The sequence below is a fragment of the Eucyclogobius newberryi genome, unplaced genomic scaffold, assembly GCF_026437365.1.
Source record: "Eucyclogobius newberryi isolate DKJ021-1_F unplaced genomic scaffold, fEucNew1.0.hap1 SCAF_3, whole genome shotgun sequence".
In the NCBI taxonomy this organism is placed as follows: domain Eukaryota; kingdom Metazoa; phylum Chordata; class Actinopteri; order Gobiiformes; family Gobiidae; genus Eucyclogobius; species Eucyclogobius newberryi.
This window is the reverse complement of record NW_027315945.1, coordinates 5,906,506-5,978,594: the sequence shown is the minus strand read 5'-3', so window position 1 is coordinate 5,978,594 and position 72,089 is coordinate 5,906,506. Positions and strand designations below refer to the sequence as shown.

The following is a 72,089-nucleotide window of genomic DNA, read 5'->3' as shown; positions in this document are numbered from 1 at the left end:
TTACCCATTCGGTGAATTTTTAAGACCTTTTTTCAAAAATATATCGGGATACGTATCGTAATGAGGGAATTGTATCAGAATATACAAGTATCGGGATACGTATCGTATCGTGACCCCTGTATTGGGATGCGTATCGTATCGCAAGGGTCTTGGCAATACCCAGCCCTACTGTCCTGGACTTGAAAAGTTGCAAAAAAGGTCCTTTGTTTGAGTTTAAGCTGTGGCCGCCACATGCATTGATTGTGATTGTTAATGTGCTACATGCGTCGCCGCTTGTTAAAGGGGCGGGTTCAGTGTGGTTTCTTGTCTGGGGTCTGGGTTGCACTTTGGTTTGGGTGTAAATATGAATGAAATAGCTTAAGCGTTGTGTTGTGGTGTGATGTATTTGGCATTTATTTCAGTGGGTTAATGTGCAATATATATATTTATACATCTAAGTAAATACTAAGTCAAAGTAATATTGCTTAATTGCTGCATTCATTGATTGGAGTTTATATTTTGTATTAGTATTTTGTATTTGTATTCTACAGTTGTTAAATATGGTCTGGTGTTTAATGCTGCTAATATGATGTATTATCTTGATGTGATGTGTAAAATATTTTCATATTCTTTTTGATTGCTTGATAATGGTTCTAGTTGACTTTTATGCAAGTTTTTGTAACACTGTTATTTTACACTCTTACTTAATTATTTACACTGGTGTATTGTCTGTTTGAAGGTTTTTACCTGACTTTTGATGCCAATTGGTCTGCAACATTAAAGAGTGGAAATGTGTCTAAAGGCAAAACATTGTATCAGATGGAACGGCTGCTTTGACCCTTGACCCAGACTGACTCTGTCAACAATACTCAACATGCTCTTGTTCAGAAGTTGTTACTCAAGTAAAACACATGAATGTGTGTTAACTGTTACGCTATAGTTTAGCAGCTAGCTAGTAGCTAGTGATTTGTAAGTTGTAACTTCTGTTAATAAACAGTGAATAAACCAGACAAGTTGAGTTTATTTCACTCTGCAGTTAAGCCTTGTGTTTGATAGTCGTCCTTGTTCAAGTGTCTTCAACTTAATTGAGCCAAGTTGCTTGTGTTATGTTGTTACATTATGCAAATATGGCATGGGTTTAGGTATGGACTCATTAGGCCCGGACCTGAACCTGAACCTCTGGATTCGAATCCGGACCTGAACCTGAACGTGGGTTTAGGTATGAATCCCTAGTAAGACACCTTTATCTCTTTCTTTGTAACTAGTTACAGCCAGTACTGGCCTGCTAACCGCTACCCCACATATTTGCATTGGTCAGTCATGTGTTATAAGTTATATTCATTACACACACAACTTATTCCGCTTTTGTGCTTCAGCTGCAAACACTGTCTACTAAGCTCTTTCGGTCAACTGACTAATCTTCCTCTAACCTCTTTCTCCTTTTTTTATTTTCTTTTTTTTCATGGTATAGCTAACAAGCAAATATCTATAGATTGGTCTCCAGGTGCTACACAGCAGTCACTCACTGCTTCTGACAGGTTACAGTAGCAGCATTGAGGAATGGGTCAAATGCAGAGGACAATGTTTCTCATCTGTGCCTATGATCCTTCCAACCACCAATCACAAAGCCATTTCCTGCCAATAGACAACAATGGTTGGAGCGGGGATTGAACTGCCAGTCTTTCGAGTTTGTGGGTGAACTTCTGCTGCCAATTTGTGGATTATTAAATCTATGCATAAACTATATTGTAATCATATATGTTCTCCATTGATCAGATTGGACTGACTTGATGACTGTTATCATTGGCCTCATGGGCCTCTCCCTCAATCCTGTGCATGGGCCGCCACCCAGGGTTAGAGGATGGAGACCTGAAGGCTTCCACTGGGCTGGAAAACCAACAGCAAGCAAGCACTAGGCCAACACCATAAGAGTGTCCGGCCTCTGAGTCTGCTGCTGGTCTGCGCTGGAAGAGTTTGTTTCCTGGCTTACATGGTACACTGGTCAAGGTTGGAGGTCATCTCATTCAAAGGGCAGAGGAATGTGAAGATACACGCACTTTCTACCATGTTGTATTTAGGCCTGTCACAATAATTACCATATGGACTAATCATTTGGTAAGTAAAAAAATGCTCAATGACATTTTCAGGACCCGAACCTCTGTCACAAAACATTGGATTAGGGCTGCAACAAATGCTTGGTGTAATCAATTAAAATCAATTGTAAAAATACTCAATTTGGTCATTGATTAGTTGTCTAATAGAAAAACAGCAGCACATTTAGCCCTTAAATTGGCCCCCAAAGTGTGGCGGTAGTGAGCAATTTGATGGTGTGATCTACCAGTAGAATAGTACTGCACTCACTTTCACTCAGTTTCAACAAAAAAGGGTTAGGGTTAGACAGGAGAAGACAGCCAAATGTTTGGAAGAAGCAATAAGTAAAACATGAGGAGGGATACGCAAACAACTGTGGGAACACTTTGCACTAAATACAAAAAAGACTTGACTGATTTATCCAGAGGAAAATTATACTGGGGAAATGTCTCCACCCATCTTTTGGGATGCTTCCAAAGCAGTCTTGAGAGGACAATTATAGCCATAGCCTCCGAAAAAAAGAAACAAAGGAAGAAAAGGATGGTTTAAGGAAAACCATCCAAAAAGGGGTGTCCTAAAATGCTACAAGAAATTAAAAAGATAATAGTTAAGAAAATGCTCTTTACCAAACAAAGATATTATGAGAGTGGATGAAAATGTTCTATATTACTATCTTGGAAACTTAAAAAACAACAAGCTGAAAGAACATTTTTTTTTTATTGTTCTATAAAAAACTTTTCAAAATTTCCAGACGATAAAGAAGACAATATAAATTCCTTTCTGGGCACCCTCAATTTGCCTGTTATGTCAGAAGAACAAAATAAAAATTAGGTGCTGAAATAACAGTTTTGTAAATACAAGGTACTATCAAAAGATTAAAAAGAACAATAAATCTCCGGGGAGCAATGGGTTCACCTCAGACTGATATAAAGCTTCAGGGGCCATCCGTTTTGACATGGGGAGAAAATAAACCATCCCTAAAACGGTGCGGGGAGTACTTCGGGTGCGGGGAATACTTCGGGTGCGGGGGAGCGCTGCCGTGGCCAGCGCGGGGAGCGGGTGCCGCCGTGGCCAGCGCGAGGGGCGGGCGCGGCAAGCGGGGCACGGCGAGCGGGGCGGGGCGCGGCGAGCGGGGCGTGGCGCGGAGAGCGGGGCGCGGAGAGCGGGGCGCGGAGAGCGGGGCGCGGAGAGCGGGGCGCGGAGAGCGGGGCGCGGCGCCTCAAAACTCCTGCCATGAACACGATCAGCAGATACCGTTTGCGTGTGCTTTTGGTGGCGGGGAAAAAGGCCAAAACAAAGAAATGGTTGACACAAAAATCTAAAATCAAGGACTGGACTGACATTGTGACTGATATAAAACGTATAGAAAATATGACATTCAGACTTAATTTTGAAATGGACACATTTGACTGACTTTGGACTAAATGGACTATTTTCATTTAAATGTTTTTGATTTTGTTTGTATTTTTGTCTAATCGATGAATAGTTATGTTTTCATTTAATTTATTCTCCCTGGTTGTTTTGTGTTCTGTTCTTTTTGTGTTGAGTGGTTGTTTTATCTTTTGTCCATAAAACTGGAAAACAAAATAACAAAATAATTATGGACGGGTTGAAATTTTCATTGTAGGTGCTAGAGCTGGGTTGAAAAAAATCGATTTTCCGATTTTTAATCGATTCGCATATTAATGACCGATTATCGATTCGTACGACCAAAGATCAATTTTGTTTTAATTATTTATTTATTTTAAATTGTTAAAAAAAAATCATTATTTTTTTTTAATTTTTGAAAAAACAAATTGAAAAATGCTCAAAGTTTACATTTTATACTTCCAGTTTCAGTACTGGCAGTGTGTGAGCAGTTTTTAAATGAAAATGCTTTTGGTAGCAACCGCTTTTGGGTGAATTCTTAATTATTTTCAAGCATAATAATAATGCACTGGTTAGTGTCCCAGTAGAATCCACTGTTGCAGATGTCGTCACCTCAATGATGTCCTCCATTTATTGTGCTGAATTATCTTTCTTGAAGGTAGATTGACCCTTAACCTTTTCATCAGTCTTCCATCAGTAACTACCAATACTTGTAAGATTTGCTGTTTAATATTGATATAATACTAGTTTTAATATGTTGCTTCTCTATACATGAAGTGAAGGAAACGGTTCAAATACATTTTTCATTTTTAATAACATTAACCCCCGGATCCAATCGAAATCGGATCGAATCGGAAATCAGATCGAAATTGGATCAAATCGGATGGGATCTGAGAATATCGGAAAAAATCTATTTTGAAACACAAAAATCGGAATCGAATCGATTCTTGAAATTTGAATTGAAACCCTTGTAACTTTGTAGGGTCTTCAAATACTTACTTTCCTCACTGTAAAAAAATGTAATGTTTGTAGGCAACTTATAAAAGGTGTGCCAGGTTCTATTCATTTCAAATTGGGTTTATTAAGGCAACATCTGCTGTTATTCTGCCTCTTAACAGTTAATTTTAAGGCTGAAAGTATGTTTGCACAATATTCTTTTTTAATAGACTTGATTGACAACTACAAAGTGAATTCAAGAGCTTAAAGGTGTGGTTAGCCTAATTAATGCATGACACAGTAATTAATATGTGTAAATTCTTACCATTATCGCCCCCTGTAACGAATCATTTACATATCAATGTGGGTCCAGTTAACATGCCATACAGCCATAATAACATAAACATACAGACAATTGCATTTTCACTACTTTCAGAGCACAGAACAAAGTTTTTTCATAATGGTAAAGCTAAAAGACATCAGCATGCTACACTATGACCTTACAATAGACCTGTAATGGACAGATTTCAGGGCTCAGAATAAAGCGGTATTGCATCGCAAAATGCTACGCAATTTCTCTTATTCATCAGAAAAAAAGTGTTGTTTTATCGCAGCTTTTGCAATACAAAAATTCGTGTTCAGTTGTATAACCAAAGCGCCTAAAAAGCACTGATCATTCGTCAATTGATCGTCAACAATGGCATGACACAATGTAGGATGCTGGGTTGACTTGACAAGGTCCCTCTGCTGAGTGGGAGGAGCCACCGGGAGAGCGGGAGGAGCCACCGGGAGAGCGGAGGCGACGAGGGGCTTTGACGAGCGCCGCGTCTCGCTAATCTCACGAACATAATTGTGTTACACATAGAAATTGTTGTTACTGCGACTTATAGTCCGGAAAATACGGTAGATCATTTGAAACAGTTTGCAGCAGTCCAAACTTATTTCACACTTTCCGAATGCATTCCTGGCATCATAATTATTCACAGTGATAATCGCAGAAAAATATTCAAATATATATTATAATCTGGACCTGTTTTGAAAAAACAAGACAATTCGACTTTCATCCAAAAAAGTGATTCTCTCTGTGCTGTGCAGTGGTCAGTGGTTGAGTTCGATTCCTGACACCGACTATTTATTACATGTCCTCCCTTCTCTCTTATCCCCCATTTCTCTTTCCTGTCAATAAAGCCTGCGGACACAAAATCTCAATCTGCGGACCTGGTCTGAGAACTGAGATATTTATCCTACTCTGGGCAGCGTAAGCCCTGCCCTCAGGGAGGGGCTGCCTGATAATAGCATGTCTTGTTAAAAAAAATGTTTACACTGTCTAAGTTTCACCTTAAACTACTTTTCTGTAATCAGCCATGACAATCCTATTTTGCTGACTGCAGTTCCCTCTTCACTGACGAGTACCTGATTAGCACAACTGGTCTGTAATATTTCTTAACCAGGGCTTCCAACTTCAGCCCAATACATAATGGGATATCTCAGTTCAAAACCAACACAATTGAGTCACTGAGTCCATTTTACAATGTTTGCTGTTGTAAAGTTACTATAATGGGTTTAAAAATAATATTGGAACCAGTATCCATTGATATCATTATCCATATTGTTATCGGAACTGAAAAAGCTGGATAAATGTAAACTTTTGGGTTAGAAGGTGAATATCTCCATCAACTAAGCCACAATCTTCTACCAATATGTAGAGTAATTGATCTAACCTCTTGTTATGAATGTTAGAATGAAGGAACTGAAAAGCCAAGCTCCTTGAAGTCCAGCACTCAAATTCCATTTGCACTGCTATCAGGGCTGGGACAACATGCTTTTATCACGATACGATCACGTTATATAAGGCTCAATACAATATGTATTGCGATTTGATTAGGGCTGTTGCTGTAATATTGCAGTGCGGCTTTACGATCAATAAAACCACAAAAGGGCTCAAGTGGCCAAGGTAACCGACTTTAAATTAATCTCGTCAACGAGTCAATAAATGCACAGCGCAAGTGTGAACAAACAGCACCATGTTTCACTACACTGACCCAAACGAAGCACAGTGTATCAGCTCACCGATAAAGAACTGAAGGTCCAGTATTGTCCTTATTTCCACACAAAAACACACAAAGTCTGCGCACTGCGCGTGCATCCACGGCATGGTCTGTTGTCGGCATTGAAGTCAAAACGGACATGATCAACGCTTGGATTAATGTACACACGCATACTGTCACTTATGCCTGCAGTTATTTTTGTTGCTATTATTCAAGTATAACCTCAATGTACATGTATTATTATACCGCAAACTGCGTGCTGAAGCAAGCAAAGTTATGCAAGGGAACTGGTTTAACCGTGACAGTCCATTTGATATTAATAAATATTGCAATAGTTATTAATACTACAATCCAAAATGAGTCTGGCATTGTAAAAGTTAAAATGCACATTAATGGCTAGGGTTATAATTAGGGATGAACTATTAATTGCATTTGTGATTTACATAGCGATATCACAAAATGTGATTACTAATCGCAGAAGCACGTGATTCTAGCCCTTTCAGAAGCCACACGTGCATTTGGAGTTAAACGGAGCGGCTCCACCTGCGGCCCTTGCAGCTCTGAGTGCAGTCACTGTTTGTAGCTTTATTGTTTTACGTTCTGCGAGTCCCAACTCCTTCCGAGTGGTTGTGCTTCACTTTTCTTTGTGTTCAGGTGTGCCATGCATGTGAAATCAAGCTGATCTGGTGACAATATCAGCCTTTATAACATTGTTTCATAGGAGCCATACTGAGCGATGTAAGCCCGAGATCTCGCACTGACTCTCTTTTCTAAATAAGTCGAACTTGCTCAGCTAATGTTTGCTTTGGCGAGTTACACATCTGACAAATAAAGGCCTATATCTGCATTTATATCCTTTTCTATTACGCTTATTCCATATTCTCAGAAGTGTGAGCTATGGCGATCAATTTTTTCAAACAATATTGCAATGTTATGGCAATTATTTTCACTGGATTAAAATAGAGCACAAAATCCTTTTTATTCTTTTCTTTTCCTTCATAGTGGCAGCATTATAAAGACTGATATTTTAACTACATTACCACACCTGAACCACTTGGAGAAAAATGAAGCACAAGCATGTGGAAGCATGGAAACAATGAAGCTGCAGACTGCAGACAGCTGCACTCACAGGGCTGTACAAATCTCCTGCCTCTGCGATTATCTAACCGTGGTACGTAATATTGTGATATAATAGCAAATATAATGAATTGTTCCGCTTTAGTCACTACCACATATACATGTAACATAAAAGCATTTGAAAGTTGATCATATACTTAGTTGTACATGTCACTACAACTGTGAAAGCAGTAAAGCACTGCAGCTCAAGGTGTCATTACGATACAACAAAATCACATGACACTATAATGCAAAATGATACATTGTTCAAGCCTAACTGATATAATATGATATAAACATTACTACTGAATCAGTTACCACTGAAACAGTCCAAATGTGTCCCTTTACAACTTCAATAATTTCCAAATCCATGAACAGCCAACTTTGTCAAGAGAATGAGTTTCAAACTACTTTGCAACTCCCACTGTTTAATTACCGGCAGATTGATTTGCTCTGTATGGCAGTAATGATAGAAATAGGACAATTACACTGCATTATTATGTGGAGATTTTGATCTTGCACTTACAGCCATTGTGCCATTACTACTAATAGTTTGCATATAGTGACAATAGAAAACAGCATGGACGTGCTGGGCTTAAGCCTGAAGCCCTCCCTGGGGCAATGTGTTATAATGAGTTTTGATGTGTGTGTGAAGCGATCATTAACATGTAGTATACAGTTACATTAGAGTGTCCAGTATTACCTCTAGACACTGGAGAGACAGGAGGACAGATGGACTCCTTATATTCAGGGGACAGTCTCTGCTGCTTGTGGGGCTTATTCTCTGGGCTTAGCGTGGGACTGGAGGGGGGACTGGAGCCCCTGCTGTTGGTGGTGACCCCGGGGACAGACTGTAGCCACGGGGGGCTGGCCTGACCTCCACAGAGGAGCTGGTAGGGCACTAAGGCGCGCATGGGGTGCAGCCGGCAGCTGCTGTTGTTGAAGGAGCCCGGGGAGCCCGCATTGCTGCGCCTCACCCGGGGCTGCTGCTGCTGTGGCTGCTGCTGCTGCTGCGGCTGAGAGTTGCTTGGTGCAGACATCCTCTGGAACGGGTCGCAATCCCTTATGCAGCAACAAAAAGTTTATGAGAGAGCCACAGCCGATGCGGTATGGGAAGCACTTTGACAAAACATTAGCGTGTTAGCCAAAGAAAAAGGTTAGCTTCCTTTATTTCATCTCATGCAATCGAAGAACCAAAACCAAAAAGTATCCAACGCATCTTCTTTCTTGTCAAACTTACCTGCCTAGACGAAAAACATGATGTCTTCAGTCCTACACACTTTGTTACAGCCCTTAAATGTACAAGTAATACTTTTAAAACAACTCTTCTGTGTTCTTGCCAGGCGGACTCGCTCCTCTGCGCATTCATGCTAAATGACAGTTGTTTCGACTGCACTTCGGCTGCTGTCGGGAGGCGGGACTAGGGTGGGACACGCGCGCGCCTCTCAGCTTCTCATTGGACAGCGGAGTTATGCAGTAACTCTGTTCATTGGTGCAGAGGTTTTTTAAGGCTCACGCCCAACCAATCGTGTCTTAAAATCCATTTCTTGACGGCTTATACGCACATGGGCTTACAAATACACATCACTACATTTATCAGAGTTAGAATAAGATCGACATCTGTAATGGTATAGGCTTGAGAGCAGAACATTATGTAAATATTGTAGGCTCACTTCACTGAAATATTAAAAGAGTTTCTAAATCTCTTTATTATGATTATGGAACAAACACGTTCCACTTTCCAAAATATTTCCATTATCAGCGTATTTGTGCATTCCTGAACCAAACATTAGCTATTTATATTGCTGTATAACCCAGTATTAACAATGGCAAATATGATGTTGTGGAAAAAGACTGATAAAAAGACCTTTGTAGAGCCATAAAATCAGCCACTCCGGCCAATTTTGACCAGAATATGGCCTCACACTGTGTCAAATTATAATCACAAATGCATGTTGAATCCTCCCTCGTCTCATGAGGGTCCTGGTCCAGTGTCAACTCCTCCTCCCTCCTACGTGGTATGACTTGGGGGTGGGAATTCTTTTTTTAAAATGATCCCAATAACAATATTCAGATTTCAATAAAAAATGGATCCCGATAACAATATTCAGATTCAAATAAATCGCAAAAATGCATCAAAACACTTTACCCTTGTTTGGGAGATTACCTTAGACGATAGAGATTTCTGTTTATTTTTAGGTTATTTTAAATAGTTTTTATCATTATATTTTGCATATCTCCAAACCAAAAATTGCAATATTATACATTTTTCAATAAATCTCACACCTATAGATACGACCATTTCCCATGGTTAAGTAAGTATTTGTTTGTATTTTATCTATATACTTTTTATTTCAATATTTGAATAACAGAAAAACACAAAAAAAGAAAAAGAGAAAAAAAAACGTCACATTTGGTCTGTCAAAACTCTGACAAATGTGTCTATTTTCACACAGCAGGTGAAAAGGGAAAGAAAATGTACATTTAAAGATGTCAATTTGAATCTTCTCCTATTCACATAAAAGTGAGAAAGAAATGTTATGTTTTTATCTTCAAATCAAATCAATTTATTTTTGTAAGGCCCAAAATCACAACAGTTGCCTCTGAGGGCCACAGGGAGAAATGAATCAACAATGTCTGTGGTGGCGATGAAGTCAGACAATGTCTGTGGTGGCGAGGGACGATGTCCCAGGGTCCTCTGTCCTTAAACTTTCCTTCTCGGCCAGGAAAAACTACAAAAAAAAAAGAACCTCTTTGGGAAAAAAGCGTAGAAACCTGGAGGAGTTCCAGTGAAGGAGAGATCCGACTCTCACAGACGGACAGACGGACACAAGGAGACTGGAGCTGGACCCACTCTTCAGGCAGAAGAGGGACCGTCTGAGTCGAGCTGGACCCACTCTTCAGGCAGAAGAGGGACCGTCTGAGTCGAGCTGGACCCACTCTTCAGGCAGATGAGGGACCGTCCACCAGGAGAGGGACATCTGGGTCCACAGGTCCTCAGGAGTGAGAGAAAGAAAAGAAGGCGGTGAACAGTTTGCAAGTGGAATCAAAAAATAAATATTGTTTGATAGCATAAGTAGTCAGAAGAAGAGGATAGTGCTCAAGCTGTCATACTTCCCCCAGCATAGTTACTCCTAGGGCAGCGTAGCTGAAGCTGTGGGTTTATCTTTCTGTTCCTAACTAGTCTGACCATAAGCGATTTCGAAGAGGAACGTTTTAAGCCTGGACTTAAATGAAGAGACTGTGTCAGCATATTTAACATGGGTCGGGAGCTGATTCCATAACACAGGAGCTTGGTAGCTAAACGCTCTACCTCCTACTGTACTTTTAGAGACTCTTGGCACCACCAGAAGGCCAGCATTCTGAGAGCGAAGAGCTCTGTTTGGATGATATGGTTCTATAGCATCTTTGAGGTAGGATGGGGCCATGTCATTTATGGCTTTGTAGGTCAAGAGTAGAATTTTAAATTTGATTTTAAACTCGACGGGGAGCCAGTGAAGAGACTTCAGCACTGGCGTAATGTGCTCTCTTCTTTTTGTTATAAGGCAGGGCTATTCAACACAAATTCCGGAATCTAGATGTTTACTGGTTTAATATTATCATGTTAGTGTTCATGACTTCGTGCCTCTCCCGCCAACCCTCTTCTTATTATTATTCTAATTTATCTCCTAGATGGAGTTATCAAGGCCCAGGAGCCTACAGCCCTCATCGCCAGAAACCCCAAAATGGCATCCATTTCTTTACATTCGTGTTCATGTTTCTCGTATGCCAATAAACACTTTGCATCGTACCAGGGGTTGTGGTACTTGCTAGTGAAGCAATGTTAGTAAATCATGTTGTTTGTTATTTCTCATAAATATCTTATCAGTTGTTATTTTACTGTATCAAGTAATCAAAACAGTATTAGGGATATTTTGTGCGACCCAAAATGTTGTTACAGTAGCGTTGTGCACCTCTGGCCCAGAGGCCTTGGTCTGCCGAAAAATCTGGCTCTTGGGAAAATAAAGTTGAATAGCCCTGATGTAAGGTTTTCATGTCAAAATAAGCCATTTTATTTGTAAAAAAGTTGTACCTACTTGAGACTTTTTTAAATTAAATTTCCAAAATTGAAAACACAGCAACAAACAGCAACAGCAAGAACGACAAAACAAGACCGGAGAGAACAAAATAAATAAAAGAAAAGAAAGAAAGAAAAAGTACACAAAGTCCAAAATGAATGTCCCAAAATCGGTCGAATTTGTCCATTTTCAAATTAAGACAATCAGTCCAGTCCTTGATTGTTGGTGCAGTTTGTCTCATCCATTTCTTTGTGATGCCTTCGCCAAGTATACACCAAAGGTATCCATTTATTGTGTCCGTTGCAGGGGTTTTGAGGCCCAGATACAGAGTTGGGATGGCAAATGATGTCAACATCAGTCTGGAATGCATTTTGTCATGTCCAAAAACTTCAATGAATTGTATTTTGTGAAAGAGCAATACAAAGCTGCACATGGCTATTAAGTGAAACGAAATTTATACATGATTTCCAGATTTTAAAAACAAGAAGGAAAAAAAATATGAAACGTGCAGCATGAAAAGGTATTCAGCCCTGTTTTTCCTGAGTGGAACCAATGTGTTGCTGAATCAAAAAATCAAAAAAATGTAATCTATAAGTGTTCAAAGCAGGTAGAAACACAGCCCAAAAGACTCTGTAATTGTAGCAAAAGGCAGTTCCACAGAGCATGGACTAAATACTGTTTGCCACAGCAGTTTTGATTTATTTATTTTATTTATTATCTAGAAATCATGTTTACTTTTTTTAACGTCATAATTGTATGCCCCTTTGTTTTGCTCTTTCACAAAAAATGCCAATACAATTTATTTAAATTTGTGGTTGCGATATGACTAAATATGGAAAAGTTCCAGGGGTATGGATATTTTTGCAAGCCAATGTATATAATACAGAGCCAGGCCATTCTAAAAGAGCTACAACACTTCCACACAGAAAGAAATTAAATATAAGGTATCAAAATAACCTTTTGAACTCTGAATTTGAAAGCAACCAAAATATTCTTCATCAATTATATGAATTAATTTATTTATTTATTCATTATGTGAATCAATTAAACACATGGATCTTTTTAATTTGAAAGTGCACTACTTAATGTTAGAGAGTGATTTTTATAGAGTCCAAGGGCACCTGCTTGTCTCCAATGAGTTGTTATTGCTTTGCCTGGAATGTTCCACAGAGTCACAGAGTGGTGATTCCACAAGGCAAAGTTACAGCTCAGATCTTTAGAGCGGCAACTCCACTCACAGTAAGAAAGCATGTTTTTCAAGGAATTTTCTAGCAATAGGCAGAGGTGGGTGGACTAGCCAAAATTGTATTCAAGTAAGAGTAAGGTTATTTCAAACTAAAACTTTGTTAATAATAATAATAATGAAAATAAGACAAGTAAAAGTACAAATTAGTGATGAGAAAAAAACCTCTCAGGGAAGATTAAAAAAGTATTTGGAGAAATTACTAGTACTTTATGGATGGAAAAAACAAATAATGCACAGAATCTGGTATTTTCAAAAGACAGAGCAGACAAAAATGAGAAACTAAATAATATCTGAAGGAGAGTCTAATATCTGAAGTTTTTGTCACTTAGATTTACTCACAGTGGGAAGAGGAGCCAACATGTTTACTCAAGTAACTCAAATACAACATGTTTACTCAAGTTACTCAAATACAGTAAATGTAACAGAGTACTACCCACCTCTGGCAATAAAACACCTAATTAACGTTAATGTCATACTGTGTAAAATAACTGGTAAAGCAATAGCATGTCTAAGTTAAGCTAACCACAAAAGTTACACAGTGCAACATTTACTTGATGATCTTTTAACCTTGTAACAGTGTTTAGATTAGTTTACCCAAAGTTATATTTTGAATGATGTTTGAGTAATCCTGTATTGTCCTGTGTCGGCGTGCTCGTTTATGAAAGAAAGGGCAAGAATCAGAAAAGTTAGAATGAATCAAATGTTTAATCCCTGCCAGTACAATTCTAATGCAGATCAACAGAGCGCTTACCAAATATAATGTGACGGCGACTTACACGGGCCGGTCCGGAAGCGCCGCTTTCCCTGCTCTGCTCGTACATTTAGAACATTTCGATATAGGGCGTAATATGAAGGGTGGTCTGTATGAGGCCCCTTCACAGTTTTAGCACAACTTAGAATGACTAAGTTTAATACAATCTAGCAAAGTTAATATAGTCGGTATTCCCTTATTATATCAAAGTACAGCTTTAATACAATCTAGTAAAGTTAATATATTTGGTATTCTCTTCACCTGCAACTGAGGCTCTAGTGACTACCTCCTGCCTACATCCCTGAACTTAGTTGTGATTATTTAAAAAAAATTAAGATTCAGAGTAACACAAAAAATATAGAGTACAGTTCTAAAATATCCAGCAACCACAAAAATGAAAATACAGTGACGTGTTACTGTGAAGAGGTGGGGCTCATCAGTTCTGTCGTTTTCAACAGGCAGGAAGTCAATAGATCTGTTTCTATAACTAATCCAATTTAGCCTCCTCACCCACACCCGGTCCCGTGAACACATCACTCCCGTTCTCCGCTCTCTCCACTGGCTCCCCATCAAGCAGCGCATAAACTTCAAAATACTCCTCCTCACCTTCAAAGCTCTTCACCACCTTGCCCCCCCCTACCTGTCTGACCTCCTCATCCCCCACTGCCCCTCCCGAGCCCTCTGCTCCTCCTCCACTCTCACCCTGACTGCACCAACATCCCGACTCAAAACTTTTGGCGACAGAGCATTCTCCCGAACAGCACCCCGACTCTGGAACTCCCTCCCCCAACCTGTCCGCCACTCTCCCTCACTCACAACATTCAAATCCCGCCTAAAAACATACCTCTTCACCCAAGCCTATGACCTACCCTACCCCTAGCCTCCTCTACCCCATTGCCTACTCTTCTACCCCCTGTTACATCCCCATCTTTTTCTCTCTACTTCTTCTGTCTTGTTCATTTTATCTGTATATTAATGTGTTCTGTACGTGTTGTCCCCCCCTGTCTGTAAATACCCCCCCTTTTTTATTATGTTCAGCGTCTTTGGGTCACTGAAAAGCGCTATATAAATAAAAGTTATTATTATTATTATTATTATTAGATCAATATTTTGGTTTAAAATGAATGAAAAGTAAAATGATGATCTCTTTATGTTTTTCTCATCTTGTGGTGCAAAAAAAAAGCCTAAGTAATTTTGGGGGCCGAGGAGAAAGAGAGAAGAAAGGAGAAGGCATGTCTGTGTATGTCGAGGAGGGAGCCCGGGAGGGGTGTGCACTCTCCCCATCACTCTTTTTGAATAGGGTTGTTCCGGCAGCTGAGGCTCTTTATGAAGGGAACAATCTGAAGGGTATTGGACAGTGTGCAGAGCAGCTGCTGTATTCTGGTGGTGGCGGGTGGTAGAGGGGTAGAGAGGAGAGGGGGGCAGACAGGAGCAGACAGGAGCAGACAGGAGCAGACTGCCTCCTCCTTTGACAAATTCACCAAATCAAGTCCACTTGAAGCAAGTCTTCACATACACACACACACGCACGCGCACGCACACACGAACGCACGCGCACGCAGACACGAACGCACGCGCACGCACATACACACGAACGCGCGCACACGCACGCACACACGCGAACGCACGCGCGCGCGCGCGCACACAGACACAGACACATCACAAGGAAGACAACCAAAAGTTCTAAAACTGTCCAGGAAAGGTCTAATTTTGTCTTATGTATGTAATCAAACCCATCAATTAGATTGTACCTCATATAGATGTATTTCTATTCTGAATATAGACTATCTACACCTATATTATGTCCAAAAGAATGGAACAAATATTCCCAAACCTAATCCACAATGACAGGATTCATTACCAAACCACACACACATAGGAGAACTTAAGACGATCCTTACACATTACAGGCGTAATAATTAGTTTGGACGCTGAGAAAGTTTTTGATTCTGTTAGTTGCCCATATTTATTTAAAAGTGCTAATCAAATTTCAAATCGCCGATTTAATTATAAAAAATCTTTGGGCTCTTTACGATGGTCCAGCATCAAGATTTAAAATCAACGGTCATTTGACATTGTTTTTGATTGTCTAATAAATTGGCCCACTTCATGGTATTACAATAGATGGGATGTAACATAGCTATGCAGAGGATGTTTTATTGTACTTGACCAAACCAGAAATTTCCATACCCATTTTTTCCCCCAAAAATTTCCAATGTCTGGATACAAAATGTATGTACAAAAAACTGAAGTTATTTCATTCTTGCATCCCCCTCTGACCTTTAGAAAGACCTACTCATTTAAATGGCCATAGAGACCTATCAACAGTTCTGAAGAAAAAAATATACCAATCTTTTTATTACTATAAAAAAAGATCTTGAAAAATGGCACCTTATCCACTACTTAAGTCTTAAGTCAAACGATCGAAACTATAACAATGTTTTTTTTTGCCCAGGTTTCTCAATCTGTTCCAGACTCCTCCGATTTCCATTCCCTTCCAGCTGTTTGATGAGTGGAATATTATCAATTATACAATTATCAAAAGAAAAAGGAGGCTGGGGGTTTACCTTCTTTGAAAAATGTCTTAATTTGAGCTCAGATCAGAGCCTTGCTGTGCTGGTGTGACCCAGAATATGAAGCTCAATGGAAAATATTGAGATTAATGTTGTGCCAGGGGTTGCTGTGCATTTTTCAACAGCACAGACTCAAGATTTAAAATCTGGACAACAAAAGGTATAAAGGTCTTTTACCAGATTGTAAATGAAAATCATCTGAAAAGCTTTGATGAGTTGAAAGAATCCTTTGCCTTGGACAAACAGGACTTTTTCAACTCCTTATTTACAAATAAAAAACTATTATAACAATAAATTAAAAATTATTATTAATACATAATTATGACCATCATAGCCATTTGACTGACACATTCACTAAAGCTTTTAAATCTGAACTTTCACAGGATTAATATCTAAATGATACAAATCTATTAACAAGGTCTTGAGTTTCTTTGTAAGCCCATGTCAAAGTGCCCATTACTCACAGGGAAATGCAGACTGTTGGAGAGGATGTGGCAGCAGCAGTGTGTTTTGGGACTGTACTGTTGTTCACAAGTATTGGATTGAGATTAACAAAGCTTTACAGACAATTTATAACATGACCATCCCAATGGACTTCAGGACTCTGTATTAGGGCCTCAGAACTCCTGCCATGGACACAACCAGCAGCTATCTGTGGTACATCCTTCGAGCAGCAGCAAAAAAGGCCACAAGAAAATGGATGACACAAAATGCACAGACGATCAAGGACTAGACCAACATTATACTGGACATTTGTAGCATGAAAAAAATTACATTTGAACTATTTGAAAATGGATAAATTTGATAGACTTGGACTAAATGAGACGATTTCTTTGGGTTTTGTGTGCCTTGATTGCCTCTAGTATAGCTATGGCTGAGACTTTCAAAATAGACTTTAGGCTGAAATTCCTCAAAGAATCACAATATATTCAACATTTATCATTTGCAGAAATCTTATTCAGAGGATATAAAGTTTATCATTACATTTCATCATAAAAATTGACATTTAGTCACTCGCATTCAATCAATCAATCGAAGTGCAACAATACTAAGTTGTAATGCTGTATTCAATTGTTACAGATCCAGAGAATGTTTTCTGAAAACACACAAAACAGAGAAAAAAAAACATACATTGACCAAAATAAAAGCCTGATTTACACTTCATTAGTGTGTTCTAAGCTAAGTGCCTTGTTTTAATCCTGAGTGATTTTCATTAGCAAAGCTGTATTTCTCCCTTTATGTCATTGAGTTAGTCTGATCAGTAACACACTCTCACACACACTCCCTTCTTCATGTTCTGGAGCATCCACACACTCCTGCCCTGCTGAGGTCCATGACAGCCACAGTCCCCCTGCTGAGGTCCATGACAGCCACAGTCCCCCTGCTGAGGTCCATGTCAGCCACAGTCCCCCTGCTGAGGTCCATGACAGCCACAGTCCCCCTGCTGAGGTCCATGACAGCCAGTCCCCCTGCTGAGGTCCATGTCTGCCACAGTCCCCCTGCTGAGGTCCATGACAGCCACAGTCCCCCTGCTGAGGTCCATGACAGCCACAGTCCCCCTGCTGAGGTCCATGTCTGCCACAGTCCCCCTGCTGAGGTCCATGACAGCCACAGTCCCCCTGCTGAGGTCCATGTCTGCCACAGTCCCCCTGCTGAGGTCCATGACAGCCAGTCCCCCTGCTGAGGTCCATGTCTGCCACAGTCCCCCTGCTGAGGTCCATGACAGCCACAGTCCCCCTGCTGAGGTCCATGACAGCCACAGTCCCCCTGCTGAGGTCCATGTCTGCCACAGTCCCCCTGCTGAGGTCCATGACAGCCACAGTCCCCCTGCTGAGGTCCATGACAGCCAGTCCCCCTGCTGAGGTCCATGTCTGCCACAGTCCCCCTGCTGAGGTCCATGACAGCCACAGTCCCCCTGCTGAGGTCCATGACAGCCACAGTCCCCCTGCTGAGGTCCATGTCTGCCACAGTCCCCCTGCTGAGGTCCATGACAGCCACAGTCCCCCTGCTGAGGTCCATGACAGCCAGTCCCCCTGCTGAGGTCCATGACAGCCAGTCCCCCTGCTGAGGTCCATGTCTGCCACAGTCCCCCTGCTGAGGTCCATGACAGCCACAGTCCCCCTGCTGAGGTCCATGACAGCCACAGTCCCCCTGCTGAGGTCCATGTCTGCCACAGTCCCCCTGCTGAGGTCAATGACAGCCACAGTCCCCCTGCTGTAAGCTCAGAGGTCTCCATGTGGGGTGAAGCAGCAGTAAATGGTCAGGCAGCGTGAGTAGGTTGGGTCTAGCTACTGTCTGAAGGCACCAGGTTTCCTGTGGTGTCCAGCTGCATGCATTTACACGTGCAGGCAGAGACAGGGCATTCACTGTGGTCTCTGCAATCAAACAACAGAGAAATATTAGAGCATAACCAGATTCAAAATTACAGGGGGGATTTTTCTGCTTATGTATGTGATGTCTGGGGAACCGGGCGGTATTGGGCGGCAGTAGCGATCGCAGCTGCCTCATGTGAATACTGCCGTTGTGTCCTTGGGCAAGACACTTAACCCATGTGTCTGCGAACATCTGGGGTGTGAATGTGTGAGTGAATGGGTGACTGGTTCCTTGATGTAAAGCGCTTTGAGTACCTTGACGGTAGAAAAGCGCTATATAAATGTGACCATTTACCATTTATTGATAAGGATAGAAAGATGATTCTATGTCAGTCAGAATGAAATGTGTTAAAACAATGTCTTTAAACTTATTGAGGTTTAATTATCAAATAAGAAATGTCACCATTAATCAGAAGCATTTTTTTTTTTAATTGTAAACAATATACTTCTCAATAAAATGTTGCATATTTATTTGTTATCTGGACTTTCCAGACTCTAAAATAATATGTTTAAATAGCAAAGAAAGTAGCAAAATCAAATCAAATAATAAAACTAGAATAAAAAACTAATAAACACCGATTTCCATCAATAATTCACTTAGTCTTCTGTCACAATATTTCAACCTTTATTTGGTTTATGATATATTAGAAAGTCCTAATGGAGAATGTAAAGAATCGTTTGAATAGTCGACTAATAAAAAATAAGCAATAACAAACAGCAACAAGTCCATGGAGACTTCAAAGCAAAGTTATGTGTCAGGTTTGTGGAGTTATAATGGGAAAAAAAAGCTTTTCCATTAGCCACTGTTTTGTTCTGTGGCAAGGCTGTAAAATAATAATCTTACTAGATTAAGCTTTAAACCTTTTACAACAGTGTTTTCTCATTAGTTTACACAAAATTGTGTATTGATTGAGTCCTGCATGTTTGTGTAATCCTGCAATGTTCTGAAAATATGTAGGGAGCATGTTCCTCACCTAAACCAGCTGAGGATGTGTCCGGCGTGGCCACCGTGCCGACAGTTGTGACACCAGGTGAACCAGTTGTTGAACTGAGCCAGTTTGTTCTCCCTTGTCAAATCCATCTTCTCCTCTGACTTCCCAGGGCCTGCAAACCAAAGACATGCTTGGTCAAGTTTGGACCTCTGTGGAAATGGAAATAACACCAAAAATGAGAGAAACACTGTGGGTATTGTACGGGTTACCCTGGTACCATGTAGTGGTGTTTTCTTTTTTTTTTTTTAAAGGGGCTCTTTCTCGAGCTCCCGACTTTGTAAGTTGCACTGCCGACTTTGCAATTTATGCGCTGCCGAATTTGTATCGGTGTACTTATCCCAAATAAGTACACTTGCAAGAGCATCTGGAGTGTCTAAGCTTACGTGAGGTCAGCATTAATTTAATTTAGGCTACAGGTTAAAATAAATGAAATTGTCACCACCGTAGCCTGCAAATGGATCTCCAAAGTGCACAGAGCAGCTCAGCAGCTGTCCACACTAATGTGACTGAGGAGCTTGACTACTACTACTCCTTCTACATGAATACATTATCACTAAGATCAGCTAAAACTATAAAAATAGCGAGCTCATATCGAGTTTGAGCAGCAACATGTCTGTGATATCAACATTTCATATCAGAAATCCTATCACAAGTCCATGGACCTGTTCCTGCTGCTGATGCATGAATATGGACTCTGCTGCAGAGTTGTGCAATGGTGTCCACAAATAACGATTACTAGGCTATATAAAGCTATTTATTTGATTGTTATTGTTTGTAGTTTATGGTATGTTTTCATCCTGAGTGTTGAAATTCAGCCCGGGGCCCAAAATAAGTTTGACACCCCTGCAATAGAATAAACACTTTATAAATACTCCATTAATAGTTCCTTTAACCATTTTATATCTGTCTTTTTTGTCTATACATTCAAAACTGTTCAAAAGCTATTTGGTTTGAAATTAATATTGCAACTTTCTTCCTGTTTTTGCCTTAGTATGAGTAGTACTTAAAATAAAAAGTAAAAAGGGTGTTAGGATGTCTATTTAAAATGTTTTAGTTTATGCTCCTAATTCTGATCGTTTGATTGGGTTCAATATGCTGTTAACGTTAAAGGATGCTACTTTTACCCTTTCCATGCCATTGGGTCCATTGTATTGAGTTTACCCTTATTCATTTACCAATGCTACAAAACTCTCTGGTCGAACACAACACAATTACAAAAGGGTTCAAGCCAAAAACATGCACTGAACCCAAAACCTGACCGTGTGGATGATTCCCCGAAAGTCCTGGTACTAATCCTCTCAAAAAATTGGACTCACTACTTCCCCAGACCACTACGCTCCTCTGCAGTTTTTTTTAGTAAATATTTATCCAATTTCCCACATTTAGCACTCAGTTCAGTGCATGCAATATAAACACAATACACAATATAAAACAGCTATGACTCCTGGAAGCATGATCAGCTGTGTGTTGAATCAACAAATCAAATGTATAAAGCATGTACTACAACTTCAATAATGATCACCGTGACGACCAATCATTGTTCTGGCAATACAAACTCAATAAACAGAAAGAAAGACAATTATGTAATTACTATTTCAGTTTAGCATACTCATAACCACAGTAAAGCTTCATCAGGATCTCTTCAAAACAACATAAATGTCCTACAATGTGACAATTCAGAAAGTATTGTACACATTGCTCAAACATTTGTTGAAGCACTGTTGGCACCAATTACAGCCTCAAGTATTTGTGACTATAATGCTACACCCATTTTATTAAATGATTGTGACGACGTCCGAAAAACATGCCAGCTGTGTATTGTTCCTGCATTTAGGATGGAATGTCACTAACTGATGGGATTCTGTTTTACAACCTAACTTTACTTCCTGTCATTTTCTATTTTTGGCAGGACAGGTTAGCTTAAAATGGGAATGAGAGAGGGGGCAGGACACGCAGTAAATTGTCGGAGCCGGGATTCGAACTGACGACAATGCGGGTCAGGTGCACATGGAGCAAGTGCGCTGCCACCGTAACCTCTCGACTACTTTTCAATTTAGTTATGATACATATTTACCACAGGAACTATCCCACCAAACGAATTAGAAAAATGCCTGTCATATGCACTTTAGCCGCAGTCAAATATGAGTTCTTCTACCCGTCCTAGTTGTAGATTACCTGGGGAGTTGGAGACCGGCGTGCCCATATTCATGAGGCACAGGGCACACCGGGGCAGGGGTTTCCTACAGCCGGGGCAACTGGTCACTTTGGACTTGGTGGGAGAGCCGCTGACCCCGTACTGACTGAAGCCCCGGCCCTGGTGAGGAATAGCCGCACAGCTGTAGGATATGGACTTCCCACAGAAGTTACAGCTCACAAACACCTACAAGCACAAAACATGCATTTAGGGAGCAGCATGTGAAGAGCATCGCACATGTAATGCTCATCTGCAGTGTGAGATTACTCCTAAAGGCCTTTAAGAGATTAAGTGTAGAAAATAAAAATAGAAAAGAAAACGTGAAAGGATCCATTGAACTAGTTCTCCGCTCTCATAACCCTTTGGCACGTCACTAATAAACAAATACGGTAAAAATGTAAAAATGTGTATCAATACAATAAAATGTGTTTTTTTAATCAGCTAAACCCATCAGTAAAAACTGAATATATTTACATTTTCACTTAAAGGGACCATAAAAAAGGACAAGTTACTTCTACCGGTTTTACCCTTTCTGAATCTACATTCATGCTGATGTGTTGACTGAAACGTCTCACTTCTTCACTCTCCACAATGACTCCTCCTTTAAGCCAATTGACTTCTAATGGGGGCTCAGGTCAGATTTTCCAGGAAATCTGCAACTATAGTGTAATGCACCTCCAGAGTTTACTGTGCGTGTTGCCTCTCAAGCTATCTAAATAATTAAAATGTAAAAAAAGGTTTCAAGTTTGTGCATTGCCTCATTGTCCAAACCAATGGAGAAAGCACTTAGTTGTTTATTAGGGAAACCTGACATAGCAAACTTGAATAAGATTTTCACAAGAATGGACTTTATAGCACGAGCGACACAGGAGCACGGACATTCGCACACGCCTGGCCCACACCAGATCCCCGTCTGCTGTGGCTCCTCTGCTGCAGGCTTACCAGCGTGTGATGTGCAAGAGAAGGAGGGCCACGTGGACAGGAATGTGTGGAGGTGGACAGCAATAATAGTTTAGAGATAAATAAGAAATAATGAACTGCAATTTAAAAAAAAAAAATGCTTTTGACTATGAGCATGAACACTCGCACACCTGAACAACATGAAGGAGCAGCTGCATGGTTGCTAGAGTGAAACTACACATGGCCTGTTTAACTTTAACAAATATAGTAGCTTCACAACATATTGACATATTTACATGTTTATGTATGGTTTCCAATGAGCTGAATCTTGCACATGGAAGAGGATTCTACAGCACAGCTACAGTGTCACAGTTTGCCACAGTTTGTCACAGTTTGATGGTGACAGCACACATGATCCTGTCGCTCAGTGGAGCAGCGTGGCAGTAACAGTCTGTTGCTGAATGAGCTCTTGCAGCTGTCCAGCACATCGTGGAGCAGATGGGAGGGAAAGTTTGGTCCAGATTCAGTGTTTGTCTAACTCTGGTGGTGTTTGGCCTGAAAATTTGAACTAGTAGTTTATACAAATCTCCCAGCTGAGAAATTGTAATGGTTACTTTGTTCTGGTTAAATGCAGATATTTAAATAAAATAAAATATAGGTGAATTAAGAGAAAACGTTTCAGCCTTGCAATGCAGTCTTGCAGTTTTATTACTTACTACTTAAATATTAGTTCTGCAGTTTTCAACTGGAAATCTATAGACACTTTATATAGACATGTATAGACATCTATAGACATGTGAAATGATGATCTACATTATGTACCCAAAAAAACAATGCGTCTTTTGAAAATGCTATGATATTCATAATAAATCAATAGACCAATGCAAACCCCTGTACCTGTGCCAGTGGTTTGGAGCTGGGGTCCAGCTTGCCTCTGTGGATGTCAAACTCAGCCCTTTTGTGCCAGAACCTCCAGGCATCCAGGAGGTTCCGGTAGTTCTCAATCCAGCACTGCACCCGAGGGTCTTTCAGCATTTCACCAGTAGAGCCCTGTCACATAGGCATGGGAAAAGGTCATTTTCACAGTTGCATAATTATCAGTGGGAAACACATGCCAGACTAAGTCGTGTTCACAGAAAGTCTTAACATTGTATGAAGCACCATTGATAAGTTCATTGATATGTTGACCTGGCTTATGATTACCGGTAAGTCATCTATGTCGGTGTAATCCCTCATTTGTCCAGGAGTGTTCCATTGTAGAAAAAGATTCAGTTGTAGTCATCTGGACTCGTTTTTTTAAAAACAACTATACGTTTCGACTCTCATCCGAGAGACATTCTCAATCTGCGAATCAAGACCAGGAACTCTGGGTAGGCCCTGCCCACCGGGCTGGAAGTCAGCTCGACAACAAGGAACTTTATGTGCCGTGGCACCGGAGGACCAGTCTGAATTTATAAGCTAATTTCTCTGTGAATATGTGTTGGATTGTAATAGTTCTAATAGTTCTGCTTTAGTCCTGCTGTAAACCTGTTTTAGACTTGCTTTAGGCATGATATCTTTGTTTGGTGAAGAGTATTTTAAAACTTATTTCTGAGGCCATTAATCTAACCTCTTATTTCTTTATTCTGCTGTACCATTTACAGATCCTTGTTTTCAGCATGATTAGCTTCTGACCGCTTCAGAGTTTATGTAAATTGTGTTTAGTTTTTTTCTGCCTCTGTTTCTTTTTGGTTGACCCCTCAAAACTGCCATAGCTGCATCCAAAAGAATGGGTGTAGAAGCTTCACCGTTGTCATTTTCTCAATTTTCATTTGACATCGCGTTCTTTTTTATAAATTGGGGGTCATTGAGAGTCTGTTTTTTGTTTCTGCACCAGATCTAAAGTGATGTAAGTAGGGGCACGATTACTTAGATCTATTGTCACTATGTCTACCCCTGTCATTTTTGACCGATCTTTGTTGAAAAAAATAAGTAGTCTATTCTATAGATCTTATGTAGGTTATCTATCTCTCCAGATACTGAGTAACCCTTTATTATATAACGCAATGTAAATGATTACATCTCGGACATTTTAGTGCCATATGAACCATCTCGGGCTCTGAGGACCTCAGGGGCCGGCCTCCTGCTGGTGCCAGAGTCAGAATCAGAATAAGTTTTATTGACATTTGTCAATGAACAGGACTCACGAACATAGGAACTTGTCCTGGTGGTTCGGTGCAACACAAACGACAAACATTGAACAATGAATGCAAAAACAATGGACAATGAATAGCTCCCAGATATTAAAAATAGTAAGGTTAAAAATAGACACGATATGTACATAAATAAAATATGCAGGGTTCAGAATAAGCGGTATTGCATCGCAAAATGCGACGCAATTTCTCTCAAATGTGATGAATTCGTCAGAAAAGTGTTTTTGTATTGCATGTATTCACATGCCAAAATACTCATATTTACACTGCCAAGTGACTACAACCTCGTTTTAAAAAATCAGATGCCTATTTTGGGCGCAGTGAATTACACTGAATTACACCGGAGCCGAGACGAGTGCTTAGGGACCGTCATCAAATAGCAAAACCAAAAATGGAAACGTTTTAGCTGGAATGGAACGTCAAATAGAGCGGTACAATTTGAATAACACAATAAATACACCATGATGGACACCACAGCAACCTTTATTTTTCCATCAGAAGCTTAATACATATTTTTTGTGAGTGTAAAGACAATTAATATGTAAATGAGACTCCTGCAAATATTCATCTGATTGATGATGATATGGAAGAAAGTTGTAAATAAGGCCATCTGACTTGATGTTAATTAATGTTCAACGACAAATTTTATTTAAAAGTTTTCAGTTTTATTTTGGAAAAACATGTTTAAAAAGTGTTAATAGTTAATTTGTTAGGAGTATTTAAAAAAAAAAAAAAAAAATTACAAATAAATTTGAAATAAATAATATGTCAATGGAAAGTATTGATTGTCAGTCACTTTCTTGTTTTGCTATGCTATTATCAAATTGCGATAAAAATTTGAAAAAATTAACCGATTGTTTAGCAGCTGCTGCTGTACAAGTGAAAATCCTTAATCTGAACCCTGATATGTAGTGCAATAAAAAGTGAACAGTGCAGTGAGTGCAAAGTGCTTAGGCAGTGTTCATGAGTACAATGACAGAGGGAAAGAAACTGTTCCTATGACGGGAAGTTCTGGTCCGGATGGACCGTAGCCTCCTGCCTGAGGGGAGTGGCCTCCTGCCTGAGAGGAGTGGCCTCCTGCCTGAGAGGAGTGGCCTCCTGCCTGAGGGGAGTGGCCTCCTGCCTGAGGGGAGTGGCCTCCTGCCTGAGGGGAGTGGCTCAAATAGCCCGTGACCAGGGTGAAAAGGGACCGACCTGCATGTCCCAGAGCCCTGGAGACGTACAGGTTCTGCAGAGATGGAAGTCCGTGGCCAATCACCTTCTCAGCTTAGCACACGATGCACTGTTTTCTCTGTTTGTCCCTGGCAGTGGCGCCAGCGTACCACACGGTGATGGAGGAGGTGAGGATGGACCCGATGATGGCCGTGTAGAACTGCACCATCATCTCCGCTGGAAGCTTTGCTTTCCTCAGATGCCGCAGGAAGTACATCCTCTGCTGGGTCTTCCGGGTGAGGGAGCTGATGGTGGGCTCCCACTTGAGGTCCCGGGTGATGGTGATCCCGAGGAAGCGGAGGGAGTCCACAGTGGAGCTGGGGGAGTCTGAGATGAGCCCGATGAGGGTGGTGTCATCCGCAAACTTGATTCGTTTTGCGGAGTCGTGGCTGGAGGTGCATCAGTTTGTGTACAGGGAGAAGAGCAGTGGAGAAAGTACACAGTCCTGCGGAGCATCTGTGCTGATAGTTTGTGTGTCTGAGACATTTTTCCCTAGTCGCACGCACTGCGTCCGATCCGTCAGGAAGTCAGTGCTCCACCTGCAGGTGGAGTCAGGCACGTTGAGCTGGGAGAGCTTGTCCTGGAGCAGAGCAGGAGGATGGTGTTGAATGCAGAGCTGAAGTCCACAAACAGGATCCTGGCATAGGTTCCCAGGGAGTCCAGGTGCTGCAGGGTGAAGTGGAGAGCCAAGGTTGATAGCGTCATCCACAGACCTGTTGGTTCTGTAGGTGAACTGCAGGGGGTCCAGCAGGGGGGAAGTGAAGGACTTGGGGAGGTGGGGGAGGACCAGGCGCTCAAATGACTTCATGACCAGACGTCAGCGCCACAGGTCTGAGTCAGGACTAAACATGGGCAATCTGCGTTTCAGTTTTATGCAGCAGAAAAGTTGTGAAAATGCTAATGTCCTCCTATGTTCATATTAAATGTATCATAAAACGTATTACTAGAGTCTATTTTTGTCTGGAATAACACTTTTGATGGCATTGATTGGAACCATGTTTGGCTTTTGCCGAGGAAATTCTTTTAAACCAGTAAGATTCAGGATTCCTAAAAATGTTGCATAAATGTTACCCTGTAAACAGTATTCTGAATTTAGCTCTGTCACCCATATATTTTGGGACTGCTCTTACACTAAAATATGACTGAAAGATATACATTTTTACATTTATTTTCTATGTATATTTTGAAACGGAAACTGTATTAAGCCTCTTACAATGTTATTGTTTATATCATTGTACATTTGAAGATGTGAGACAGGCCTCTACTTTGACAATGTTCAAATCAAGCTAAAAACTGTTTTGTTTAGCTGTGCATATGACTGAAATGATTTTTTTGCACTCTTCTCTTTTATGTCTTGTTTTGTGATTTCAGTCATGTCTTTGTGATTTTTAATGCATTTTTCTCCTGCTGTGTGAAGCACTTTGAATTGCCTTGTGCATGAATTGTGCTCTACAAATAAACTTGCCTTGCCTTGTGTATGTATTGATTAGCAACATTTATTATTTATAGATTTACAAGAACTTTCTGAGTTTGAGACATCTAATATTGACCCCAGCGTCTGTGTATAACTGGTGTATAAATGTATAGATGAGTGGTTCCTTGATGTAAAGCGCTTTAAGTGCCTGTTGTGATTTTGGGCGTTATAAAAATGATTTGAAAAGAACTGAATTGAATTCAAATTAATAAAAAGGACTCACAATTCAGAATTCATGATTCACTCTGAAATCCTCTACAATAACCCACTCCATGCATTCTCCTTTCTGTGGTTATCCCATATTAATGTTGGTAGACTAAAACACAAATGAGTGATTATTCGACCTTCCAACAGTCCTATTAGATGTCTATTTTGGAAAAGTTCTTTATTTATCTTACAAATTGCTCATACTTTTGTTCTATTGCCAATGTTGTACTCAGATGTTGAAACATTGGCTACGTTCACATGCAAACCAAATATCTGCTCATTATCAGATTATGGAAATGTCATGTAAACAGCTACATGTGATGGGAGAAATCTGATTTCTTTGTGATTGTTCACACCTTTGCCGGTTCCAAAACTGACTGACACATGTCACCGTGTTATTGATGATCACATTTCTCTTGTGCATGTAAACAAACACCAAAAATCACATCTGATTATTGGCTTATCTGAATATAGTGTATATATAGTGATTTTTATTGATCAGGTAAACGTACACAGTGAATCATTAATTGTTAGGGATTAGGTCCACAAACCTGACATTTTTTTATGGCTTAAAGTCCTTTTAAATGGACAACAATCACATCTTTGGGGTTGAATAATGGTTCCACTTTCTGAAACTATTGAGAAAAAAATCATTTCCCTTTTGTTTCTTTGTGCTGAGAAGATGTTGAACTTTGTACCAGTTTTTGTTTCATGTGGATAGGCCCAGTAATTACAAAGATATGAACCATAAACCAGGTCAACAAATCTAACAGTTAAACAGTGACTTCTGAGAATTCTGACCCGCCTCCGCTCAGATTCTTGAAAGTTGTGAAGTCGCATGAGCACAATCTATTGTATTGTTTTTCTTTAAAATAAATGAACTAAAGAGTAGTATTGACTCCTGCTCTCCATCTGGGATTTTGAAATCGAACATGAACCCTGGTTCTTCATTCTTGAGTAGGGTTTAACCATCTGATCTGCGGCATCAACAGCATGTGGTGGAATGTCAGCTTTAATAGACTGCTCTTCTCAGGGACAGGTTATGACGGGAAGAGAAGGGCGACAGCAGGGACTTTGCACATGTCCTACAAATCAGATAACTAATAACTTAAGGGTTATTTAATTAATTGAAGTTGAATTATCTGACAAATGTGAAATGTCTGGGAAATAAATCACAAAAGAGCAGATATATTTTTAATTAGCTCTTTTTGTACTTTTGTACTCTTTACTATAAACAATATACCCCATATTGAAATTTGGCATAGCTTCAAAACTTGCCCATCTCTTTTTACACAGGAAAACTGACTAATGCTTAGGCCGTAGTTATTTTATTACTTGGTTTACGGATTTATAAATTAAATATATTGAACAGGCAGGCGAAATATAAATATAATTTCAATTTCCAAAGATTTTTTCTTCCGGGTATGCCCAAAACGCACCACAGGAGGAGAGGGGGGGATTTAGCGTGTTTTACACTCAGAACTCACACTTCTAGGTGTACAGCCTTAGTCACGGCAAAACGCTGGAGAAAATGTGGTAAACGGGTTTAAAATGTGTATTTGCGATATAAAAAGGCGAAGGAAACGGGCGCGCGCTCTCTCGCCGGGACCGCGCAGGGACGGAGCTGCTCCGTCACGCTTCATGCGCTCTTATCCTTTGACTAAATACCACTTTTTCATTTCATTTAAGCTGTGGCTGCAGAGCCGCGGTGCGGTCAAATGGCCCAGCAGTTTCAGGAACCGCGGCACTGCCATATAGCCCATATAACCCTGACCCTAACCCTAACCTTAACCCTAACCCGGCAAGGTCTAAAATGGCGCGGTCAAATAGCGCAGCAGTTTCGGGAGCCGCGGCACAAAATAACATGGCAGTTTCGGCTCTGTAGACACTCCCTTTCATTTAATGCTATCTTGTGTTGTCGGCGGTACTTTATAAAAAAAGATTGATAATTTTATTTATATTGTATAAATCAATAATCTAAGTGCGGCGGATCCGTAAACCAAGTCATAATATAACTACGGCCTTAGTGCATCTTCATTCACCTTGAGCATACAGAAGCTGGCGGTCTGCACGTCTCCTGTCCGCTCCACGTAGCTCTCCATCAGGTCCACTCCGTCCTTGGTGAGGCCGGTCAGCAGGATGCCCTCCAGGTTCCCGGCCTCCTTCATCTCACCACTCAGTTTGTCAATGTATCGAGGCAACTGGCAACAGAGCATCAGCCAAACCAGTTACAGAAGAGTGATGTGAAGTTTAATATTGCTAACAAAAACTTTGAAATGCTTATGTTGAACTGTGTGTAATTCCCGTGGTAAACAGCAGAGATTATTATTTATTAGTTCTAAAACATATGAAACCAAAGTAAAAGACACTTTAGAGCATATTCAAAGGCTGACAACAATACAAATAATGCATAATGTTTGTCTTTTTTGAGCTTTTAACCATGCTATAACATTACTATTGCTAAAGAGAGAATAATTACTAAAGAGGATATATCAAACAAATAGAGTTAATATGTTAACTGAGGTTTGTGAGCAGGACCACGCCTCTATTACCCAGAAGCCTTCTTATACCAGTCTAAAGCCTTTCTCCAGCACCCAGTCTTCTAAGAGGGAGGGTCTCAAACCGACTGGGCAGATTGCAGAGACAGAGCCCCCACCCAGAGTCTCACGTCCCAGCATCGGTCTGCAGTTCGAGCTATCATACCACCAGCGTCCATCCCACATCATTAAATAATTGTTATTTGCATATCTTGTGGTTGCGTGGGCCTTGCTACGTGTGAATGAAGCTGACTGCGACACAATGTGTCCCTTAACAGACTAATCTACGACCAAAACAGGGCGAAATTAAAACCAGAGAAAACTGAAAACAAAAAAAGTATTTCAAAATGATATTACTGTTGATTTATATAGTGCTTTTAAAGACATACAAAGCCGTTCACCATAACAGCCAATTTACTCAGACACAACTACATACGCAGACGCACAAAGAAATAAAAAAGGGGTTAGGTGGGATTAAAGGCCAATTTAAATAAGAACGTTTTTAGATAAGATTTAATTAGACAAATGCTTTGAGCAGATTATATGTGAGGAGTTCTTCTCATTACACATTTTCAGTTGTCCATGCAGCTACAGTTGTTGCAAACTAAAAAGCTACTGTAAATATCATCAGTTTGAATAATTTACTAAATACCTGTACATGGCAGGGACCTACCTGTGTATCGTTTAGAAACATACACGCAAAAGCCACTCGATCCCTCACCGCCACACTGCTCTCATTCTGAAACGGCAACCAGACAAAAAATAACTACATTTTGACATTCAAAAACAGCACATTTGAAATCTACAGTGTCTTTATATTGTAATGGTCAGGCTCAGATGTATCTGGAGTAAGGTAAAAAGTATTGAAGTACCCTTCAAAAATGTATGATTTGGGAATTAATTTGCGATTTGTCTGACCAGTTTTGTGATTTCTATTCTAATAATAGGATTCTGTTCAAAGTTTATTTTAAACGTGACCAGGAGAATTGACAAAAAGGCTCTAGTCTAGACTAACCCTTTTCACTAATGGTACTGGTGCAACCAATTCATTTTTATTTAGTCGCACTGACTCACGGACAAATAATGTAGCTGAACACTGTCAGTTAAAAAGGATCATGACGTGCTCTTCGTGATCCTCGTGATCCTTTTAAAAAAAAAAAGAATATGTTTTTGGCCCGACGGCTTTATTAGACAGGAAAGGACAGTGTGAAATGGGGGTGAGAGAAGGGAGGACATGCAGTACATTTTTGGGGTCACAAACTCACAACACGGCGGCCGGCTGCACTTGGAGCCTGGCATACATGTACTGTGCCCTCACCTGGTGGAAATAGTACTAAATATTGTAAAAGTACAGTTACTTGACTAAAAATGTACTCAATTATAAGTAAATCTGTACTTTAGTAAAAGCAAAAAGTATGAACACAAAAAAACTACTCGTGTACTAGTTACTTTTTAACATGTTTCATTTCAGTATAAATACAAAACTTGATTGAATATACATTTTAGATATACACCAAGTTGTTTTAAACTACTATTGAGCTCTGGCCAATAAGAACAAGTGATGCAGCGATGTTTTGACATCTGTGAGACTTGTACTGTGCTCAGTACTCAAAGTCATTTAAATTCAACCAATTATTATTATGTGATCAAATAAAATTACACTCAATTTAAGTACCCATTTAAAAATCTCACAATCAATACTCAAAAATCTACACATTTATTTGTACTTAGTTACTTTCCACCTCTGCCAGTACTCAAAAAGTGACAAGTTTGATGCTTAAACTCGGGGGACAGAGCCTGCACTTTGGCTGTAACTCGGAGTTTAAAAACAAAGGGGACAGAAGCACAGGTCAACACTATGGCTATGACTATGGAGTGGTCAGAAATATTCTGGGGCGCAGCAGAAGTCTAGACCAAAAAGTCTAAAGGAGACGGAACAAGTCTCTGCTGCGGTCTGTGTGATGAATGAACTCCCATCGGAGTTTTGGAGCAGCAGAAAACCGTCTGACACGTAAAGTTTTCACACATACCCTTAATCTACAAAACCTCTCTGCATTTATTTAATTTGCACAGACGGGACCAACTGATATTTTTAGTAGCACACTCTTTGCACCACATATGCACTCACAGTCTAGAGCCCTGTGGAATAGGCTTCTGAACTGACGACTGGTAAAAGAATCAGAATGTGTATGAGCCGTTTTCATGCAGAAGAGGACAGGACAGTTTGTCTGTAAAGGAGATTATGGTATTTTGAAAATTGCAGCCTTTGCAATTTGCTAACTGGATCCATTAAAATACCTATTTGGATTAAATTCCTATTAATTGTGCAGCCCCTTTGCACTGATTTTGAAAACTGTTACAGAACCAAATGTAGTGATCTTAATAACAGAATTGTGCTGATATTTGATCATCAGAAGCGACTGAATCAATTTCTTTATTTTCCTAGGTATTATTTATATTTCTTTTTTTTGCTCAAAGCCGAGACTTAAAAGGTCCCATAAGATGCAAAATCGACTTTCCAGAGCTTTTAACCTTCTTACATTGGACATATATGAAGCACAAATAGCAGAGTGGTTTTTTTGATTGATTCCCGCAGTGTTTAGCTATATTACAGACTATCTCCTTTCCTCCAATCTCGAAACTGACGGGCGGTGGGGCAAGCACGCGTCACCATCCCCCCCTCTCCACCCCCCTCCCCCCCTCCCCTCTCGCCTGCCGCCTCCCGCCCCCTTCCCCCCGGCTCTGCGCTGCTCGTGTCTCCCATTCAAGCCCAAAACTTCATTAATGATATCACACTCTTTATTATTATCACAATGGTGAAGGTTGATGTGGCAGTTGATGCAGCAACCAGGAAAATAAACGGAGAGAAGTTCTATCCGATACCGAAAAACCAGAAAATAAGAGCGCGATGGACATAGACTTTTATATATATATATAAATATCTGTTCTGTGCACGCTGTAGAATCAATACGTTTTTATTCAGTCTCAAAGTAGACTCTTTCTCACTCACTCTGCGCTGCTCCGCGGAGCTTACAGCACACAGCTGTGGGGCACACACTACGTCACAGGTGGGCGGGGCACACACGCTCTCTGAGACTACGTCACGGGTTGGGCGGGGGAGCCAGATCGCTCTTCACAAGGGTGGGGGCGAATATCAAACCAAGCCGTTTGCATTTCCGGGTTGGTGAGGGGGTCCAAGGTCTGGGTGATATTTCTTAACTATTATGTTAAGGGTGTTGCACAACACTTATTATTATCAATTATACACTTAGGATAGACTATAAAACGTGAAAAAAGCATGTTATGGCACATTTAAACTGAAAACATCTGGCAGAATTTCACAGTAAATGCGCTGAATGTTTTTTTTTTTATTCAAACTGAGCAGGGACTGAAACAATACTATCTCCTTCTGAAGACCTTTGACATCGAACTGTTCAAAAGTTTTAAGAGCAAAGACCTTTTGCTTCTTCATTTGCCTTAAATCTTCTGAAGAGAGGAGTTCACTCCACTGAAACTGACACATCCTATAGTTGTTCACATGGACTTACACTTGAACAAATAACAATTACATAACACATTAGGATCAGTTTTATGTTTTAACAAGAAATAAATGTTATATTCACTGTTCTAGAATCAGTGGATATCGGGGGGAATGACAGTATTGTTGATGGTGTTGGAACTCAAAAAGCTGGATCGGCGCATCTCTATATTTGACCCTGAATACGTTGCAAGGCCTAAGCTCCTGTTTGTCCGTTACCAGCACTCCGTCGTAGGTTCCGGGCTCGCTGGTGAGGAAGGCGAACATGACACAGAGGTAGGGGTTGTTGAGCTGCAGTCTGAGGGAGCTGCACATCTCCCTCCACAGAGAGGCCTTCTCGTCTGTGTAACCCGACAGAGCCATGGCCACGACGTTCAGGTTCAAGTCACCTACAGCAAACAGCAAAAACACACCACTTTCACATTTAGATTACCTACCGTTTTTGTGCATTCTCCCTGGGCAAAGAAAACGTCCATTGGTCGATACAATGCCCGGCACAAACATGAGCACCCTTGACAAATAAGAGCAAAACTGTGTATATTTTGCTGAAAAACAACATCATTTTATGAACGGTCGAGTCCCATCCCAATCGGGGCAGGCTGCAGCGTCAAGAGTTTGATTCCGATTCAGACAATAGAATTCTATTTCACACACAATTCTAGAGATAAAAATAAATAGTTTCATTAGTTTTACATTCTATTCTATATTCTATAGTCACTTTAAAATGGTCGGTCTTCAAAATGTTCAAAATTCAAGAATGGAAGAGACAAGACATTAACACATTTTCAAAGAGTAAAATCAAATATAAATACTAATGATTTTAAATGTCTATAACAAATGATAAGCAACTATTTTTAATTTCCAATGTAGATGTCAGTTACTAAAGGTTTACATTGTAGCGAAATATTTGTAGATAAAATGTATAGTATTTAGTGCCCATTATAATATTTTATTATATTAACAAATAATGACAGAAATGCCCTCACCAGGCTCTGATACCAGTCTCATGTATGAGTGCTTTAACTTTGACAAAACCACCTGGATTTTAATATTTCGTGATATTTTCTCTCCTGGTATTTTCTCTACTGAAATCACATTAGAATCCACCTGACTTTTATCTCCATTCTTGAATTTAGAATGTTTATATATACTTTATTTTTAAATGGTCAATAGATAAAGCATTACTATTAGAAGGAACCATCCCTTAGGTCCAGTTTCCTATTAATAACATCAATGAGGACTTTTACACATTCAAAAGATAGAAAAAGTGAGTTGTATTGGATTTCGTTTTAAATGTTTTTCAGATTGCAGACATACATTGAAAATGTAGCCAATATTTGGCATCAATATTTTTTCTAAGCGAGTCTATGGGCACTTATGTCACATCCATAGGTGAGCAAAGTACTGCATTTCATCACTTGAGTAAAAGTACAGATACACCTGGTCAAATATTCCTCCAATACAACTAAATGCTGTTAAATTAAGTTAAATTAAAGTACTATTTTCTGCAGAAATTACTGAAAGTATTTTTAATGAATACCAGTAATGTTAAATCAATGTTGTGAAAGATAACTTGGCATTTAAAAAAATAATAAAGTACAGTAGATGAATTCAGAAGACACAAGGGGAATTTGTCTTTGCTCTTATCCTGTTCAGTCCAGCCAGTAAAAGTAAAAGTTGTAAAATGTTAGATTAGATTCTGAAGACAAGAGTCATGTTTGGTTAGCACGGGTACATTGGAATTTAATGATCCTATATTTTGTATATTTACCATCCTGAAAACAAAACTCGAAGAGTCACTTTGTCAACATCTATATTTGTGTGCCTTATGTTTAAAATGTGTTATCAGTGTTTAGCAGCAAGAAAACATGATATCTGTAATCTTCTGAAAAGATCTATATATTGTAAATGATAATTGTCGTTATAGCAACTAATTCCATCACTCCAAACCCCATATTATGGTTGGTATTTTTCCTAGGGGCTTGTTTATACATTTTCTATGAATCAGGTTCTAATTTCCCATACAGATTGTTACATTTATATTTTCTACGTTAGTTAATATGTTATGAAAGTTTTTAATGCATTTCCAATTCCACTGCAACCACGGGCCACCTAAAAGTTCAAAACTATAACATCACTTCAGGACTTGTGAGTTTTCGTTCCCCAAAACACCATCACTGAAACCATTAGTCTCTTTAAAATGGGGAAAGAGTTTAACTGATTATTACTGTTGAAGTTGCCAAAACACTTTTCATGCAGCTGTCATTTCGGGAACACGTTGACCCAAACTCTCACAAACGCAATCCAAACACTCGATCTTAAGCTGATGCCGAGCTGAGGCGGCGAAGGTGCGATGTCGACACACCTTTTCCCCAATGAGTCAGTCCATTATCGCTCGTACTCAGGAATCCCAGCCTGACCTAATCTGCTGGAATTTTCCTCTGACATGACACCAGTAAACACGGGACTTGCATCCGTTTAACAAGGCCACGGCTGCGTCAAAATAACATTCTTGTACAATTTCATCAGCTATTCCAGAAGTGCATGATGATGACTAAGGGGGGCATATTTGAAGTTATGGAGCAACTATTGTAACTTGTTCTAAATGTGGTTTCAAAAAGGTCAAATTTGAGCTGACATGAGCATTTGGTGTTGGTAATATATCTCGAACATCAAAAACACATTGCATGATTTTTTAATAATTTATTAGTATGTTTTTGATTCCATTCATTGGTCTAAGTCAGGCATGTCCAAACTAGGGCCCGGGGGCCAAATGCAGCCCTCAGATAAATTTTTGTTGGCCCTCCAGCTTCCTGCTATGTCGGTCCAAACAACATAAACTAGTACTTTTCACTGTGAAATTGGGAAAATTCAGGTATATTGATGTTATACCAACCTAATATTAATGTTCTAGGTATAATTAAAAAGGTGTGGAGGCTCATCGCAATTACATCAAATGCAAAATTTCAAATGATTCACTTTGTCATTCAACAAATTCGACATTGTCAAGTTGTTTGTGGCCCTCTGCCCCGTTTAAGTTTCAAAATGCGGCCCTTGGTGAAAAAAGTTTGGACACCCCTGGTCTAAATCTAAAGTCTGTCTTCTCCTGCTGTTCTGCTCTCATTCTAATAACCAAATAAACCAACACAAGTTCCCTGATTTAGTCATATTACAAACACTAAAATGTGTCTGAACCAATTAGACTTTGAATTTAAATGATTCCCAAAGAGCTAAACATCTCCTCTGTTTAGCAGATGTCAGGCCGTGTGTCTCTCCCTTCTCACAACTAGTAATATAATATATTACTAGTTGTGAGACAGTAGTAGATAGTATTACAATTCAACTTGTCCCACACTGGTCACTAAACAACGGAGGCTTGTGCTGGCTGCTCTGATTGGCTGTTGTAAAGTTCATCACAGGCAACAATTGTAAAATTAAAGCCGCAAGCGGCATCCAACGGCCCTCGCGGGCCGCCGGCCTTCCGACTCTGCTCTCTGCATTTTACAGAGATGGCGCTAACGCAATTGTCTAAGAACTAAGACAGCGACACATTGGACATGTTCAATGCTGTGCTTAACCAGTGCAAATGAACACAAATGTCGGTCAAATGTGCAGCTCCAGCGCACAGAGACCGTGACACTTGGAATAAAAATATGGATAACTTTTGATGCCCCGCTTGTGTAGATTATTTTCCCAAAATATGAGCTTGATCGAGCTATTGCCCACAGAGGAGTTCATTAAAGTGTGAAGCGTAAATGTGAACATTTCAAGGATTTGGCGTTTTTCCCATTTGTGACATATATTTGCGGCTCTACCGCACAGAGACCGTAGTACTTAAAATCAAAATATGGATAAATTTTGATGCCCCGTTTGTGTAGATGATTTTCCCCAAATATGAGTTTGATCGGACAATCGCCCTAGGAGGAGTTCGTTAAAGTATGAAGCGTAAAAATGTGGTGATTTGAGCGATTCTACAATTTTCCCATAAGGATAACATGGGATGTTTCTGTCATCGCTACGGTTACGCCGTACAAAATATGACTTTGGCTCTCATACTTTTATGATCGGGATGGCAAATTAGAATTTTGTTCAAAATGTCATGTCATTTGGAAAAACTCTTGTTTATAGGCCACTCTGAAGGCCAAATAGTCCAAATTCTGCGAAAAGTTTGCGGCTCAGCTGCACAGAGACCGTAAATGTTATCCAATAAAATTTGAATAACTTTAGATGCCCCACTTGTCTAGAGGACGTACACCGATTTTGAGATCGGTGGGCCAAACGCACTAGGAGGAGTTTGTTAAAGTGTGAAGCGTAAATGTGAACATTTCAGAGATTTCGCTGTTTTCCCATTTCTGACATATATTTGCGGGTCCGCCACACAGAGACCGTAGCACTTAGAATCAAAATATGGATAAGTTTTGATGCCCCGCTTGTGTAGATGATTTTCCCCAAATATGGGCTTGATCGGGCAATCGCCCTAGGAGGAGTTTGTTAAAGTGTGAAGCGCAAAAATGTGGTGATTTGAGCGATTCTACAATTTTCCCATAAGGATAACATGGGATGTTTCTGTCAACGCTTCGGTTACGCCGTACAAAATATGACTTTGGCTCTCATACTTTTATGATCAGGATGGCAAATTAGAATTTTGTTCAAAATATCATGTCATTTGGAAAAACTCTATTGTTTATAGGCCACTCTGAAGGCCAAATAGTCAGAATTCTGGGAAACGTTTGCGGCTCCGTCGCACAGAGACCATAAAAGTTATCCTTAAAATTTTGATAAATTTAGATGCCCCACTTGTCTAGACGACGTACACCGATTTTGAGGTTCATGGGCAAAACGCACTAGGAGGAGTTCGTTAAAGTGTGAAACATAAAAATGTGGATATTTGAGAGATTTTGCGGTTTTCCCATAGGGTTAACATTGGAGGTTTCTGTCATCGCTACGACTACGCCGTAAAAAATAAGGCATTTGTCTGATTGGCTTTTTTGATCGGGACGCCAAAATAGAATTTTGGGTAAAGTTTAGAACATTTTGGTAAAACTAATTTTTGACCTTCAATGTTAATTTAAAGGTCACTCTGTAGGGGGCGCTATCGCGCCCATTTCAATTTTGTCATCATAAACTGGTCCAAACTAGAAAGTTTAACAACTGATTCAAATTTTGTCCTAATCGGACTCGTTTTGATCAAATGGGAGCAATTTAATAAATAAGTTGTCCAACTTTGCGGCTGCGCCGCACACAGACCGAAAAAGGTATCTCATAAAATTGGATAACTTTAGATGCCCCACTTGTCCAGAGGACGTCCGCCGATTTTGAAGTCGGTGGGCAAAACGCCCTAGGAGGAGTTCGTCAAAGTTTGACGTGAACAAAATGGCTAACACAGCGTGTTTTCATTTTCAAAGGAAGATGGCGGCCATAGGGTAAGTCTGGGGGCGTGGCCACAATGATTTTTTTTTTTTGTCCTCACGAGAGGAATGCGTGTCCCAAATTTCTTAGCTTTACGACAAAGTTGACCTCGGGGCGTCTCCCATAGGCGCAATGTATTTTGACTTTTGTCGGTGGCGCTGTCGCGCCATTTTTTACCGAAAAAAAAAATGGCCCAGAAAAAACAAAATTTTTTGCCGATTCTGAATTTTGGGCAAAGTTTGGTGAGTTTTTGAGCATGTTCAGGGGGTCAAATTAGAGTTCAAAGCGCTGAAGAAGAACAATAAAAATTAAAGCCGCAAGCGGCATCCAACGGCCCTCGCGGGCCGCCGGCCTTCCGACTCTGCTCTCTGCATTTTACAGAGATGGCGCTAACGCAATTGTCTAAGAACTAAGACAGTGACACATTGGACATGTACAATGCTGTGCTTAACCAGTGCAAATGAAGACAAATATCGGTCAAATGTGCAGCTCCAGCGCACAGAGACCGTGACACTTGGAATAAAAATATGGATAACTTTTGATGCCCCGCTTGTGTAGATGATTCTCCCCAAATATGAACTTGATCGGATAATCGCCCTAGGAGGAGTTTGTTAAAGTGTGAAGTGTAAAAATGTGGTCATTTTAGAGATTTTGCGGTTTCCCCATAGGGATAACATGGGATGTTTCTGTCATCGCTACGGCTACGCTTTACCAAATATGACTTTGGCTCCCATACTTTTATTTTGGGGATGGCAAATGAGAATTGTGTGCAAAATGTCATGTCATTTGGAAAAACTCTTGTTTATAGGCCACTCTGAAGGCCAAATAGTCCAAATTCTGCGAAAAGTTTGCGGCTCAGCTGCACAGAGACCGTAAATGTTATCCATAAAATTTGAATAACTTTTGATGCCCCACTTGTATAGAGGAGGTACACCGATTTTGAGATCGGTGGGCCAAACGCACTAGGAGGAGTTTGTTAAAGTGTGAAGCGTAAATGTGAACATTTCAAGGATTTGGCGTTTTTCCCATTTGTGACAGTATATTTGCAGCTCCACGGCACAGAGACCGTACCACTTAAAATCAAAATATGGATAACTTTTGATGCCCCGTTTGTGTAGATGATTTTCCCCAAATATGAGCTTGATCGGGCAATCGCCCTGGGAGGAGTTCGTTAAAGTGTGAAGCGTAAAAATGTGGTCATTTTAGAGATTTCGCTGTTTTCCCATTTCTGACATATATTTGCGGGTCCGCTACACAGAGACCGTAGCACTTAGAATCAAAATATGGATACGTTTTGATGCCCCGCTTGTGTAGATGATATTCTCCAAATATGAACTTGATCGGACAATCGCCCTAGGAGGAGTTCGTTAAAGTGTGAAGCGTAAAAATGTGGTGATTTGAGCGATTCAACGATTTTCCCATAAGGATAACATGGGATGTTTCTGTCATCGCTACGGTTACGCCGTACAAAATATGACTTTGGCTCTCATACTTTCATGATCAGGATGGCAAATTAGAATTTTGTTCAAAATATCATGTCATTTGGAAAAACTCTATTGTTTATAGGCCACTCTGAAGGCCAAATAGTCAGAATTCTGGGAAACGTTTGCGGCTCCGTCGCACAGAGACCGTAAAAGCTATCCTTAAAATGTGGATAACTTTAGATGCCCCACTTGTCTAGAGGACGTACACCGATTTAGGGGTTGGTGGGCAAAACGCACTAGGAGGAGTTCGTTAAAGTGTGAAACAGAAAAATGTTGATATTCGAGAGATTTAGCGGTATTCCCATAGGGATAACATGGGAAGTTTATGTCATCGCTACGACTACGCCGTAAAAATTAAGGCATTTGTCTGATTGGCTTTTTTGATAGGGACGCCAAAATAGAATTTTGGGTAAAGTTTAGAACATTTTGGTAAAACTAATTTTTGACCTTCAATGTTCATTTAAAGGTCACTCTGTAGGGGGCGCTATCGCGCCCATTTAAATTTTGTCATCATAAACTGGTCCAAACTAGAAAGTTGAACAACTGATTCAAATTTGGTCATAATCGGACTGGTTTTGATCAAATGGGAGCAATTTTTAGACCTGCAATATTCCAAAATAAGTTGTCCAACTTTGCGGCTGCGCCGCACACAGACCGTAGAAGGTATCTCCAAAAATTGGATAACTTTAGATGCCCCACTTGTCCAGAGGACGTACGCCAATTTTGAAGTTGGTGGGCAAAACGCCCTAGGAGGAGTTCGTCAAAGTTTGACGTGAACAAAATGGCTAACACAGCGTGTTTTCATTTTCAAAGGAAGATGGCGGCCATAGGGTAAGTCTGGGGGCGTGGCCACAATGATTCTTTTTCTTTGTCCTCACGAGAGGAATGCGTGTCCCGAATTTCGTAGCTTTACGCCAAAGTTGACCTCGGGGCGTCTCCCATAGGCGCAATGTATTTTGACTTTTGTCGGTGGCGCTGTCGCGCCATTTTTTAACGAAAAAAAAAATGGCCCAGAAAAAAATCTAATTTTTCGCCGATTCTGAATTTTGGGCAAAGTTTGGTGAGTTTTTGAGCATGTTCAGGGGGTCAAATTAGAGATCAAAGCGCTGAAGAAGAACAAGAAAAATAATAATAAAAATAAATATAGCCGCAAGCGGCAATGATCAGCCCTCGCTACGCCGCCGCCACGCCGCAAGAGGAGGGGGCGCTAACACGCCCCAATTGTCCTTTTATTACGCCTACTGCTGAATCTGTGACGCTGTCACATCTTCTCCCCTCTGTTTTACCATCAAAAAGCTATTTTATTTTGAATTCTTGGCAAAATGTGCGGCTTTGCCGCACAGACACCGTGACTCTTTGAATGAAAATGTGGATAACTTTTGATGGTCTTGAAGATGAGTCTCACCAAATTTCAGGTTAATAGGGCTGACGCCCTGGGAGGAGTTTGTGAAAGTCTAAAGTGTAAACATGAAAGGTTTCGGTCATCGTTACGGCAACGCCATAACAATTATGACATGAGTCATTGACTTTTTTGATGGGGATGCTAAAATTGAGTTGTGTGTCAAATTTCATATAATTTCGCAAAACTAAACATTTAACCTCCATATAAAATCTGTAGGGGGCCCTGTGGCGCCAAATGAATTTATTTCACTTCAAGTAGGTTTAGGGCAAAGAGTTTAACAACTGATTCTAATTTGACGCAATTCGGACTTTATCTGCGCAAACGGCAGAAATTTTAAATATGGGAGATTTCTGAAATTCTAGCTACAGTTTGCGGCTTCGCCGCTCAGAGACCGTGAGAGGTATCAATGTAATTTGGATAACTTTTGATGTCCCACTCCTCAGTAGCATTTTCACCAAATTTCAGCTTTTTAGGGCCAACGCCCTGGGAGGAGTTCGTAAAAGTACGACGTTTGGAAAAACTCCGAAGTCATGTTTAGCCATTTTTGAAGCAATATGGCCGACATTTGGTTGGGCGGACGGCATTGCCGTAATAATATTTTTTACTTCTCTTGTCACCATCTACCTCTGCGCCAAATTTCATGATTCTACGATCAGATTTTTTTTGGGTCATTTCCCATCTCTCAATGCATTTTTGGTACATTTGGTGGCGCTGACGCGCCAATTTTTTTTATTTTAGAAAAGGGAAATAGCCAGAATGTAGAGAGGCACGATTTTTAGAGGTGTGCAAATTTTTGTGACTTTTCGTCAATGTTCACTGGGTGAAAAATAGGGGGGTTGGTCCCGAGAAGAAGAAAGAAAGAAAGAAAGAAAGAAAGAATAATATTCCGATGCGAAAACAATGTTTCCCATTTTTCAAATATCATAAACTATACATTTTCGGAAAGCGCTCGCGCTTTCCTACCTCATGGTGTGGGTCCCTGGTCACTGACGGGTACTTTCGATAATTTTGAGTGGGCTCCGCCCACTTTGTGTTTTTGGCCCTCTATACAGTAATAATGTTCAATTTTTGCATTACATGCTTATATGCACGGAACATGCAAGAGATGGGGAACGTATTCGTGAGCTACTTAGCGCAAATGAGTGCTTTATATGGGGATGACGACCGCTTCGCGGTCGTCATCCCAATGTAAAGTGCTCGTTTAGTGCGAACTTTTGCACGGGCTTCGCCCGTTTACAACGGTAATGTTCCATTTTCCTACAACTAATTAGTATGCACGGGGCGTGCATGAGTGGAGGAGTGCGTTAGTGAGTGTTTGGAAGTGGGCGAGCGCTTCGCGCTCGATTTCGTGCGCACTACGTGCGCACTTTCGCAGCCGTGCTTCGCACGGCCTTACGAGATTAATAGGCCTCTCGCCAGCTTGTGGCGCTCGGGCCTAATAATATTTTTAGCAAAAACAATATAGCCGTTTCCACTATAACAACAAATTATACATCGTTTGAAAGCTCTAAGCCTTCCCCATGCCGCCATGGGATGGAATCATCATTACGAGCGCTTACGCGCTTGTCACTCCCTATTCCGTCGGGATGCCCCGCCCACTCCCCATAGACTTCCATTGATTTGAGCAGATACAAGCATGGCCCATGCCTGCAGCATGGATTCTCGCGTACGGGACGATGCCAGGAGTGTTTTTGGAGGAATGCAGCGCTTCGCGCTGCTGTTGTCAATGAGTCAATGGGCTACGCCCAGTCACTAATTGTTGACTATTTCTTTGTCATAGCAGGAGTAAGTATGCATGATCCATGCCTTCGGCATGGGCTAGTTCACTGTACTTGCCAGGGGCGACGAGGTACCGACAGTTGCAACGCTGCCTTCGGCAGCGTTGCGGGAGCAATAGGCCCTCCGCCCTGCTGGTACTCGGGCCTAATTAGAACATGTTAAAAAATGATGATTTGAGGTTTTGGAGCTGTGACTCAACAAACTGATCCCACAAACATGAAGAGAGGCAAGACATTATTGTTTACAAGAAGCTCTTCTCGGGCCGTCCCTCCCCTGGGGCTAAAAAGGCAGATTTAGCTGGATTTTACCCGTTGCGCATGTTTTGAGTTGAAGGAGGAAACCCATTAAGACACAAGGAGAAACATGCAAACTCCACACAGAAAGGCCTCAAACCACCCAGGAGAAGAAGTCCTGGGACCTACTTCCTGTGAGGCAAGAGAGCTAACCGCCACTCAGCAGTTTGGTATATATTTAGAAGTTGCCATCAATAGTTCAGAATCAAATCGGGAAAAGCCTACTTCTGACAACCACCCTGAGACTCAAATTTGACGTGCGGCTCCTTTAGTGTTCACCTTTCTCTGCAGTGGCTCCCTTGTTGAGGATCTGGATGGCTCTGCGAATGTCCATGTTGAAAAGGGCCACAGCAGCTGCCCTCTCCCACTCCCTCTCCTGCTCCAGGGTCCTGAGGAGGGTCTCCACATCCTGATCTGAGCCCCGCCCCGTCCAGCCACACAGCCTCAGGGCCAGACTGCGCTCCTCACTGTGGAAACACGGCATGTCTGCCTGCCGCTCTGAGCCGCTCCAGCCCCTGCGGCTCTCTGATATACCTGAGAGGAGAGGAAAGTGTGTTCAGTGTTAATAGCGCTAAAAACAAGAATGCATTGTCCTTTGCATTTTAAAGGCAGTAAAACTGCAATGCAGCATCAGGGTTCATTCTCCAGCTAAGATTCTGGTTACTGGTATATACAGTGGCTTGGAAAAGTATTCATACTCCAGGAACTTGTCCACATTTCGTCACAACCACAAATTCAAATACATTTTATTGTCATTTTTTGTGAAAGAGCAACACAAAATGACAATTGTTAAAAGGTTGAATGGACAATTTTTTTGGCCCAAATCTGAGTCTTATTTCCTCGTGGCGTAGACTGCGATTAGTCCTGCCACGTATCAATCATAAAACGCACCTACCGCTCACCTGCAGCCGCGTGCCGCTCGTCCCCCGTTTGCGCGTGTCCAAGCGCATTGATCTATCATAATATAGTTCCCTCAGTGTACGGGACAAAATTAAGGCGGAGAAAGACAGTTCGAGCTGACTCAGAAGAAGACGGAAATCTATGTTAGACGAGAGATGCGATGCGATCCGTCGCGCTAATAAACAAACGCACGTGTGTTGTATCAGTCCACACGGGGGAGTGGCATGTGCACTTCCGTCTGAGTTCTCAAATTGCCGAAAAATCGTCCATTGCGCCTTTAAGTGAAAGGAAAACTCTCCAGTCAGAGAGACTGTTCCACATAGTTTTTTGTGTGTGCATGCTGCTCTTTTCTGTTATGTATTTTTTGTTTAACAGTGAGCAGAATAAGTATTTGAACACCCAGCTATTTTGCAAATTCTCCCACTTAGAAATGATGGAGGGGTTTGAAATGTCCATCGGAGGTGTATTTCCACTGTGAGGGACAGAATCCCAAAAAAATCCATAAATCACATAATTGTTTTGATAATTTATTTGTACCGGTACGTTATTGCTGCAAATAAGTATTTGAACACCTGAGAAAATCAGTGTTAATATTTGACCTCTGTAATTGTAAACAAATGCTTCTGTTCCAAACGTCTCCTGCAGTTCTTGACCAGGTGTGCACACACTGCAGCAGGTTGTTGGATGTTGCTCCACTTCTCCACACAAATCTCTGGATCCGTCAGGTTTTAGGGCTGTCACTGAGCAGCACAGAGTTTCAGCTCCTTCCAAAGATTCTCTATTAGATTTAGGTCTGGAGACTGGCTAGGCCACTCCAGAGTGGCTGATTGGCAGATGTTAAAATACGTATTTGCAGCAATAACATACTAATACATTGTATGTGATTTCCGGATTATTAAATTTATTTTTTATTTTTTCTCTCACAGTGAAAATGTACTTACGATGAACATTTCAGACCCCTCCACAATTTCTACATGGGAGAACATGCAAAATTGCAGGGTGTTCACACATAAAATTCAACATAACTGTAATAGTCACTTTACTGGACTAACTGACTGTTAGTCCTGAACACTCGCAATACTGACCTAACCATGTGCAATTCTGTCATATGTGCAATTACTGTTGGAATTCATGTGCAATTCATGTGCAATTACTGTGAAATTCATGTGCAATCTATGTGTTGTCGTGACACATATTCATGTGCAATTACTGTCGTGATCACATGCAATGGTATTTATGTATTTATTTATTTGTCTATGGGAGTTTTTATTTATAGGAGATCTTCTACTGAAAGTGTTTTTCAGACTTCCTATAAGTGATCTGTTCTTCTGTATCTACCTCTGTATCTACCTGCGTTGCACCAATGAAATTTCCCCATGTGGGACAATAAAGGAATATCTTATCTTATCTTATCTTAAATTAAGTGACTAAAAAGCACTACGGGTAATAAACAAGGATTAGGATTACTTACCGGAGCTGGTTTTGACAATGTTCTGGATCCCGGAGTAGACCACAGTCTGCTTGTTCCCCTGTAGTTTAAGCTCCAGATCCTCAGCACACTGCTTCATATGTAACACTCACATAGGAAATGTGTATTTTGTATGACATTCTGAGATAGTACAATGCAAGTTGTGCATGTAACATAAAATGGCCATTTTATTTATGTACTAAGGACTACTTTGGCTGATAAAACAATTTAGTTGAAGCTAAATAACAACACAATAACATTTAAACAAATGTTATCTGAGAAACAGTGGCACGCCCCAGTGGTTAAAAAGAGATACTGCAAACAGCAAAAAAGCAGATGTTTTTTAGTTTGAGGCTCAACCCAATTCACCCACTATCCAGAGATGTCGTATCAAGTGTCACATTTGTCCCATAGAAAAATAGGGTTGTGACTAGGATGTAGACAGGTCATGGGATTTGGAGGTACATATGCAATGTGATATAATTAAATACATAAAATTAAAGCCTATAGGCTATAGACTACTGTCTTTTACATTTGGTCTGTACAAAAAAGAGAGAGAGTGAATTATTATTTAATAAGCAAGGGCTACTACAGTGTTCAGTGGGTTTAAAGTTTTTTCTTCTTCAGATGAACCGTTACAATATTTTTCATACATGTCCATGTTATTAACTAATATGATATAAAACTTAAAGTACATTCAAGGACGACTGGTTACTTTCATTGATATGAAAATCTGTCAGACGTAATGTAGAGTCTCCCTCTTGACCCCTCGTGCAGCAGCGGCACTGTCCCCTCTGTCCCCCCTGTCCCCTCTCACTCCTCTCTGTCCCCCCTGTCCCCCCTCTCACTCCTCTCACTCCTCCCTGTCCCCCCTGTCCCCTCTCACTCCTCTCTGTCCCCTCTCTCTCCTCTCCCCACTCCTCTCCCCACTCCTCTCTCCACTCCTCTCTCCACTCCTCTCTCCACTCCTCTCTCCACTCCTCTCTCCACTCCTCTCTCCACTCCTCTCTCCACTCCTCTCTCCACTCCTCTCTCCACTCCTCTGTCCCCTCTCACTCCTCTGTCCCCTCTCACTCCTCTGTCCCCTCTCACTCCTCTGTCCCCTCTCACTCCTCTCTGTCCCCTCTCACTCCTCTCTGTCCCCTCTCACTCCTCTCTGTCCCCTCTCACTCCTCTCTGTCCCCTCTCACTCCTCTGTCCCCTCTCACTCCTCTCTGTCCCCTCTCACTCCTCTCTGTCCCCTCTCACTCCCCTCTGTCCCCTCTCACTCCTCTCTGTCCCCTCTCACTCCTCTCTGTCCCCTCTCACTCCCCTCTGTCCCCTCTCACTCCCCTCTGTCCCCTCTCACTCCCCTCTGTCCCCTCTCACTCCCCTCTGTCCCCTCTCACTCCCCTCTGTCCCCTCTCACTCCCCTCTGTCCCCTCTGCGTGTGGTGTAGCGTGTGGTAACTTATGGATGGCCAAGCAGACTTGGGGTGATCATCAACATTTAGTGGAGAACACTTACACTAAAACGTGAAAAAAATGCCGCAGGATAGGCCTTTTCTATTGAGTAAAACCAGTTTTCTTGTAAATCCGGCTGAATAGACTAAATTATCGTACTTCACCGATCGATTCGATACACAAATTAGCGCTCTATGTTATTAAAATACTGCCTGTATTTCTAACTAACATCTAATCATTAGAAATGTGAACAGAGTCTTAGCTACAAACAAAGACATAGTTTTTAATTCAGTTTTTTTTTTTTTAACTTGGCGCTGCTGTTGCTTCACTTCTCCCCTGCACATGCTCAGTTAGGCACAACCTGCAAACATCCAAGATTCCCACACAGGTTTATTCAGCTTGGTTTGGGGCAGTGTTGTCCACAGAGCGTATGCACAGGCCTCTAAAAGCTGCTGTCCGCTCAGGTTCTAAACGCTCATGTTGGAGAGCGGAGCATGAACGGGCCTCTGAACACAGCCACAGACTGAGCAGCTGTGGGAGAAGAAGAATCAAGCTTCACGCCCAGTATTGCCTGTGAGGCCGCTAAAAGACATTGTGACTTCAACAAGCTTCACTAGTCGAAGAGGGGAAAACGGATATAATTCATAACATTTTATATATAGTTGTGATCACTGTTCCCTCTAAAACGTCTGCACTGCACACACACAAAATCAACCTGTATATATATATATATATAGTGTGATTCAGTGAGTTACAGGCAAGGGTGGATTGAGGGGTAAATGGGCCAGTGTAAGCCGAGCTGTACAGGAGGCGAGCGGCGTCAAATGACTGAAGAGTACTCTAGCTGTGACAAGACAAAGACTGGACAACTGCTGTCACGACCGAGGGTGGACAATACGGCTCACACCTCTAAGACAATGCAATGCCTCTGCCCATTCTGGACACAATAAAAGTTATGTTATCAATCCATGAGAGCTGATTTGACACCCAAGAGTTTAGTTTTGTCATCTGATCTACCAAAGTTGCATCAATAATCACATTTAGGTCACAAGGTTCCTTTAACAGATGTTTAGTACTGAAACAATACATTTGGTTTTGGAAATATTTAGAAATAATTTATTCAGTTGGTAATGGCATTTAGTTGACGACATACAGTATGCCTCGCCCCCTTGTTGTTGCTACTGTCCTGTGTGTGCGCCCAAAGTCCTTTCTACGTCCCATTACACATGATGCCATCTATCGCATGGATGTGCACTAAAAGCCCCTTCTTGACACGCAGACAGTCTGCGTGGCCTGAACTCATCAAATCAATGAAAGCAGGACGTAAGGTAGATATGCAGGACGCGGTGCAGAAGCCCAAATGGTGGGACAACCAAAAGCGGGACAGGTGGTCAACCTCGAAAAATTACTACATTTAGGATTCATATTTTCATAATTAATTTCACAGTTCTATATCATGAGGCAATGTGGGAAACCTTAAGCAAGGTGTCCACTGACCAATTTTGTCTGTCTGCGTTTAAAGATTTCAGATCGTGACTCAAAACGTAGGTCGTAGGTCTCACAGTGAGGCAAGGACAAAGTTGAAACCTAGAACTGTGGTATGACCAAAGACAAGCTGCAGTGTATATCAGGACTTTTTGACATTTAAATCATTCACATTTTGTAGTGTGACATCCATAAATCTTATGACGAAAAGCTTTTGCTGTGGACATCATGCTTAACGTAACAGCTGATTTAGCTTTTTTAACTACTTCTTGTTTGCTGCAGCTTTCTGCAGTTTCCTCTACTTTTACGAGTGCTTGCAAGTTCCCAATATAACTCTGAGACTATTAATATATCAAGTACACTTCCCAACTCTCTGTAGTGTAAGCTTACAGTATTTCACACCTCTGTGCCACATGAAAGGATATAGAAGAGGTCGTACCACAGGGACTTGAGCTGAGGGTCGTTGCCCCCGGCAAGCACATGGTTCCTCCACACCTGCACCGTGTCGTGGCCATACCTGGACTGGGCCCTCTGCCTCATCCTGGTAGCTATGTCGGCCTCGATGGTGCCCTCTGCCCCATCCTCCTCCACGCACTCGTACAGATGCCTCCCGCACGCCCACATCAGGGACGTGGTGGAGCTCCAGGCCAGGGAGATGCGCTCGAACACGGTGAAGTCGGTCATGGCTCGGTTGGCAGCCGACACCACCACCATGCGGTTCTGAGAGGACAGGTGCCAGGCGAAGCTTCCAATCTGGGTGTCGCATGGTTGGACACTGCGCTCGATGATGGTGGGCTCCGTCTCGTCTCCGATGGGCGTGGGCGCGTGCTGCATGTCATACAGACGGATTATGTTACTGTCCCGGGTCAGGGTGGCCAGCAGGCCGGTGCGTGTGGGACACCAGGCCACCTGAGAGAAAGATGAAAAGGCAGACAATTGTCATATTGAATGCATGAAGCCACCATTTTTTTTTACAATATTTTGATTAGCATTGTATATGTTTTAAAATGTTACCATAGCAATGCATAGTTACATCTGACAAATTTAACATGAGTTTCAAACCTACAGTAAATATACTTTCTTTCCAACATTTCACACAGATTTGGAAAAGAGATTGCAAATATCCGTTCTTGAATTTGAGTTGGTTCAACTATTTCAAACATTTTCATCATCAGGCATAATGTTCCCTAAAATTGTTTGCTTCAATTTGTTGCTCGAATAAATTACCGTTTTAAAAATAGAGGAGAGAAATATTGAGTAGAAAATGTTTAAGTGTTCCATTTGATTTTAATGCACACAGCCAGGAGAACCAAGGAGTGGCTCCATAAGAAGCATATCAAGGTTCTGGAGTAATCTAGCCAGTCTCCAAACCTAAACCTTTGGTGGGAGCTGAAACTCTGTGTTGCTCAGCAACAGCCCCGAAACCTGACAGATCTAGAGATGATCTACGTGACGGAGTGGGCCAAAATCCCTGCTGCAGTGTGTGCAAACCTGGTCAAGAACTACAGGAGACATTTGACCTCTGTAATCTAAGGCTTCTGTACCAAATATTAACATTGATTTTCTCAGGTGTTTAAATATCTATTTGCAGCAATAGCATACAAAATAATTATTTAAAAATCATACAATGTGATTTCCGGATTTCTTTTTAGATTCGGTCTCTCACAGCGGAAATGCACCAACGATGAAAATTGCAGGGTGCTCAAATACTGTATTTTACGCACTATAAGTCGCACCTTTTTTCATAATTTTGGCCGGGGTGCGACTTATACATATACTTATATTTATACTTATATACTTATGTTCCGGAGCGACTTATATATGATATTATTTGTTATTTTCACACTTGTAACTGCATTTCATACTCCATTATGCATTTTTTGGCTGGTGCGATAGTGTGTGGCATGATTGTGTAAACATACAGTCATCTTTTAGCCCAGTTATTACATTTGTACTCATTTGATTGTTCAAAAAGACAAATCTGATGCACTGAGGACAATCTGGGAGTATATTAGACAGAATAGTGAGGCCCCACCTTACCTTAGTGAGCGGTTTAGGCTGCTCAGACAGCGTCAGCACTGGCTTCTCAAACTTCCTCAGGTCCCATATGGCCACCTGCCCTTCAAAGAACGACGCCACTCTGTCTGTGAAGTATGGGTCTACCGTCACGCCCTGGATGGCTTTGGTGTTCACGAACGTCTTCTGGCTGGTGTTCCTAAGGTCGAAAATGGCCAAGTTTCTGTGCATGCCGGCCAGGAGCAATTTGGGATCTCGCAACAACCAGCAGAGCGACAGGCACGCGTCGTTTTGTCCTAACTCGTAAAAGGGTTTGGTCACCACTGTGCTTGAATCTAGATCTAATGACGATAAGCGGATTTTCTCTGCCGTTGCTGCGCTTGCTTCAGGGGAATACTTACTACTAATGTCCCAGATAAGAACTGAAAAGTCTGCCCGGTGCTTGTCGAGGCCGGCCGCTAATAAGTTACTATCAACAGGATTCCATGCTAATGTATTGCATTGTCTAGCGTGTTTAGGCACAAATTCCTTCCCGACAAGCTCTTTGCACGTCGAATTATGACTTTGTCCCAAGCTGGTGAGAACGACTCTACCGTTAGCTTGGCCAACGGCTAGCAAACATTCAGGTTCATGTTTAGGGTACCAGGCCACGCATTTCATGTAAGGAGTGTCGGAGTTGATGGCCAGTAGCGTGGCGCTGGTTTCATCCGACAGCGGGAGAGCACTGGCCTTCGACTCAGAGCTGCCCACCGGTGAAATCCGGTACAGACCCAGCTCCGAGTCACAGATAACATAGCGGTCTGGGTGGTGCGGGGACCACAGGATGTCGGGTTTTGAGCAGCTCATGATCCGGCAGCAAAAGGATTGTTCGCCTCTAAGGTAACAGACGTCAACATCAGGACCAGCCTACAAAAGAAAGAATATAAGCAATCGTTTTAATTCTGGGTCAAATTGATTAATAGAATCATCTTGTAGTGTAGTCAACTGTCCATGAAGATTGTGTTGATGTTACATCTCTTACAAAACAATACATATGTGAATACAAATACAAAATTTATTTAATTGACATAAAACACAACCACACACAAAGATCAGACATGTTGTTGAGGGACAATAATCCCTGGTCAGCAAGCCTACCAGGAAACCTTGCCTATTGTAATGAATAGCACATAGGACCCTTACACTTACAAACAGATCAGACACACTGGCAGACAGGTTGAGCAAGGCGCAAGCATGGTGATAGTAGTGATTATTATCAAAGTGATTTATTTGCTATCTACCTTAACATTACATTATTATATTACTTCTCATTCAACCATTTACCAATACATTGACATACTCATATCATTCACATCCATACACGAACACTCACACATTACCATAACATTACAACCAAATACACAACAATAATATATATTTTTGTATTATTTATTTATTTTATTAATTCTTCTCTCCTTTATCCCTTTATATTAACTTGTCACTCTCTCTTGCCAACAAAAACTGCAATTAAGAAGTTAATAAATATGGTATACTCTCCGTTACCTGGTGTTCATTAAAAAAATACAATTTGAATAAAATAAAGAATTGTCATTTTCAACATTAAATAATAATAATTTTCCACAGTGAAAAGGTCAAAATGTGTCTTATTTAATACTTGTTTAGTATTGTCACATCTAGATACTAGTTTTTACCCAATATTTTACTAATAGTTTTGTTTCTTCTTCTTTATTTTAGAAGAAGAATATGGACCTTATGTTTTCAAACTGCCGATTTATAGTTGGAATAAAAAGTACCTTTTGTTGGTTCAAAATTAGCAAAGGATGCCTTAGTTGCCTTATATTAGGAGAATCTCAATGTAAGTCTAAATTATTTGATATCTTATGTTAAAAGTTGATCAAGGTTGTTGTTAATTTGAGATGAAAACACGACTATTAACATATTAATAATGCTAAAATATGTACAGAAAACAGTGAGGTTAGTTCAAAATTTGGAATCTCATTGCTAACTTTCGCAAATCTTGACGAAAGAATGTCGATCTTAAACCAATTTGCTCAAATATAATGGTTTAGTGACGAAAACCAAATGTTGACTGGACACAAAAACGAAAAAAAAAAAAAACTTACACACGCTCACGGTGCGATCAGTGTTGGTAAAAGAACATCCACATGTCTGAAAGCTAGACACTTGTAGCAGCTCCGTGTGTTGTGTGTTTCACCAAAATACTTCCCTTTCCTGCTTCACAACAGGCACGCGCAGGAGGTTCCGCTCAAGCGTGAATCAAACCGACAGATAACGCTGTGACATTCGCGTTTGAATATTAATTGTGTTTAATTGTAACACAATACGTTGCTGTTTTAGACCGCTTAACAATGCTAGTTTTTCCTGTATGTATCCCAAGTCTGTAGCATGCTATTCTAAATTGTTGGAAATAGACCATCAACATTTTTACTTTACAGACGTGCAATTCTTACCGAGTAGTTCCCAAAGTGGGGTCAAGCTGCGTATCTTACCGCGGTGAAGTTAGTTTCACGTTGGACGTTGGATATTCGCCTCCGCAACTAGAGCGGGAGCTTCCTCTGAGTGTGCCCCGCCTGCAGTAGCTCGACACAGGGAGCTGCGCGCTGAAGTGCCGCTTTGTACGCCAGTTAGGGACCGTCTCTAAAGTACCGTTTGTTATCTTAAAAAATATAAACATATTTATAAAAAAAAAAAAAAAAAAAAAAACAACATTGAGCATGAATCCAAGTTGCTAATCCCAGATGTCATAGTCCTTTTGGGCTAAAAAATTAACCCGTTGTAGATTTTTAAAGAATATTTTTAGTCAAAAAACAAGGATTATTTTCAATAGCTCCTAAATGAGCGAACCTAGATAGTAAACGCTAAGTGATTATAGTAGTTTGAGTCTCCAGGTATCACGCACACCTTTTACTTTTTCAAATTGATCCTTTGTTGATTTTTAAGGAATATTTTTTTGTCAAAAATCAAGGATTCTCTTCAATAGCTCCTAAGTCAGCTGACCTAGAAAGTCAAACCCAAGTGATTATAGTAGTTGTGGTCTCCTGGTATAACGCACACCTTTTACTTTTTCAATTTAACCCTTTATAGATCTTTAAGGAATATTTTTCGTCAAAAATCAAGGATTCTCTTCAATAGCTCCTAAGTCAGCTGACCTAGAAAGTCAAACCCAAGTGATTATAGTAGTAGTGGTCTCCAGGTATCACGCACACCTTTTACTTTTTCAAATTAACCCTTTGTAGATTTTTAAGGAATATTTTTCATCAAAAAACAAGGATTCTTTGCAATAGCTCCTAAGTTAGCAAACCTAGATAGTAAAAGCTGAGTGATTATAGTAGTTGTGGTCTCCAGGTATCACGCACACCTTTTACTTTTTCAATTTAACCCTTTATAGATTTTTAAGGAATATTTTTCGTCAAAAAACAAGGATTCTTTTCAATAGCTCCTAAGTTAGCAAACCTAGATAGTAAAGTAGAGTAACGTAGCTGCTTCCGAAGAGTGCACACGCTTTTTGCCCGCTCCGCTTGCTATCGCTGCTTTCCTTATTTATTTTGCTTTTTAATCAGTTTTTGTCTTCCAAACATTTTTGCTTTAGACTTTTTCAAGTAAACCAAGGATTTTAAGAACATTTTTCCAGTTTTAACAACATATCTGACGCCAGCGACATGTCCGGGAGAAGAAGGGAGAAAGACTGTGAACGCTGTCGGAAATATCAACAAGAAATTAATGAGCTGAAAACACGGATATTTGTTTTGGAATCTGAAAAAGTTCTTCACGATACCATTCCTGTGTCAACCGACGGTAAGAAGAGCACACTTTTTACAAGAAAAACTGCTACTTTCAACCTAAACCGCAGTGACTCTGTGTCGTTTCCAAAACTGTCTAAAAACCAGAAAGACCAGGCTGTTTCTTGGAACAAACTTGGAGCAAAGCCTAAACGATACAAAGATAACGTGAAGTCACCTAAAATACAGCTCACCAACAGATTTTTACCACTTTCAGAGATGGAATTAAATGAAAAAAGGAAAGATGACGTGGCCAAAATACAGCGAGGAGGATCTGTGCCAGAAGCCAAGGTCAAGATTGTTTTAGTTGGGGACGGCGCGATAAGTCACGTGACGCATGAAAAGATAAACACACATTCTTTTCCAAGCGCCACTGTTTCTGAGATAACTTCACTCCTTCCAAATATTATGGCTAAGCATGGAGGAGCTAAACAGCTGATTGTGCACGTGGGTGCAGTGGACATGCGGCGGGAACAGACTGAAGTTTTGAAAAAAGACTTCTTGAAGTTATTTGACGTGCTTGATAAAATGGAAATCAAAACTTTCATAAGTGGACCTCTTCCAAACATCGACAGGAGGATAAACAAGTTTAGCCGGCTTCTTCAGCTGAACACATGGCTGTCCAAAGAGTGTTCCCCGAGAGGACTACACTATATTGAGAACTTCTATCTATTCTGGAAACGAGAGGACCTGTTTAAGAGAAATGGCCCCCACCTATGCAGAGGTGGAGTGAGGGTGCTGACAGAGAACCTGCTCCACGCTCTGAGGCATTGGACTGGGCCTGGACAGGGTCCTGAGCAGATAGTTAGAGAAGAGAGGAATGAGAGAAGAATTCCTGCTCCCTCAGCCAGAGACCGAGCCAATGTTTCAACATCAAAAGCACCACAACCTCAGCCTCCACCAAAGGATTCATCAGCAGCTGCTCCACCACCACCAGCAAAGGATTCAGCTCCAGCTGCTCCACATTCACCTCCACCGCCTCCAGCAAAGGAACAATCTTCAAAGGCCTTGGACCCATCTGTGACAAGCCCAACAACATCCCTGTCATCGCCCCTGCCTTCACACCAGCCCTGGGTTCCCCCTGCAACATCTACTCCCACTAAAGATTCATCATTCTCCTTCTCATCTCCACTCTCACCCATGGGCCTTCCCAGCCATTTTGAAAGTCTGATCAAATCAGGCATTAAGATGGCTCCACTCACGCCCAATATAGCAAGGGCTATGCCGACTACACCAACAAAAGCCCCACCACCCATCCCCCCTCGCCTCTCACCTGGTCCCAAACTCTCCTTGGCTACAAAAGCCCCACCACCCATCCAACCTCGCCTTTCACCTGGTATCTCCCATAGCTAGGATGCACTGGGTCTCAGCGTTGCCGGGACTTATTGTCACATTAAAAATCAAACCAACCCGGGGCCCTATGTAAAAAGAGCCCCCCCTAGTGCTACTTCTGTAGTCACATCATCACACAGATGGAAAAACAAAATGCGAGTCAGGCCCAATCTGAGAAATGTGATTCATATTCCCTGTGAAAAGATAAAGCCCAGTCCCACTGAAACTAGTCTGAAACTTGCTGTGCTAAATGTCAGATCCTTATGTAACAAATCTCTCTTAATTAATAATTTTATTTCTTCTTATAATCTTGATTTTATGTTTTTAACTGAAACATGGCTTGACAAAAACACAGGAAATGTAGTTCTGATAGAATCTGCTCCACCCAACTTTAAATTTGAATCTGAAACACGAGAAAAAAAAAAGGGGGTGGAGTCTGTGCTGTCTTTAGAGATGAAATAATTACCCGCAGATTGTCTTTTGGGGTGTTTTCATCATTTGAGTATGTATCCTTTAAAATGGAGCTAAAACGGTCTCCATCCATTCTCTTCATTGTTTTATACAAGCCTCCCCAGCACTGCCAAAGTTTTATTGATGATTTTACTGAGATGCTTTCAGTCATATGCACAGACTTTGATGGTTTGGTCATTACAGGTGATTTCAATGTGCATGTTGATAATATTTGTGACAGAAACGCTAAAGAGCTTGATGCTGTCCTTGAAACCTTCAGTCTTACTCAGCATGTGAGAGGCCCCACCCACAGCAAAGGACACACTCTAGATCTCATAATTACAAAGGGGGTAAATATTTCAAATGTTAATGTGATCGATGTTGCTCTGTCTGATCATTTCTGTGTCTTCTTTGACCTGTCTGTTTCTCCCCAACCTCAGTTGTTCAGAGGAGACACATAAGTGATGGCACAGGTGCACTGTTTATGGAAATGATAAACTTTGAAAATGTCTCATGTTCTAATGTAAATGATTTGTTGAACTCTGTTACATCTAGTGTTTTGAATGTTCTGGACACCATCGCCCCTATAAAGGCTAAAATGGTTAAAAATAAGCAGAAGGCGCCGTGGAGAAATGATGATTCGGTCAGGGCACAGAAAAGGGAGTGCCGCAGGGCCGAACGGAAATGGCGCAAGTCAAAGCTCCAGGTTCAAAAAGAGATTTACAAAGAAAAGCTGAACATGTACAACATAATCTTATGTAGAACTAGGGAAAGATATTTTTCTGAAATAATTGGAAGCTGCAGTAACAACTCGCGTGTCCTGTTTGCCACAGTAAACAGATTAACAAACCCTCCAGCTCAGCTGCCGTTAGAACTCATTTCCACATCCAAGTGTAATGAGTTTGCATTATTCTTTAATGACAAAGTTCAGGGCATTAAATCCCACAATGCAAAAAATTACCCTAAAACCACCAAGACACTTAGAGCTAACTCACTTTGCACCAGTAACTGACAAAACTGTCCATGAGATCATCACCAGTCTGAGTTCATCTACATGCTGCCTTGATGTGTTACCCACCAGATTTCTAAAGTCTGTGCTGAACAGTTTGTTAGCACCATTCACTCACATAGTTAACATGTCGCTTCAATCTGGAACATTCCCAATGTCTTTGAAAACTGCGGTCATAAAGCCTCTCCTAAAGAAGAGCAGTCTTGATGCCGCAGTACTGAGTCATTACCGGCCCATCTCTAATCTGCCATTTTTGGGCAAAGTCCTTGAAAAGGTTGTTTACCAACAGCTCACAGATTTCCTCTTAATAAACAACTCATTTGATGTTTTTCAGTCAGGTTTTAGACCTCATCACAGCACTGAGACTGCTCTTGTCAAGGTGACAAATGACATCCGCCTGAACACTGACACGGGCAAAGCCTCAGTCTTAATTCTGTTAGATCTGAGTGCTGCTTTTGACACTGTCGATCATGGGATCCTCTTACAGAGACTAGAGGACTGGGTGGGCATCACTGGCACTGCCCTAAACTGGTTAAGGTCCTATCTGGAAGACAGGAAGTACTTTGTTGAAATTGGTAGCTGTGTCTCAGACCACATGACCCTGACCTGTGGAGTGCCCCAAGGGTCAGTCCTGGGTCCCCTTCTGTTCAACCTCTACATGCTGCCGTTAGGTCAGTTGATACGCAGTGAAAATGTGTCCTATCACAATTATGCAGACGACACTCAGATCTATGTTTCACTATCGGCAGGTGACTATGGACCAGTAGATTCACTCTGTCACTGCATCCAACAGATCAGTTTGTGGATGCAAAACAACTTTCTCCAGCTGAACTCAGACAAGACTGAAATAATCGTTTTTGGCCCACAGAAACAAAGAGAAAGTGTTAGCGGTCACCTCCAGAGTCTCGCTCTAAAACCTACAAACCAAATTAGAAATCTGGGGGTAATAATGGACTCAGACTTGAACTTTAATAGCCACGTCAAATCAATAACATCAGCAGCTTTTTACCATCTAAAAAACATTGCCAAAATCAAAAATATAGTGTCAAAACCAGATTTAGAGAGACTTATCCATGCGTTTGTCTCCAGTAGATTAGACTACTGTAACGGCCTGCTCACTGGCCTCTCCAAACGAGTTGTAAAACAGCTGCAGTACATCCAGAACGCTGCTGCTCGGGTCCTGACTAGAACCAGGAAGTATGATCACATTAGTCCTGTTCTCAGGTCTCTGCACTGGCTCCCTGTGGCTCAGAGAATAGACTTTAAAGCAGCTCTGCTTGTGTACAAGTCTCTCCATGGCCTAGCACCAAAGTACATCTTGGATATGTTAGTGCCATATGAACCATCTCGGACTCTGAGGACCTCAGGGACCGGCCTCCTGCTGGTGCCCAGAGTCAGGACAAAACATGGGGAATCTGCGTTTCAGTTTTATGCAGCTAAAATCTGGAACAGTCTTCCTGAAGATGTGAGACAGGCTTCAACTCTGACAATGTTCAAATCTAAGCTAAAAACAGTTTTGTTTAGCTGCGCATATGACTGAAAGGATTTTTTCTTTGCACTCTTCTCTTTTGTTTGTGATTTTATTAGTTTAGAAAATCAGTTGGATTGATAATTTTTAATTTAGTTAATTTTATTGTATTTCTGTTTCTGTAATTTCTTTGTGATTTGAATGCCTTTTTCCTGCTGTGAAGCACTTTGAATTGCCTTGTGTATGAAATGTGCTCTACAAATAAACTTGCCTTGCCTTGCCTAGATTGAGTCTCCAGGAAACACGCACACCTTTTACTTTTTCAATTTAACCCTTTTTGAATTTTAAGGAATGTTTTCCGCCAAAAATCAAGGATTATTTTAGCAGTTAGCAAACACCGTAGAGTTGCTGAACTGACTGATAAACGGTCAAGGAAATGGCCTGTGCTACTGGACCCTGGACCACAGAATGTCAGCAGAGCTTTGAGGCCTTAAAAACCAAGCTCACCACGGCCCCGGTACTTTGCCTACGCTGACTTCTCCCTCCCATTCATTCTGGAGGTTGGTGCAAGTCATACTGGATTGGGGGCAGTGCTCTCCCAGGACCAGGAAGGGAAGGTGCGACCTCTCCTGCGCCCGACTGAGCGCAACATGTCCAACTACAGCTCCATGAAGCTAGAGTTGTTGGCCCTTAAGTGGGCCCTGACTGAGAAATTCAGGGAGTAACTGCTAGGACACAAATGCGTGATCTATATGGACAACAATCCCCTGAGTCATCCCTCCTCAGACACACTGGGAGCTGTTGAGCAGCGCTGGGCCGCCCAGTTGGCCTCTTTTGATTTAGAATTAAAATATCGTTCAGGTAAGTGTAACCAAAATGCTGACACTTTGTCTCGCCAGCTTGGCACTTCCTTACAGGAAGTGGCACCGGGAACTTGGGGCACATGTCTGCCTGGGCAGTTAAAACAAGCCCTACAAGGAATGGTTACACAGGCAACACAGTCCCTTGTGACTTTTCTACCGCAAGTTGCCCCTGCTGACCTCCGCGAGCTTCAGCAGTCTGACCCCGCCATACAGGAGATCCTGACCTTTTGGCAACAAAATCGACAGCCCACTCGTGAAGAGCGACGAGCCCTCTCTTCGACTGCCCTCTTAGTGCTGGCCCAGTGGGACCGCCTGGTAGAGTTAGAGGGGCTGCTGCATCGGCAGGTGTTTCGTCCTGACGGTGGTGGGGCTGTGTATCAACTCCTTCTGCCTAAAGCCTTGGTCCAGAATGTCCTCACCCAGGTCCATCAGGAGCATGGACACCAAGGAATAGACAGGACTCTGGCCTTGCTGTGTTGCTGTGTGAGGGTGCTATTGGCCAGGTATGTCACGGGAGGTAGCCCAATGGTGCCAGGCTTGCGAGAGATGCCAGCATGCAAAGGACAACCAATCGGTTCCTCACGCCTTTATGGGCCACTTACTGGCTTCACAGCCAAACAAGATCCTTGCTATCGACTTTACCCTGTTAGAGCAGACCTCCACTGGTCTGGAAAACGTGCTGGTCATGACTGACGTTTTTAGCAAATACACACTTGTAGTTCCAACCCGCAACAAGCACGCTTCCACTGTGGCGCAAGTCCTGGTCACAGAGTGGTTTGCAAAGTTTGGTGTGCCGGCACGCATACACTCGGACCAGGGACGAAACTTTGAGAGCACTCTCATCCAGCAGTTGTGTAAGCTGTATGAGATTACAAAGTCTCGGATATTGAACTATTGGCTATTGGCATGAGACCATATTATCTGCCCCGGGAGTTCTCGCATGTGATTTTAATCGTAGTCTATGTGGCCCCGTCTGCCAATGCTGAATATGCTTGTGAAGCACTGCTCTCCTGCACTTGTAGGCTGCAAACACAGCATCCACAGGCTCTCTTCCTCATCTCTGGTGACTTTAACCACGCTTCTCCCTCTTCTGTTCTACCAACATACACCCAGTATGTCACCTGCCCCACCAGAAACAATAGAACATTGGACTTGTTTTTTGCCAACACCAAAGAGGCTTATTCTTCTTCCCCCCTCCCTCCCCTGGGCAGCTCGGACCACAACCTTGTACATCTGAGGCCTGTGTATGAACCCATCATGCGCAGGCAGCCTGTGGTGTCCCGTGTGGTGAGGATGTGGTCTGCTGAGAGCGAGGAGGCTCTGAGAGACTGCTTCAGCACCACTGTCTGGACTGAGCTTTACGGCCATGGGGAGGACATCAACACCATCAGAGTGTGCATCACGGACTACATCAACTTCTGTTTTGAGAACATTGTTCCCTCCCGGACAGTGCGGTGTTTTCCAAACAACAAGCCATGGATTACCCGTGAACTGAAGGCTCTGCTGAAGGAGAAGAAGAGAGCCTTCAGGTCAGGGAACAAGGAGGAGCTGAGGACTGTGCAGAAAAAGCTGAGGAGGAAGATCAGGCAGGCTGAAGCCAGCTACAAGAGGAGGATGGAGGAGCATCTGCAGCAGAAGAACATTCAGGGAGTGTGGAGAAGCCTGAAAACCATCTCGGGCTTCAAAATCCCCCCTGCCCAGACAGAGGGGGAGCTACAGTGGGTGAATGATTTAAATTCTCACTTCTTGAGATTTGATTGGTCACCCGCCCCTCCCCCTGCACAGCTGCATGCTCCCTCTTCCACAGCTGGACAATGCCCTGCATCCTTTCCTCTTCATTTCTCCGCCCCGGACCATCAGCTCCCCACTTCGCCTGGACTCACCCATCCCCCCAGCACACAGTTCCCCTGCCAACCACTGACTGTCATAGCAGCACAGGTGAGGAGTGAGCTGAAGAGGATTAAAGTGAGGAAGGCAGCAGGACCTGACGGCATCAGCCCCAGGCTCCTCAAGTCCTGCGCAGATGAACTGTGTGGAGTTATGGAGCATGTCTTCAACATGAGCCTGAAGCTGAGGGTGGTAACACAGGTCTGGAAGACCTCCTGTCTGGTACCTGTGCCCAAGACACCGCGCGCCAAAGACCTCAACAGCTTCAGGCCGGTGGCTCTCACGTCCCATCTGATGAAGACACTGGAGCGGCTGGTCCTGGACCACCTCCGCTCCACCGTGAGCTCAGTCATGGACCCGCTGCAGTTTGCATACCGGCCTGGCATCGGAGTGGAGTACGCCATCATCTCCCTGCTGCACCGCTCTCTCTCTCACCTGGAAAAGCCTGGCAGCACTGTGAGGATCCTGTTCTTCGATCTTTCCAGCCCCTTCAACACCATCAGCTCCTGAGGGACAAGCTGGAGACTGCTGGTGTGGAGTATGACCTGGCAGAGTGGATCCTGGACTACCTCACGGACCAACCCCAGTTTGTGAGAGCACGGGACTGTGTGTCTGACACTCGGACCTGCAGTGTGGGGGCACCCCAGGGCACTGTCCTCGCGCCCTTTCTCTTCACCCTTTACACTGCAGACTTCAGACACGACACTGCAGAAGTTCTCTGATGACTCTGCCATCATCGGACTCATCACGGACGACGATGATGCAGAGTACAGGGGACTGGCGCAGTACTTTGTGGACTGGTGTCAGCGGAACCACCTCCTCATCAACGCGGGGGAGACCAAGGAGATGGTGGTGGATTTCTGCAGACGCCACCCCACTGCCCCCTTACCAGTGAACATCCAGGGAAGGGACATTGAGAGAGTGGACTCATACAAGTACCTGGGTGTTCATCTGAACCACAAACTGGACTGAACTCATAACACAGACGCACTGTACAGGAAGAGCCAGAGTCGGCTCTACCTCCTGAGGAGACTCAGGTCTTTTGGAGTGACAGGGCCACTCCTGAAGACCTTCTATGACTCTGTGGTGGCATCAGCCCTCCTGTACGGTGTGGCCTGCTGGAGCAGCAGCATCGCAGAGAGGGAGAGGAGGAGGCTGGACAAAGTCATCAAGAAGTCCAGCTCCGTCCTGGGCTGCGCTCTGGACTCGGTGCAGGAGGTGGGGGACAGAAGGGTCCTGGCTGGATTCACATCTATGCTTGACCATGAGTGCCACCCCCTGCAGTCTGCTCTGGAGAGCAGCTTCAGTGAGAGACTGATCCACCCTCACTGTGTGAAGGAAAGGTTTCGCAGGTCTTTCCTTCCTGCTGCTATCAGACTTTATAACAAACACTGTTAGTCCTGAACACTCGCAATATTGACTTAACAATGTGCAATTCCGTCATATGTGCAATATGTGCCGCCGTGACACATATTCATGTGCAATTACTGTCGTGATCACATGCAATGGTATTTATGTATTTATTTATTTATTTATTTTTATCTTTATTATTTTTCCCCTCCATCCCTTGTTGGGTAATGGGAGTTTTTGTTTATAAGAGATCTTCTACTGAAAGTGTTTTTCAAACTTCCTATAAGTGATCTGTTCTTCTGTATCTACCTCTGCATTTACCTGCGTTGCATCAATGAAATTTCCCCATGTGGGACAATAAAGGAATATCTTATCTTGTCTTTTCTTACTCCGTACCACCCAGCAGGAAATGGGCAGTGTGAGCGGTTCAATCGAACACTTCACAATATGTTGCGTGCTCTTCCTGCATCCCGTAAGAGGGACTGGAGTGGTTGCTTACCCCAGGTGCTCTACGCATATAACACCACTCTCCACCAGTCCACTGGTGAGTCTCCATTCTTCCTGATGTTTGGGCAAGAACCACGTCTGCCTATTGATTTCTTGTTGGGTAGGGTGCAAGACCCCGTGGGGGGGGGGAAGTGTGCATGAGTGGGTGTTACGACCACCTGGCTCAACGGCAGCCAAACAAAGTGGGGAGTCCACACAGCAGTCACAATAATTAATAGTATATTTTTATTATAAATAATCAGGCCCTGACAAAAGACACTAATGTATCTGTGTAGATGGCAACTAACTAAGTGTAGTGTGATATGTATCGTTGCAATGAAAATGTGCAAAAATAAACAGAATTAAACTGTGCTGCCACACAGTACCGCAACCAGTCTTGGGGCGTGGCGAGAGAGAGAGAGACTGCTCCCACCAGCCTCCCTTATATCCAGGCTGGCTCCACTCAAGCCAAACGATCCTAAGGTGTGTTAGGAGGGACCTGCAGTGGAGAGAATCACCTGGCAACCAGGAGAGGGTGCTGACTCCCACTGCCCAGGGAGCTGACACCCCTACAGAATCCCTAGGTTCGTAACAGTGGGTGAAAAGAGCACCAGACGCGTCTTCAGGTGGCTTTCAACGGGGCAAGAGAAAGATTGCGTCTAGCGGCCTCACGCAGAAAGGCAAATCATGACCAACGGGTCAGAGATGTGCCATTTGTGGCAGTACGAGTGTTTTGATATTGTTCGAATGGTAAGTTGTCCAACAACGCCACCCCAATTTAAACTGGGGAAAATTAGTAAGGCACGCAGATAAGGATTACTGATGAGACAGAGACAGTTCCATGAATTACAACATGTTTATTATTTAAATAGATAATGCTAACAATCTAAAAACACATTTTAAGCAAGACAATAATATTTTTTAAACAAGCTAATCTAAAAGCTAAAATGCTACCACTCAACACCACGCACACCCACTCACACGCACACACACATACACATGAATAAACTCAATAAGACCGTTGGAGGGGGGCTGAGGTTTAGCCGTGGAGGTAAAACCAATGGGGCAGTAACCTAATAAGAAAACGGCAAAACAACAAAACAGTGCACCACAAACCAAAACGCGGGAACCACCACCAGGGGAATCCACCACGGTGTCAGACCAGCTCCTCACCAAGCTCTAAAGTAATTTACGGTGTGCCACAGGGTTCGGTACTCGGTCCAATTCTGTTTACTCTTTATATGCTGCCATTAGGCAACATTATCAGAAAGCATGGCATTAACTTCCACTGCTATGCAGACGACACTCAGCTGTATTTATCAATGAAACCTGATCAGAGCGATCAAGTAGACAGACTTAGTACTTGTGTGAAGGAGATAAAAACCTGGATGACACTAAACTACCTGCTTCTTAACCCTGAAAAAACCGAGGTCATTGTGCTTGGCCCTAAGCATCTACGAGACGCTCTATCTGAGCAGATAGTCACACTGGACAATGTCAGTGTAGCCTCCAGTTCTACTGTAAGAAACCTTGGAGTCTTATTTGACCAGGAGCTCTCATTTAAAGCTCATATAAATCAAGCTTGTAAAACAGCCTATTTCCATTTGCGCAACATCACCAAAATCAGAAGAATCCTGCCTAAAAGTGATGCCGAAAAACTTATCCATGCATTTGTAACGACTAGATTAGACTACTGTAACTCCCTGCTTGCAGCGTGTCCTAAAAGCTCCATAAAAAGCTTTCAACTGGTTCAAAATGCAGCAGCAAGATTACTAACAGGAACAAAAAGAAGAGAGCACATTACGCCAGTGCTGAAGTCTCTTCACTGGCTCCCCGTCGAGTCTAGAATCAAATTCAAAATTCTACTCTTGACCTACAAAGCCATAAATGACATGGCCCCATCCTACCTCAAAGATGCTATAGAACCATATCATCCAAACAGAGCTCTTCGCTCTCAGAATGCTGGCCTTCTGGTGGTGCCAAGAGTCTCTAAAAGCACAGTAGGAGGTAGAGCGTTTAGCTACCAAGCTCCTGTGTTATGGAATCAGCTCCCGACCCATGTTAAATATGCTGACACAGTCTCTTCATTTAAGTCCAGGCTTAAAACGTTCCTCTTCGAAATCGCTTATGGTCAGAGTAGTTAGGAACAGAAAGATAAACCCACAGCTTCAGCTACGCTGCCCTAGGAGTAACTATGCTGGGGGAAGTATGACAGCTTGAGCACTATCCTCTTCTTCTTCTGACTACTTATGCTATCAAACAATATTTATTTTTTGATTCCACTTGCAAACTGTTCACCGCCTTCTTTTCTTTCTCTCACTCCTGAGGACCTGTGGACCCAGATGCCCCTCCCCTGGTGAAGTGGTCCCTGCCCTGTGTGGACGGTCCCTCATCTGCCTGAAGAGTGGGTCCAGCTCGCCTCAGTCGGTCCCTCATCTGCCTGAAGAGTGGGTCCAGCTCCAGTCTCCTTGTGTCCGTCTGTCCGTCTGTGAGAGTCGGATCTCTCCTTCACTGGAACTCCTCCAGGTTTCTACGCTTTTTTCCCAAAGAGGTTTTTTTGTAGTTTTTCCTGGCCGAGAAGGAGAGTCTAAGGACAGAGGACCCTGGGACATCGTCCCTCGCCACCACGGACATTGTCTGACTTCATCGCCACCACAGACATTGTTGATTCATTTCTCCCTGTGGCCCTCAGAGGCAACTGTTGTTGTGATTTTGGGCCTTACAAAAATAAATTGATTTGATTTGATTTGATAATCTGGGTGTCTCAATCGGAGATTTTGAACGCTAATTTCTATCGGAGTAAGGTGTTTACATGCACACGAAGATGTCTGATTGTATCGAATTAAAGCAATAATTAGTTTTTGCATGTAAACGCACTGAGTGGTTTATATAGACCTCGTGCAGCTGATGTCAGCAGGTCACGTGACACATGTTGCTGGACGGCAAAACAAACCACCATGCATAGTGAAACCCAATAGATCCATGAGTGAAACACTGTCGACACTTAACTTTTTTGTCTCTATTCACCTCGAACACAACCACGAAAACATGGTAATCTCATGCTTAGCATGTGGATGTACCAATCGACAAGGAAAGAAAGAAGGCATTTCATTTTATCGCTTCCCAAAAGCCCCAGAAAGGTGAGCGAGATGGATGGCTGTGGTGAAGATACAAATCTGGCAACCTAGTGCCACTGAATGTTTTAGTTTTTTGAGCCCAAGATATTATATTGAACTGCAACAGGCCTTCGACACGATCAGTGGCTTATTCGGCACTTTCCACAGCTGGACTCTACTAACCCATGACTCTCTGACCCGATTGACAAGCTGGTCAAACCTAGGTGGCAGCACCAGCATCTGCATTTTGGCCGGTGAGGTAAAGACATCCACCAGTGTGGACAGCGGCGCACAATCAGACCCTCTCCTTCACTCCCCATGTCAGCCACATCGTCAAGACCTCATATTTCCACCTCCGCCGCATCGCCAAAATCAGACACTGCCTCACCCTCCCCGCTGCTGAATCCCTCATCCATGCCTTCATCTCCTCCCGCCTCGACTACTGCAACTCCCTCCTCACTGGCATCTCCTCCCGTTCCCTCCATAGACTCCAAATCTCATTTGTCCAAAACTCCGCTGCCCGCCTCCTCACCCACACCCGGTCCCGTGAACACATCACTCCCGTTCTCCGCTCTCTCCACTGGCTCCCCATCAAGCAGCGCATAAACTTTAAAATACTCCTCCTCACCTTCAAAGCTCTTTACCACCTAGCTCCCCCCTACCTGTCTGACCTCCTCATCCCCCACCGCCCCTCCCGAGCCCCCTGCTCCTCCTCCACTCTCACCCTGGCTGCACCAACATCCCGACTCAAAACTTTTGGTGACAGAGCGTTCTCCCGAACAGCACCCCGACTCTGGAACTCCCTCCCCCAACCTGTCCGCCACTCTCCCTCACTCACAATATTTAAATCCCGCCTAAAAATATACCTCTTCACCCAAGCCTATGACCTACCCTACCCCGAGCCTCCTCTACCCCATTGTCTACTCTTCTACCCCCTGTTACATCCCCATCTTTTTCTTTCTACTTCTTCTGTCTTGTTCATTTTATCTGTATATTATTGTGTATTGTACGTGCTGTCCCCCCGTCTGTAAATACCCCCCCCTTTTTTGTATATGTTAAGCGTCTTTGGGTCACTGAAAAGCGCTATGAAAATAAAAGTTATTATTATTATTTGGTCTTTGGATGAGTTCTTGGCCTGCAGATTTTCCGCTGCAAACTACTCCCCTATCGAAGGAGCATTCTTTGCAAGGCTTTCGATGGCCGCCGGCAGCAGGTTAGTCAGTCCACGACATGTACCTCTTCTGCGAGTCATTGCTTAACCTTGGCCTATCGTCTAGGGACTTTCCATCAAGTAACAGCAGAGAGACAGGCAAGGTCATATTACTCCTGGCACACCTAACATGCCCTCGTATGTCAGTGCCACACGGTCCACCGACAGCGTACCCAGCGCCAGAGTTGTGCCTGAACGCTGGTGTCTGTGAACGGCACCTTTGTTCTTTTTAATTTCGTTCAATAAAGTGTCAGATTTCTAGAGACTTCCAGGTGAAAAACACTGTTAAGTTGCCCAAAAGGAGCCTGTGTCTGGCAAGTGTGAGAGCTCTGAAGTTGTAGAGGCGATAGATCGCAGTGACAGAGATTTCGCGTGTCGCACTGCGCATGCGCATCAAAACAAAAAGCAGCACGGACGCGACCGCAGCGTGTGACGTGTGTCAACAGAGCAGCAGGAGTCGCCCTGCTACGACCAGTTACGTGAGTTTTATGATAAGGTCGGTGAGGATGGGAACAATCTAACATTTATGTGCAAACTTTGCCCAGCAAGTTTTCCCTAATCTTTTTGAGAATATACTGTGGGGCTGAAAGCTGCAACTGCTGCTAGTACTACTGCTGCTAGTGTGGTGCTGAATGGACAGCAACACATGGGGGAAGTCTGTCCCTTCAATGTGAATGTAAATCCTGGGTAAGGATTAAAAATTGGATATGAAGATGAAATCTGACACATATCTTTTCAGCAACAAACTAATAAAATAATTGCTGCCTGTGGTTGTATTTGGGCTGTAGAAATAATTTAGAACAATTATTGCATAATATTGAAAAAAATAACTGAACTAGTTCATTTTTTGGAGCTGTGAATTTAGTTCAAAATTTTGAATTATGAACTATGAACTGAACTAGTTCATGTAGAAAGTGAACTTTCCCAACACTGCTCACCACCATGCACTGAGGACTTACCATTCCCTTGACTGGCAACTTGAGGGATATGACTCATCTACATTCAACACCTGCCCTCATTGTGCGTTACCTTACATGGACGGGCCACCTGTCATAATACATGTTGACCCAGCAGCCACACCAAAAGCATTCCACACCGCTGTCATTGTGCCTCTACATTAGCTGCAGATAGTCTACAACAACCTCCTTCGGGACGAGGCCCTTGGTGTCATCACGATGGTTCCCCACGTAGTGACCGTACACCTCTCAAAAAGTCCCCATTCCACCTTGAATGTTGCATCCCGAAAGACACCTGGAAGACTGTCATAGGCACCTGGAATGGTCATCTTACCACCTTTATCACGCCCTTTAGCCTCTAGCATTACACCAGGGCACCACAAGCTTTCCTATCAACAGGAGATGGCTACAACTTCCGTTTTGAGGCCGTCAAAGAACATAGTGTGGATGACACAAAGAACATAGTGTGGATGACACTATTTCATTGCACATTACTCCGGTCCTCGAGTCTCTTCACTGGCTCTTGTTGAGTTTAGAATCAAATTTAAAATCCTAATCCTGACTTACAAAACCATAAATTACATGGACTCATCCTACCTCAAATATGCTATTGTACCATATCATCCAAACAGAGCTCTTCACTTGCAAAATGCTGGCCTTCTCGTAGTCCTAAGAGTCTCTAAAAGTACTGTAGGAGGTAGAGCGTTTAGCTACCAAGCTCCTGTATTATGGAACCAGCTCCCTTTCTATGTTAAAGAAGCCGACACGGTCTCTTCGTTTATGACCAGGCTTAAAACGTTCCTCTTTGAAATTGTTTATGGTCAGGCCAGTTAGTGTAATGTTTACTGTAACATTAAGCGTTTATAAGGACTGTCTGTGAATGTGTCATACAGTGAGTTGTTCTGCGCACGTGCGTAGGTACGAGGTAATATGCTGGTAACGAAACACGGCGTGTTGTCTGTCTGCATATATCCTGAACAGAGTGAACCAGTAAATAGTTGAAACTCTATTCTGCTGCCTCATCTTTGTGTCAGTGCACACAGCACATTGGCAACGAGGAGTGAAAGACCATGAATGAAAGAAGACAGACTCCATGCTTTCCAGCTAAGTATCGATAAGCTAACCGCGCCAGAAAAAAACAAACAAACTCAAGTTAAAGACCATAGCCATATCGCTTGCAACTACGCCTGCTCTATCAGCATTTGATGCAGAAACAGACTTGAGTTTGGTTGGACCGCCCTGGACAAAATGGGTACAGAGATTTGAAAACTACACAGCAGCTTTCAACATAACAGGCGATGGAAGGCTAAAAGCGCTGATGCTACACTTGGCTGGTGAACGTGTGCATGATATCTAGGGTTGCCAACTGCCCCAAATTATGGGTGATTTTTCCCGTATTCCAATCACAGCCTCGCCGGCCAATAATTGGCTACTGCAAACGCGCTACTGAGCTTTGTGCATACGTTTACCACGCACGCGCCTCTCAGAGCTCCACTTCCTGGAATTACCGTGACAGACGCCAAAGGACAGTTGATTCAGAGCTGCGCGTCAGCTAGGCTACATAGAGGAGGAGGAGGAACTCAGGGAGCCCGACATGAGTCTCAAGGATCTGCTCAGCTATGGGAGGTCTATGGAATAATCTGAACAACAAGCATTGGGCATGGAACAAGGAGCAACTGCATCTGTTGATGCCGTGCAACTAAAGGAACTTCAAGAACTACAACGTCCCACATGTAAATGGAAACAAGTCAAACAGTCAGTGCCGTAACTGTGGCGGGATCTATCCGCACAACAGGGATTGCCCCGCACGAGGAAAAGACTGTAAAGCCTGTGGTAAGCTGAATCACTTTGCCAAGCATTGTGGGTCCAAACAAAAGCAACAAAAGAACTATGATGTGAAACCCAAAATGTAAAGCCAGGTGTACAACCCACACAAGAAAGTGTTTAATGTAACTAGTTCAATGCAAACTGATTGGAAAAACTCATCTAGCAGTGAAGATGAATATGTTTTATGACTACCAGTGCAGCCAAGAAGCACGCTCCAACAATGCAAATAAAGGTTGTTGGTGTAGACATTTCTGTGATACTATATTCAGGTGCCACAGTAAATGTCATTAGTGAGCCTGTTTTTAACATGATAGTACCATAGCCCCAGTTAGTTCCTGCAGACACTAATGTATTTTCCGACGGCTGTACCACTCCTCTGTCACTACCTGGTATGTTCACCTGTGAGGCAGCTGCAAACAACAGAAAGACGACTTGCAAGTTCAATGTGAAAACAGGAAAAAGGTTTTTCCAGCTAGGCTATGACACAGCTACACAGCTAGGCCTAATCAAAGTAGTCAGCAGTGTATCCCCCCCACACTCCACAGTTACAGACATGGTGCTAGTGGAAAGTAACCCAGAGGGTTCAGGGAATAGGCAAGGTAAAAGATTTCCAAGTGAAACTCTACATAGACTCTACTGTGCAGACCACCTGTCAACCACACAGGCGCGTGCCATTCCACATCAGAGACAAAATTGAGAGGTAACAACAAAAACTACATGACTGTGAGATTATTGAGACTGTAAGGGATCATCTCAAAATAGGTTGAAGCTGAAAAAGACTAAATAATTTTCGTCTGGGGGGGACGAGCATTAGGCCAACATCCATGACATCAGACACTCATGACTTTGCATGTTGTGAAAAGCAATTTACAG

The 72,089-nt window shown here is 42.2% G+C and overlaps 2 protein-coding genes across 4 annotated transcripts in view; both read right to left on the bottom strand.

Annotated features, from left to right (window-relative positions):
• Positions 1–8,907, bottom strand: part of LOC140373583 (glucocorticoid-induced transcript 1 protein-like) — a 64,204-nt gene extending 55,297 nt beyond the window's left edge. For all 3 annotated transcript variants that reach the window (XM_072460159.1, XM_072460160.1, XM_072460161.1), the window contains exon 1: positions 8,242–8,907. In XM_072460159.1, coding sequence (XP_072316260.1) covers positions 8,242–8,578 — 337 coding nt within the window. In that variant the 5' untranslated portion in view covers positions 8,579–8,907. The remainder of the gene's footprint in view (positions 1–8,241) is intronic.
• Positions 8,908–18,377: 9,470 nt separating this feature from the next.
• On the bottom strand, positions 18,378–53,660 carry mios (missing oocyte, meiosis regulator, homolog (Drosophila)). Its single transcript, XM_072460372.1, has 12 exons — positions 53,586–53,660; positions 51,487–52,368; positions 49,872–50,355; positions 46,523–46,621; positions 44,431–44,685; positions 34,004–34,173; positions 30,920–30,985; positions 29,752–29,910; positions 23,522–23,674; positions 21,706–21,910; positions 19,513–19,642; positions 18,378–18,541 (listed from the first exon to the last, which is right to left on the bottom strand). Exons 2-12 carry the CDS (start codon positions 52,306–52,308, stop codon positions 18,451–18,453), a joined length of 2,634 nt encoding a protein of 877 aa, XP_072316473.1. The 5' UTR covers positions 52,309–52,368; positions 53,586–53,660; the 3' UTR covers positions 18,378–18,450.
• Between the last annotated feature and the right edge of the window lie 18,429 nt (positions 53,661–72,089).

What these genes read in the sequence shown, in the direction of transcription:
- mios (XM_072460372.1), bottom strand. Translation starts at nt 52,308, where the DNA reads ATGAGCTGCTCAAAACCCGACATCCTGTGGTCCCCGCACCACCCAGAC. An exon ending in GGGAGCCACTGCAGAGAAAG is followed by an intron (nt 34,174 to 44,430) that starts GTGAACACTAAA and finishes TGTTTGCTGTAG; the next exon opens with GTGACTTGAACCTGAACGTC. An exon ending in TGTTTCTAAACGATACACAG is followed by an intron (nt 29,911 to 30,919) that starts GTAGGTCCCTGC and finishes CTCTGTTGCCAG; the next exon opens with TTGCCTCGATACATTGACAA.